Here is a 72089-nt window from a genome sequence, read left to right as displayed (position 1 = left end):
AGATTAGATATTTTTTTGTTGTAAATTCCTAACCCAACATTCCGGTGTTGGAAGGGATTGGATGGAATTGCATTGGAGAAATAGTGTTTGAATAATGCATGTATTATATGAATATTGATGCACTCAAAAATGTTAAACGCCATGAACATTAAATCACATAAGAGATCAACACGTCTATGTAAATAAGAAAGAGGAATTTGTAGCACTTCTTTTTGATGGGCTTTACATAGCCTACTCAAAACATGCTATAAGGCAAAAGCTTGGTCAAATGTAAGACCAAGCAAGACCAAGGAGCTGATTGTGGACTATAGGAGAAAGAGGGGAGAGCACGCTCCCATCCACATCAACAGGGCTGTTGTGAGCGGGTCGAGAGCTTCAAGTTCCTTGCCGTCCACATCACTAAGGAACTAACATGTTCCACACACACCCGCACGGTCGTGAAGAGAGCACGGCAACACCTCTTCCCCCTCATGAGGCTGAAAAGATTTAGCATGGGCCCTCGGATTCTCAAAAAGTTCTAAAGCTGCAACATCGAGAGCATCTTGACCGGCTGCATCACCGCTTGGTACCACCCTTATCCGCAAAGCGCTACAGAGGGTGGTGCGGACTGCCCAGTATATCACCTGGGTCAAGCTCCCTGCCATCCAGGACCTCTATATTAGGCGGTGTCAGAGGAAGGCCCGAAAAAATGCCAAAGAATCCAGCCACCCAAGCCATAGACTGTTCATTCTCCTACCATCCAGCAAACGGTACCAGAGCATTAGCTCTCGGACCAACAGACTCTGAGACAGCTTCTACCCCCAAGCCATAAGACTGCTAAATAGCCAAACTACTAAATAGTAAATGAATGGCACCCAAACTACCTGCACGATCTTGCACTGAACCTACACACACTCGCTAGACTATATATACAAACCATATACACACTCACACACACTACATTGACACTCCCACACAAAACCCACACCTTTTCACATGCACTACATACGCACACACATAACACACACTCGTAGACCAACACAGCACAAACACACACATACACATTACACACACTCACACTTTTACACTCATCATTTGCTGCTACGGCTCTGTTATTTTACTCTTATTATTATCTATCCTGATGCCTAGTCACTTTACCCTGCCTTCATGTACATATCTACCTCAAATGCCTCATACCTCTGCACAATTATCTAGTACTGGTACTCCCTGTACTGTACAGTGCCTTCAGAAAGTATTCACACCCTTGATTCTTTCCACATTAAATGTTGCGTTACAAAGTTGGATTAAAATGGAATTAATTGTCATTTTGTTACATAATGTCAAAGTGGAAGAAAAATTCTAACATTTGTAAAAAAWACAAATTTGAAATACAACACAAATATACAATGCATTCAGAAAGTATTAAGACCCCTTCCCTTTTTCAACATTTTGTTACTTTACAGCCTTATTCTAAAATTAATAAAAAAATAAAAAAAATCCCGGTCAGTCTACGCACAATACCCTATAATGACAAAGAGAAAACAGGTTTCTAAACAATTTTGCAAATTTATTTAAAAAAAAGAGAAAAAAAAAGAAATACCTTATTTACATAAATATTCAGACCCTTTGCTATGAGACTCAAAATTGAGCTCAGGTGCATCTTGTTTCCATTGATCATCCTTGAGATGTTTCTACGACTTGATTGGAGTCCACCTGGGGTGGACTCAATTGATTGGACATGATTTGGAAAAGGCACACACCTGTCTATATAAGGTCCCACAGTTGACAGTGCATGTCAGAGCAAAAACCAAGCCACGAGGTCGAAGGAATTGTCCGTAGAGCTCCAAGAGAGGATTGTGTCGAGGCACAGATCTCGGGAAAGGTACCAAAACATTTCTGCAGCATTAAAGGTCCCCAAGAACACAGTGACCTCCATCATTCTTAAATGGAAGAAGTTTGGAACCACCAAGACTATTCCTAAAGTGGGTTGCCCAGCCAAACAATCGGGGGAGAAGGGCCTTGGTCTGGGAGGTGACAAAGAACCCGATGGTCATTATGAAAGAGCTTCAGCGTTCCTCTGTGGAGATGGGAGAACCTTCCAGAAGGACAACCATCTCTGCAGCACTCCATTAATCAGGCCTTTATGGTAGAGTGGCCAGACCGAGGCCACTCCTAAGTAAAAAGCACAAGACAGCCAGCTTAGAGTTTACCAAAAGGCACCTAAAGGACTCTCAGACCATGTGAAACAAGATTCTCTGGTCTGATGAAATCAAGATTGTTTGGCCTGATTGCCAAAYGTCACGTCTGGAGGATACCAGGCACCGCTCATCACCTGGACAATACCAACCCTACAGTGAAGCATAGTGGTGGCAGCATCATGCTGTAGGGATGTTTTTCAGCAGCAGGGACTGGCAGACTAGTCAGAATCGAGGGAAAGATGAACGAAGCAAAGTACAGGGAGATCCTTGATGAAAACCTGCTCCATAGCGCTCTGACTGGGGCAAAGGTTCACCTTCCAACAGGAAAACGACCCTAAGCACACAGCCAAGACAACGCGGGAGTGCCTTCAGGACAAGTCTCTGAATATCCTTGAGTTGCCCAGCCATAGCCCGGACTTGAACATGATTAAACATCTCTGGAGACACCTGAAAATAGCTGTGCAGCGAAGCTCCCCATCCAACATGACAGAGCTTGAGAGGATCTGCAGAGAAGAATTGGAGAAACTCCCCAAATACAGGTGTGCCAAGCTTGTAGCGTCATACCCAAGAAGACTCGAGGCTGTAATGGCTGTCAAAGGTGATTCAACAAAGCACTGAGAAAATGGTCTGAATACTTATGGTAATGTGATATTTCTACAAAAAACATTATATACATTTGCAAAAAAATTCTAAACTAGTTTTTGCTTTGTAATTATGGGTTATTGTGTGTAAATTGCTGCAATTTTTTTTTCTCCAAGTGTAATCCATTTCAGAATAAGGCTGTTATGTAACAAAATGTGGAAAAAGTGAAGGGGTCTTAATGCTTCCCGAATGCACTGATTAGATAAGTATTCAACCCCCCGAGCCAATACATGTTAGAATCACCTCCGGCAGCGATTACAGCTGTGAGTCTTTCTGGGTAAGTCTCTAAGAGCTTTCCACACCTGGTTTGTGCAACATTTGCCCATTATTCTTTTCAACATTCATCAAGCTCTATCAAATGAGTTGTTGCTCATTGCTAGCCAACCATTTTCAGGTCTTGTAATATATTTTCAAGCAGATTTAAATCAAAACTGTAACTCTGTAGATTTGGCCTTGTGTTTTAGGTTAATGTCCTGCTGAAAGGTGAATTCATCTCCCAGTGTAACGGTGCCATGTTGAAAATCACTGAGCTCTTTAGTAAGGCCATCCTACTGCCAATGTGTGTCTATGGAGATTGTATGGCTGTGTGCTCGATTTTATACACCTGTCAGCAATGGGTGTGGCTAAAATAGCAGACTCCACTATTTTGAAAGGGGTGTCCACATAGTTTTTTATATATAGTGTATTTAGGCTTGCCTAGACAATACTTATTGACTCTCCAAATTTCAGCTTTTAATTTTTAATGAATATTTACACATTTTGATAAACATAATTCCACTTTGAAATTATGGGATATTATGTGTAGGGCAGTGACAAAAAAAATGTAATTTTAATAGATTTTTAATTCAGGCTGTAACACAACAAAATGTGGAAAAAGTGAAAGGGTGTGAATATTTTCTGAAGGCACTGCTTCTGAAGGCGGGGCRATATTTAATTTTATTCCTCTTGTGTTACTGTTTTCTTTTCTTATCTTTAAACTCTGCATTGTTGGGAAGTGCTAGTAAGCAAGCATTTCTCTGTAAAGTCTACACCAGTTGTACAGTACAAATTTGGCTATATCATTAGAGCACAAGAAAGCGTATTTGAAAACGATGTGTTCTTCTCCATTGACTTGATTATCAAATGGGAACAATTCTCATGGTTATATCATGAAAAATGTAGGCCTACTAAATATCCCCAGAAATATTATTCAATAAATCAGCATTCCAAAGGACTACATAATTGAGTAAAAACATTTTTTAAATGATAAACTGGGCTTTTATTTCTCATTAACACACTATTAATTAATTAAATTTCAAATAACGTTTTCACAAAAGCTCTTTCTATCAATTTCACCCAAACTGWGCAGGATATATCTTGGGTCTTTTCTGTCTTTTGGTAATTGTCCAGTATCAATTTACTTTCTCAAAAGACTATCAAAATATATTCTCTTCTATCTCCTGCTGCAGTGCAGAATAACATTTGTCCAAGCATTTATGAAAGTAATATGCCCACTCAACTTTACTTTACCGCAACATACAAAACGTATAGAATTGGATATCATACGAACACACTGACATTGCATGCCTCTCTATCTGTAGGCAGTGTAACACTTGACTTTGCRTGAAGTCTAATAAAAGTTTAAGTTCTCTGTACTGTAATACTATTAGGGGTAAAAACCTCATTGATCCTATGTGTTGTGGGGCACAAGATTGAAATCTCTGCTGTATGAGACCGCTGAGGGGGATGATCTGAAATGTGAGTAAACAGTGCTGGACAGACATGGTTCACCACACTGTAATACCAAACTGGCTTTAACCCTCTTGTGTCAAGCTTTAATAATATTGTGTTGACTGTTTCTTTGAAAAAGAGCAAAGTCTGTTTGTACTGTCAAATCCATTAGGCTTTCGCTCATGAAGTCTCTTGTTTGAGAATTGACCCCATTTCTCATTGGTCAAAGGGTACTCGTGTCAAGAGATCGGCTGGCTAAAGGATCATGTTCTGTGTGGATTATCTCATTTCAAGACAAGTAAATCCACACAGAAAGAGGAAATGACAAACCCTGCAATCTTTCAACAAGTCACACTCATAACACTGCAATTATCATATTGGACTGGGTATTGTTGAAAGACAGCTGAGTTGACTAAAATATAGTAACATAGCATTGCAATTCTTGTCTGAACGCTCTCATTCTTTCTTATTTTCATCCAAACCTTACCATAACCTTAGAGGTGGCACTATACTGTCTAGATTCCAACACCGTCATAGCTGTTTGATTTACATCAATGTTATGTGGACAACACAATACCTGAGTCACGTGCCTGGCTGGCTAGCGAGGGCTGTGATGTTGTTAGAACAGGGTGTGAATACCTAATGTGGATGGAGAGGTATAAAGACTAGAGACTAGCTGACAGAGGCAATGATTCACTCCCACATGTCTGATCAATTAACCTATGCGAGAGAATGTGCTGTGTTCACACAGTAATCCTTATTCAAACACTATGTGCAATTAACTGAATGTCAAAATCAACATTTATTTGGCTATAGGCTGCTCCCAAACGAGTAAATAAATGGTTGTTTCTTACACCCGGGCCCTTTGCTATAATCTATTTCCCAAGCATTTTAATTAGGCTGGGTTTGTGATGGAATGCGTTCAGGGTATTTTGATAATTCTGTCAACATAATCCTAACTGGAGACAACAAGCGGTAACATCCAACATCACAGCTCCCCAATGTCTCTTCATTATGTAGCACAGTAATCTTGTTGGAGCTCCTGTTTTCAGCACATTATCACATTTGCCTGATGTGATATTATAATCTGTGAAAAATAGGCTACATCTCAAACCGTAATTATGTAACACCTTTGAAGAATTCACAGTGGGATTCATGGGAGTGTATGAAGTCACCCAGATAAAAATAATCCCAGCGGTGGATGGCTAAATGCTATGTGTCACACCCTGATCTGTTTCACCAGTCTTGTGCTTGTCCCACCAGGTGTCTCATATTTTTCGCCATTATCCCCTGTTTATTATTACCTGTGTTTTCTGTTTGTCTGTTGCCAGTTTGTCTTGTTATGTCAGGTCTTACCAGTGTTTTTTCCATTTCTCCCGGTTTTAGTTTTCCCGGTTTTGACCTTTCTGCATGGCTGACCCTGAGCCCGCCTGCCGGTCTGTCCCTGATTGACTCTGCCTTGGATTACGAACCTCTGACTGCCCTCGAGCTGCCCTTTATCTGCCCCTTTGTTTTAATAAATATTCAGAAAATCAAACTATCCGCCTCCTGTGTCTGCATCTGGGTCATATCCTGAGTCGTGATAGTACAAACTGGCCATGACTGACCCAGCAGACTCGGACCAGCTCCGCAATGCTGTCTCCCTCCAAGGAGCCACCATTGGAAGACACGATGAGGTACTTCATAACCTTGTGGAGGGACTCCATACCTTGGCGGAACGCCATGGCCATGCCTTCAATGCATTGTTGGAACAATTCTGCAGACTATCTACTAGGCAGTAAGCCACAACAGTAACCTTCCAGACTCCCAATAACCCCGCTACCAGAGGTGTTTCTCCCTAGCCTATCCCGGCTTCCTGAGAACCCTGCTTATCTCCTCTGGAGCGCTATGCTGGGGATCATGGTACCTACAGTACTGGGCGTTTCTCTCCCAGTGCTCCCTCATATTCCATCCTTCAGCTTTCTTAATTTCCTTTGGATCRTTCGAAGATAGCAAATTATGTCCGGGAGGGCGCTCGCCTGGGCTACGGCGGTGTGGGAGCAACAATCCACCGTTTGCCTTAGTCTGTGAGGATTTCATGGCGTAGGTAAGGAAGATGTTAGATTCTCTGGTGTCCGGGAGAGAGGCGGCTCGGAAGCTACTTCGGCTGCGTCAAGACTGTGTGGCAGACTACGCGGTAGATTTTCGCATGTTGGTCCGCCTAGAGTGCCTGGAACCCGGAGTCCCTGTTCGACACCTTCCTTCACAGATAATCGGCGGGATATTAAAGATGAGGGAGCCCATGGACCTCGACTCAATCATAGCCTTGACCATGAGGATCGATGGGCAGTTACGAGAACGCATCAGGGAGAGGAGGTCTGTTCCCGGCCATATGCGCTCATCCACGGTTTCCTCCAAAGAATCTCAGAAGTCCCAAATGCCTGCATTCCCAAGTGAATCCAATGTCACCCAAGTTCATTCGGGAATCATCAAGGACTGTTGACTCGTCTCCTCCGGAGCCCATTGTCATGACGTGGCCCTCTTTGGGTATAGCAAGTACAATCCCCCTCTCTCTCACCACCTCTCCCTCCCTCCTACACCCAGGTTCTGTCATCTCAGGTCGTAAATTCCTGGAGGAGACTCTCTCCTCATGGCCGTGCAGTATATAGAGCGAGAGTTTCACAGTAGAATAAAGGAACTTCTTCTACATCACAGAACTTGAGAACTGAACAATATCCATGTTTTGGAGAATGTGTAAACGGTCGGTGGAGAAGCCAGCGACGACCCCGTACATTTTGTTTCATGTTTGTTTTTTTATTTTTAATTTTTATTTAACCTTTATTTAACCAGGTAGGCAAATTGAGAACACGTTCTCATTTACAATTGCGACCTGGCCAAGATAAAGCAAAGCAGTTCGACACATACAACAACACATAGTTACACATGGAGTAAAACAAACATATAGTCAATGATACAGTGAAAAAAAATAAGTCTATATACAATGTGAGCAAGTGAGGTGAGATAAGGGAGGTGAAGGCAAACAAATATATGTATAAATAAATAAAAATATAAAAAGGCCATGGTGGCGAAGTAAATACAACACAGCAAGTAAAATACCTCGGTCGGCTGAGGGAGCAAAGGTTTGAGTAGAGACCACAAAAACCTCAGTATAAGCTAAGGTTGTAATGGTTTTTGAATTCCTAACCATACCATGTGGTTAAACTCTGAGACTATCGATCCCGACAGAATAAGAGCAACTCTTCGATACTAATTACTAGTCWGCAGCTAGAAATTATGTGCCATTGAATGTGAAGACCGACAACCGCCGAAACGATCACGACGACACACTGAGCGTAAATATATATTGATTGCAATTATTCCCGAATGAGTGAGCGTTCATGTGCAAAGGATTAGCATTTAAATTAAAACTTTTGGGGATAGGGGGCAGTATTCAGAAGTTTGGATGACTGAGGTGCCCAAAGTAATCTGCCTGTTACTCAGGCCCAGATGCTAGGAWATGCATATGATTGGTAGATWTGGATAGAAAACACTCTGTAGTTTCCAAAACTGTTAAAATAATGTCTGTGAGTATAACAGAACTGATATGGCAGGCRAAAACCTGAGGAAAATCCATMATTCTTGAAAATGATGGATCTTGAAAATCCATCAGATAATTGCATGGTATGCTTTCGCCGTAAAGCCTTTTTGAAATCTGACAGCGGCTGGATTAACAAGAAGTTAAGCTTTATTTTGATGTATGACACATTGTATTTTCATGAATGTTAAATATTACTATTTCTGTAATTTGAATTTGGTGCTCTGCAATTTCACCGGATGTTGTCGAGGTGTGCCGCTAGCGGGATGCCTATCCTAAAAAGGTTTTATTATAATTATCAACTGTGTAGTGACTCTTGTAATTCCCACCCTTCTCAGTCCATACYCACTTCCGTTTGTCCACCAAGCCGTCATATCGGCTTAGCCCACTAGGGAACCTCCCCTATCGTTTCCTTGTAACCATATCTACTGTTTGTTTATGCATTTCTGTGATTATTAAGTTAGTTAGTAAATACATGATTAAGATAATTGATGTATGGATGATTCATAGTAAAGACTGGGTTTGTGCAGATAACCAACAATTTACGACGTTTGGAATGAGACTAATGTGAGGTAAAGAATAATTCATTAAATTAGAAGACTAATTGATCAGATATTAAAATATYTGAAAAGTTATATTAGGAAAATTATAACGTTAATCTGAAGATTTTCCTTGGTGCCCCGACTTCCTATCTATTTACTTTTACATGATTAGTTTAATCACGTAATAATAATTACAGAGAATTGATTTGATAAAATAACAGTCTTCAATTTAAATGATGCCAAAGACATGACACCATGCAACTGGACAGGGTTAGATTGTCTCCTGAGGAATGTTTACGCAGACTAAGCTCCAAAAGTTGTCTGTATTGTGGTACTTCAGGACATTACATATCCACCTGTCCAGTAAAAGATCAGGCTCATCAGTAGGTACTTGTATGCTGGTGGGCCATACAGGGAGTCTCCCATCTCCCATCTCCCATTACTCGTACTCCTCTCCGTGCTATCCTGCTGAGCGGTGACCGGTCTAAATCTCTCTGGGTGCTCATGGACTCTGGGGCCCGATGGAAGCTTTATGGACACTACCCTGGTGTCGGAGCTGGGCATCTCCACACAACCCTTCTCCATTCCCATGGACTCCAGAGCATTGGATGGACGCTCTATTGGCAGGGTCACTCACAGTATGGTTCCGGTCAACCTGCGAGTGTCAGATAACCACAGTGAGTTCATGCACTTTCTACTCATTGTCGTGGCTCCAGAGGCACATCCCCCTGATCGACTGGGCTACGGGTTCTATCCTGGGTTGGATCCCATTCTGTCATGCGCACTGCCTCAAGGCGGCGCAGCCTGCCCCTGGGCGTCCTACTGTGGACTTGGGAAAAGCCTCAGATCTCTCAGCCATTCCAGTGGAGTACCAGGACCTTCGGGGGGGTTTTGGCAAGGCCCGCACCACACGTCTTCCTCCGCATCAACCCTATGACTATGCCATTGACCTCCTCCCGGGCACTACACCGCCTCAGGGGCAGCTTTATTCCCTGTCTGGTCTGGAGACCAATACCATGGAAGGGTACATTAAGGAATCTCTGGCTGCAGGGTTCATTTGTCCATCCGCCTCCCCGGMCGGCGCAGGGTTCATTTTCGCCCGTGTATCGACTACCGAAGCCTTAATGACATTGTAGTAAAAAAAGTTACCCTCTACCACTCCACAATCGGCTTTCAAGCGTCTCCAGGGGTGACCATTTTCTCGAAGCTGGACCTTCGGATTGCCTAACATCTGGTTCTGATACGGGAAGCAGACGAATGGAAGACAGCCTTTAACACGGCATGTGGGCACAATGAGTACCTGGATATGCCATTCGGACTGACCAGCTCTCCCGAAGTGTTCCAAGCCCTGGTCAATTCGTGCTCAGTGACATGTTGAAACGGTTCGTCTTTGTCTACCTTGATGACATGCTTGTCTTTTCCTGTTCGGCTCAAGAGCATGTTCTCCACGTCTGACAAGTCCTCCAGCGCCTCCTGGAGAACCAGTTATTTGTTAAAGCTGAGTAATGTGAATTTCCCCGCTCCACTATCTCTTTTCTGGGATACGTCATCACTGCAGGGAACATTCAGATGGATCCTAACAAGGTGAGAGTGGTGGGGGAATAGCCCCAACCCACATCCAGAGTGCAGCTTCAACGTTTCCTGGGGTTTGCTCAGTTCTAACGCCGCTTCATCCGGCGCTACAGCATCCCTCTCTGCACTCACCTCACCCAAGGTTCCATTCACGTGGTCCCCAGCTGCTGRCCGGSCATTTTCGGATCTCAAGCTTCGATTCACCACAGCTCCCATCTTGGACGTCGATGCCTCAGATGTTGAAGTGGGGGCTGTTCTGTCCCAGCGTTCTGCCAGGACCAAAAGCTGCATCCATGCACTTTCCTGTCCCATCGTCTTAATCCCACTGAGAGGAACTATGACGTGGGAAATCAGGAACTTCTTGTGGTCAAGATGGCGCTGGAGAAGTGGAGACACTGGCTAGAACGGGTGGAACATCCATTCTTAGTGTGGACCGACTATATAAATCGGGAATATCTCTGTACCACCAAGCACTTCAACTCAAGGCTCGTTGGGCTCTGTTATTCACTTGTTTAAATTTTACCATCTCCTACCACCCTGGGTCCAACAATGTGAAGCCTAATGCCCTCTCTCTAGCATTGCTCCGCAGCTACACCGTCTGACCCAGAGACCATCCTTCCTACCTCCTGTCCAGCAGCTACATTMGTCTGGGGTATCGAGAGCCTGGTCCGCAAGGCGCAGCATTCCCAGCCGGATCCCAAAGGCCTGTTCGTTGCCGCCTGCACGATCCTCGCCGCCTGCACTGCGTGTGCACAGAATAAGACTCCGTGGCAAGCTCCAGCAGGCCTACTTCAACCACTCCCTGTTCCTTACCGCCCCTGGTCCCATATATCCCTGGACTTTGTCACTGGTCTCCCTCCATCCGATGGCAACACCAMCATCCTTACGGTAGTGGATAGGTTTTCCAAATTCCCCCATTTAATTTCCCTCCCAAGTTACCCTCAGCCAGGGAGAGGGCCCAGCTCATGTTACAGCATGTCTTCCAGATCCATGGACTTCCGGTCGACATGGTCTCCGATCGTGGTCCTCAATTCTCATCCTGATTCTGGAAGGCGTTCTGCACCGTCATTGGGTCATTGGCCAGCCTGTCCTCCGGGTTTCATCCCCAATCTAGTCGGAACGAGCCAATCAGGACCTGGAGAAGACGAGCCAATCGTCTTCTCCAGGAACGAGCCAATCGGAACGAGCTAATCAGGACCTGGAGAAGACTCTTCGTTGCCTCGTCTCTGCCAACCCCACCACCTGGAGCCAGCAACTCATGTGGGTGGAGTACACACGCAACACCCTTCCCTGCTCGGCCACTGGTCTCCAAACCTTCGAGTGTTCCTTGGGTTACCAGCCTCTGCTCTTCCCAGAGGAAGAAGTCAGCATACCCTCGGCCCAGATATTCGTCCTCCGCTGTTGGCGTACCTGGAAGAGAACCCGGTCCGCTCTTCTTAAGACCACCTCCAGGTATCGGCAACAGGTGGACCGCCACCGGACACCCGCTCCCTGCTATCGTCTCGACCAGAGGATATGTCTCTCCACTCGGGATCTGCCCCACCAAGTGGAGTCCCGTAAGCTTTGCCCCGGCTTTATCAGGCCTTTTCCACATCTCTAGTGGAGGGTCCTTGGCTCCACTGCTGTTTGTCTTCTGTTGCACTTTCCATGTGTCTAGGATTTAACCTCTGTCTCACAGCCCTTTGTCTCCTATTTTCTCATCGACGGCCATCCGGTGTACACAGTGAGGCGCCTCCTGAGTGTTCGACATCGGGGCAGGGGAATCCAGTACCTGGTTGATTGGRAGGGTTATGGCCAGGAGGAGAGGTGCTGGGWCCCCGCTAGGAACATCCTGGACCCAGCCCTCGTCGTTGAGTTCTGCCGCCGACACCCCGGTCAGTGTTTTWCCCATTTCTCCTGTTCTCAGGTTTTGTTTCCTAGTCTTCCCGGTTTTGACCTTTCTGCCTGTCCTGCCCTCRACCTGCCCTTTGCGTGCCCCTTTGTTACAATAAATATTCKGAGAATCTAACTATCCGCCTCTTGTGTCTGCATCTGGGTCATATCCTGTCGTGAAAATCTGAATGGTAGATGGATGTGCTACTGACAAAGAAACATGGTTTCTATTGTCTCAGGTGAGACCTTAACAACAGACCTGAACAACAATCCTGATAAATTATTAGGATGTGAATATYTGACCAAATAATATGAAATTCTTAGTAGTAGATGTTTAAAGGCACAGTGCGGTCAAACTTGATTTCATGTGTTTTATGTATATTTCCACTCTATGAGGTTTGAATAATATTGTGAAAATTATGATAATGCCGTTTTAGTGTAGAGCTGTTTGAAAATACTTTTGGTGGAATGGAGTTTTAGCCTGCCTGATGACATCACCAGGCAGTAAATTAGTTAATAGACCAATAAGAAAAAKAGTTCCAAACCTCTATGTGAAGAATCACTAGTTTTCTGTTTCCTCCTCCCCACTTGGAACACTCCCAGACTGTCCAAGCAAAATTCTTGCTTGAGAAATGCTTTTTGACCATTTTCATTGAAAACAATCCCAGCAAGGTGTATAGAAATGATTTGATGTTGAGAAAAAATGCATTGGACCTTTAACCAGGTTTTCAGTGGTTTCGCTACAAGCTTTTCCAGTGATTAATAATTGCTGCCCCCTAGTTGTCCGTAGCCCCTTTAAAACCTCTCTGGGATATTCGGGACGCTAGCGTCCCACCTCAACAACAGCCAGTGAAATTGCAGGGCGCCAAATTCAAAACAACAGAAATCCCATAATTAAAATTCCTCAAACATACATGTATTTTACACCATTTTAAAGATACACTTGTTGTAAATCCAGCCACAGTGTCCGATTTCAAAAAGGCTGTACGACGAAAGAACACCAAACGATTATGTTAGGTCAGTACCTAGTCACAGAAAAACACAGCCATTTTTCCAGCCAAAGAGTGGAGTCACAAAAAGCATAAATAGAGATCAAATGAATCACTAACCTTTGATGATCTTCATCAGATGACACTCATAGGACTTCATGTTACACAATACATGTATGTTTTGTTCGATAAAGTTCATATGTTCAGTAGTTCCAAAACATCCAGTGATTTTGCAGGGAGCCACATCAATTTACAGAAATACTCATAATAAAMATTGCTAAAAGATTGTTATGCATGGAATTTTAGATTMACTTCTCCTTAATGCAACCGCTGTCAGATTTCAAAAAAGCTTTACCGAAAAAGCACACCATGCAATAATCTGAGTACAGCGCTCAGACAACAAAACAAGCCATACAGATATCCGCCATGTTGTGGAGTCAACAGAAGTCAGAAATAGAATTATAAATATTCACTTACCTTTGATGATCTTCATCAGAATGCACTCCCAGGAATCCCAGTTCCACAATAAAAGTTTGATTTGTTCGATAAAGTCCATCATTAATGTCCAAATACCTCCTTTTTGTTTGCGCGTTTAGTACACAATCCAAACTCATGAGGCGCGGGCAAGTCCAGACGAAAGTTCAGATGAAAAGTCATATTACAGTTCGTAGAAACATGTCAAAGAATCAATCTTAAGGATGTTTTTAACATAAATCTTCAATAATGTTTCAACCGGAGAATTCYTTTATCTGTAGAAMTGCGATGGAACGCAGCTAACTCTCACGTGAGCGYGTGTAATCAGTTCATGCCAGACACCTGACTCATTCAGCTTCCATTCCCCCCTCCTTCACAGTAGAAGCATCAAACAAGGTTCTAAAGACTGTTGACATCTAGTGGAAGCCTTAGGAAGTGCAATCGGACCAAATTTACACTGTATCTTGGATAGGCAAGATACAGTGTATCTATAGGCAAAAAAACTACAAACCTCAGATTTCCCACTTCCTGGTTGGATTTTTTCTCAGGTKTTTGCCTGCCATATGAGTTCTGTTATACTYACAGACATCATTCAAACAGTTTTAGAAACTTCAGAGTATTTTCTATCCAAATATACTATATAATATGCATATTCTAGCTTTTATGGCTTTGTAGCAGGCCGTTTACTCTGGKYATGCTTTTCATCCGGACGTGAAAATACTGCCCCCTACCCCAAAGAAGTTATTAAGTATCAAAAGTAAAAGTATAAATMATTTAACATTTCTTATATATWTTTWTTTATTTACGGATAGCCAGAGGCACAGTTCAACACAGACATAATTTACAAACGAAGCATTTGTGTTTAGTAAGTCTTCCAGATCAGAGGCAGTAGGGATGACCAGGGATGTTCTCTTGATAAGTGCTTGAATTAGACAATTTGCCTGTCCTGTTAAGCATTGTGTGTCAGGGAAAATTTAAGGATTAAAAAGTACATTATTTTCTTTAGGAATGTAGTGGAGTAAAAGTAAAAGTTGTCAAAAATATAAATAGTAAAGTACAGATACCCMAAAAAACTACTTAAGTAGTACTTTGAAGTATTTTACACCACTGGTAGGCCATCTATCTGATGCTGTCTGGTCCAAAAGTTGTTGCCGCCCGTAGAATTGAATGCAAGGGAAGCCAGCAAGAATTTGGCCTCTTGATAAAAAAGTATAAAATAATAGCCAATCAGCATAGAGCTAAACTGAGTGAGCTCAACTGTGAATGGTCCTAGCGCACCCCAAAAAAGTGTCAAGGGAAGACCAGTTTGGATTTGACTTCACTCCTATCAAATCGTATCAAGAGCATACGTCATTGACAGAAACAACTTGAATTGTTGCATCTCGTTGTGTTGTTGTCCTCCAGTAGCTAGCTAGCTAGCTAAAATTGGCCCATTCCTAAATTATCCATGGATGGAGATAGGGATTTGAASTTGTGGTTTTATTTATTCTCCGTACTAGCCAATGATTATAACCGCGATTCTGATCCAACCATTAATTCATACATTGTGCCCCTGTCCTATGAGGATGGAAGTTCAATATGTAGCTATATGTAAAAGGCTAATGTTAACTAGCTTACATGGCCCATGAAAATAAGTTAGGCTAGCGAACAAGCATTTTAGCCAAGAGAGACTACAAAAAATAAAAGCGTGTACTGTATGACAGTGATAGACCATTTTGTCAATACGAAAGAGAGAATGGCATTGGCGTTTCACTAAAAGTAGGGTGTCAACATGTTTTCTCTACTTGCACGAACACACACCACACACACACACACACACACACACACACACAACACACACACACACACACACACACACACACACACACACACACACACACACACACACACACACACACACACACACACACACACCACACACACACACACACACACACACACACACACACACACACACACACCACCACACACCACACACACACACACACACACACAAATAAGAAACATGGACAGCCACATCGTATTTAGCTTACGTTTATTGGACTAAATTGTTTTTGGTACCTTTTTGTTGTTACTGTATTAGACTAAGCATAGGTGATTTGATGATGTTGAAGTTGAAGTTGAAATGGTGCTGGAATAGTGGAGGCAGCTCCTGTTTTCTTTGCGGCTTGAGGTAACTCTCCATGGTTCTAAATCAATAGTTGTTTRGAGGTCCGAAAATGTTGGAAACATTAACTTGCTTTACCATGCTGTAGGTCATGTAACTGTTTTATTTTTTACATGCAATATGCTTCATGGACTTCAATGGACAGAGGTTGCACTTTTGTGATGAAACAAATGTCTGGTTGAAATTATTCTGCCATTTTATTCTTCTTATTGTCTCGGCCTTTAGGCCTATATATCACGGTCACAAGGCATATGAACTAACAGGTTATAGAGCACACAATGCAATTATCACAACACGTAGGTTGTAATATGGCTTTCTTTCTGGCTTCCCCAGTGATTTTACCGATGCACAGCTACAGGTTCCAAAAGTCTTTGCACCCTATTCCCTATATAGTGTACTACTTTTGACAATAGTAGTGCACTAAATAAGGAATAGATTGCCATTTGGGATCCAAACAAGAAGCCTTTTTTATATTCAGCCATTGCTCGCTTTGCTGCTGAACACTGGATTCCATGTTAATATAACTCTTTCGGTGGTGGTGTCCTCTCTGACCTTTAGATGGAAACCTATCCGATGTACACAGCATAATGAGATGTACCTGGGAACATCTGCAGGGCATCCATCACTGACAGCCCAGCCAACTACTGCTAACTGCTTTTACAGCCATTATACTGCAGGTTGAATTGTAGAAACCTCTGTACTGTACTGTAATTTGAATAACATCGCTCTCTCATGTTATTTACAGGTAATTAATACTTTTTTCACTTCCTGTATATTTGCCGGCGGCGGTGCTCTGGAATAGGAATGATTAATGCCAAGCATGTCCTATGACATTGTGCTGGTAGTTACAGTAAAATCACTGATGAACACATTTGGCATAATGATATGAAATACCTAGGCTACATTGTTTCACTTACACAACTCAGACAAAGGCACAGACGCGCACCCATGCACGCACTTACACCCTTGCACACACTACTACTATGGAGGAGATATGTAAAAACAATGGGTTATTTCTGACAATGGGGCCATCCAATGGATGTCTGTCCTCCAGGAAGAAAGTTTGAGTTCATTGTGAGCGAGTTGTGATGCTGGAGTGACGGCCGTCCTAACTTGTCCGGACATGCTGTTTCAAGTAATGAAGGGGCAGTTGGAGAGGTAGGGCAGGATGAACTGACAGGTGCCACAACCAGCCATCCAAGACTGATCCGCCGGGCTAGATTCTGTGCACATATCACGCCACCACATATCCCACTCCACTCAACTGTCAATGGCAGGGATTTCTCCACAGTGTCGACCTGCGACARACCCCTTGATCTCGGGTCCAGTTCTAGAGTGATGCTGTCACAGTAGCCTGCCACAGTTCCACACCTCCCCAATCCTCTGTGTGGTCTAGTCTACAGGATACACCAGAGACAAGGGTCACTGTCTCTCTCTAGATTTCTGCTGTATGGTTGCCACATAGACAATGGATCATGTCCCATCACCTCGCTTTCACAAGCCACAGTGAACTGACATATACTGTGAAAACCTCAACCACCTCTGATTTGGACTGCTAATCCCACAAGTAATATAAAACAACAAGCAAAGAGACAACAATGTTGTCATGAGACCACGTTTAATTTTGTTGGAGTCTGGATCTTTTAGCTGAAACACCAAGTTAACAATATCTCATTCCAAATCATGTTTATATAAGTCTGAGCTTTTCTTTATAGCAGCTTCCAGAAAGCTAGCAAGACAGTGAAAAAAACATGTCTTCAAAAAATGTCCCCCAGGCATAAGTAACCTAGTATTTGTATCATTGGTAGAGCAGTGAGTAAATACATGTGTTCTGCCATTCCTGCCCTGTTGAAGAAGCTGGTTCTCCTTTTCCCAATGATTCACTCAGTTTCAGTGTTTTTGGGAAAATCTTAGCCTATAATGCACCATACAAAGTAGCGGTAATCTAAAAAGGAAAATGTGCATTATGGTTTCATTTCAACTTTGAAACAACTTGGGCTTTGCGGTAGAGAGGACAGCTGAGGGCGATGAGGTAAGCAGCTTGTTCTACTGTTCTTACATTCCCCTCTCCCATCCATACACAGACCAGAGGGTCTGCCACCACCTGTTCCCCACCAACACTGCAGCATCAGCCATGCATCTTTCATGGTGGCAGAGTCACACACCCCACGTTTAGGCTAYTGTAACTTTAGAAGTACGTTATTCTGAAGATTACGTCAGACATTACACAAACTCCACTTGTGAAACAATCAACAACAAAAAAACTACCACTGGCTAGATAATTAGAGGTGATTATGTTTGACGTCTGGAATTAAAATAATATTTAAATGAAGCAGCAGTCGATCCTTGAATATTTTACAGCAAGGTTCCTAAACTCATCTCCAAGTGATTTTAATTTGGGAAATATTATCCCAAGTATTCCCACTCATCATAGAGAGACACATCTGATCGTATACATGATCATGTTTTAGTCAAATATTATATCTGTTTGGGCTTCTTGTAGTCAATTTGTTATTATGTGTTTCCCTTGTCCAGATGATGTCCGTGTTCTGTTTCATGTCTGTTATTTATTAAATATTCACTCCCTGTACTTGCTTCTCGTCTCTCGTATTTTTATCCAGAATACAAAGTGTTATGTTTGGGGCAAGTCCAATACAACACATTACTGAGTACCATTCTCCATATTTTGAAGCATAGTGGTGGCTGCATCATATTATGTCATGCTTATAATCATTAAGGATTGGGGAGTATTTCAGAATAAAAAATAAATGCTTTCTACCAGACACTGGGAGATGAATTCACCTTTCAGTAGGACAATAACCCAACAGAAAAGGCCAAATATAGAAGACAGTGAATTTTCCTCAGTGCTAGAGTTATATATTTAATTGAAATCTACTGGAAAATCTATGGCAAAACCATAAATTGGTTGTCTAGCAATGAGCTACAACCAATTTGACACAGCTTGAAGCATTTTGAAAAGAATAATGGGCAAATGTTGCACAATCCAGGTGTGGAAAGCTCTTAGAAATGTACTCAACAAGACTCACAGCTGTAATCCCTGCCCAATGTGCTTCTACAAAGTATTGACTCAGGGGTGTGCAAACATTTGAAAACATGTTTTCACTTTGTCATTATGGGGTATTGTGTGTACAGTACCAGTCAAAAGTTTGGACAGACCTACTCAGGTTTTTCTTTATTTTACTATTTCTACATCGAAGAATAATAGTGAAGACATCAAAAATATGAAATAACACATACTGAATCATGTAATAACCAAAAAAGTGTTAAACAAATCAAAATACAGTATATTATAGACTTGAGAATCTTCAAAGTAGCCACCCTTTGCCTTGATGACAGCTTTTGGCATTCTCTCAACCAGCTTCATGAGGTAGTCACCTGGAATGCATTTCAATTAACAGGTGTGCCTTGTTAAAAGTTAATTTGTGGAATTTATTTCCTTCTTAATGCCTTTGAGCCTATCAGTTGTGTTGTGACAAGGTAGGGGTGGTATACAGAAGATAGCCCTATCTGTTAAAACACCAAGTCCATATTATGGCATGAACAGCTCAAATAAGCAAAGAGAAACGACAGTCCATCATTACTTTAAGACATGAAGGTCAGTCAATCCCGAAGATTTCAAGAACTATGAAAGTTTCTTCAAGTGCAGTCGCAAAAACCATCAAGCACTATGATGAAACGGGCTCATGAGGACCGCCACAGGAAAGGAAGACCCAGAGTTACCTCTGCTGCAGAGGATAAGTTCATTAGAGTTACCAACCTCAGAAATTGCAGCCCAAATAAATGCTTCACAGAGTTCAAGTAACAGACACATCTAAACATCAACAGAGGAGACTGTGTGAATCAGACGTTCATGGTCAAATTGCTGCAAAGAAACCASTACTAAAGGACACCAATAAGAAGAAGAGACTTACTAGGGCACAGAAACACGAGCAATGGACATTAGACTGGTGGAAATCTGTCCTTTGGTCTGATGAGTCCAAATTTGAGATTTTTGGTTCCAACCGCCGTGTCTTTGTGAGACACAGAGTAGGTGAACGGATGATCTCCGCATGTGTAGTTCCCATCGTGAAGCATGGAGGAGGAGATGTGATGGTTTGGGGGTGCTTTGCTGGTGGCCCACTTAACCAGCATGGCTACCACAGCATTCTGCAGTGATACACCATCACATCTGGTTTGCGCATAGTGGGTCTATCATTTGTTTTTCAACAGGACAATGACCCAACACACCTCCAGGCTGTGTAAGGGCTATTCGACCAAGAAGGAGAGTGATGGAGTGCTGTATCAGATGACCTGGCCTCCACAATCACCCGACCTCAACCCAATATAGATGGTTTGGGATGAGTTGGACAGCAGAGTGAATGAAAAGCAGCTCAGCATATGTGAGAACTCCTTGGAGACTGTTGGAAAAGCGTTCCAGGTGAAGCTGGTTGAGAGAATGCCAAGAGTGTGCAAAGCTTTCATCAATGCAAAGGGTGACTACTTTGAAGAATCTCCTATATAAAATATATTTTGATATGTTTAATACTTTTTTGGTTACTTCATGATTCCATATGTGCTGTTTCATAGTTTTGATGTCTTCACTCTTATTCTAGAATGTAGAAAATAGTAAAAATAAAGAAACCCCTTGAATGAGTAGGCGTGTCCAAACGTTTGACTGGTACTGTAGATGGGTGAGGGGGGGGGGGGAGATCAGTTTTGAATTCAGGCTGTAACACAACAAAATGTGGAATAATTCAAGGGGTACGAATACTTCCTGAAGGCACTGTAGTTGATGATCCCTGTTCTAGTTGTGAAGAGAAAGGTCCATCTACCCTCCTCCATCTGTTGCATAGACCCTGTCCACAATGTCGCAATTTTACAGAGACATCACATCAAGTCAAGACAACCTTTACCCTGCACAGGAAAAAACACTGGCACAAACAAAAAGGTAAGGGTGACAAGTTCTGACTCTTCTTTAGTTGACTTTGTTGGAATTGTTTTACTTTTTAGCAGAAGTGACATAGAGGGCTTATTCACACGTTGGGCTGTCCTTATCCTTCAATCAGTGCCCTTGCTCACCACGGTGTATCATTCCCAATTTGTGGAGCATGACTAACGGCTCCTTGTACCACTGTGCAGTAAAACACTGGTACATTTACACTTTAGGATTTGGGACAAAGAGAAGGTATGAAATTAGCATTTTATGGAAATCACTTTTCACCTTATTCAGTGTTATAAAAACATGTTGGAATTAAATTGTAATTCTGATGCTTAATCCTACGCAAACAAAGATGTGTCCCCTATTCCCATTCCCAGCAGGGGAGCAGCTTCTCTCTTTGTTCTAAAAGAAGAGGGACAGGCTAATTAACGTGCTGGAGGGAGGGTGTTTGTGGAGACTACTGAGAGAGTCACCCCACACTCTCTATCTCTCTCTCTCAACTGTTGATTTGGAAAAAATTGCCATATGGACAAAATAAAGAAAAGAACTACAGTACAGTGGACCTACAGCAGACCTTCCCATTAATTAGATTACATATTTTGTCATTTCCCTGGCATGGAGCATTTTTCATTAACAAAGCCAATGGTGGGTAAACCAACAACTCTCATCTGAGCCTCGCTCTCTCCTCTCACACATGGGCCACAGCAATAGAGAGCGGGAGAGAGAGAGAAAGATAGAGATAGACTGACCCGATTGTTTCTCAACCTGAACTAGACGTGATCTAAAGGAACAAGCTTACTGTCATGTCTCAGGAATGATTTCACTTTGGGAGAGATTCACTTTCAGAATTCYTTGTCCAAAGCAAGTGAAATAATAACGTTAAAAAAATTCTAGCTTCATGCTTCACTGCATGTGAATTCGGAACCATAACTGAGAACCTTATGACAGCAAGAGGCAAAAACATATCTTATGTTCATAGGTGGCAGGCAGCTTTTGAACCATTGTTCTGATAATCTAAATGATTGCCCTGTATGTTTGAATTACTAAATGCACACCCAAACCTGAAATGTAAGTTGATGTCAATTTGTTCCTGTGGATCCCTTGAGTTGTCTCCTCCAAGCAGCCTGTCCCCATCTAAAATAGCATTGAATAATTGTATGGATTGTATACAGACAATCTTTTGCGGACTACATATGGATTACTGAAGGAATAAGGTTTAATCATTCATCTGTGGTGGTTATTTTCTGTCTTCAAAAACAATCTGCCTAGAAAATAGCCTTTAATCTTAATGTTGTCGTCTTTACCTAGATATATGCTCTATTGTGAGCAATGCAACGGTGATTTTTGTTAAACAGTAACTCATGACCAATGATCTTCTTGCAACTCTCATTGATGAAATATGAAGGTGAGCTTCAGCCAGGATAACACAGAGGAACTGTGCCTGATGTATTACATTCAGATCAACCAGCCCATCTGTTGGGCTTTTGAGAATAAAGAGACATGACTGTTTCATAATTAACTAGTGTAAATAATGAAAAGGCCAAAAAGTTATAGTGTCTTTTAATGCTGAAGAAATCATAGCGTGTGTGAAAAAATATTTGTTGGTTTTGCGTGGTGTACTTTAACTGCAAAGACCAGAATTACATTCCAGCCTGGTCTGAGGATAAAAAAAAAAAACATTTCTGGGATTGTCACGACTTCTCTGTAGGCCGTTATGACTACTGATACCATCTGAAGCTAGAACGAACTGTAGATCCTGGATAACACTTAAGCAAGGGTAATGCTATGGCAGTCAGTGAGCTGCTTTGATTCACATTCTGAGGTGCATAGCCTCTACAGCTTCCTGTGTCATACAACAAAACTTCCCCAAAAAATATAAAGTATAGTGGATGGATACATAAAACAACAAAGTGATACCAATGTGAAATGAATTACAGCACTATAATATACGTTATGCTTATTGAAGAAGCCTTTCTGCTCTGCCATGTGTCAATCAACCAGAATGTTCTTAGTATGCATCCACTGTCTCATCACTTCTGTCATGATTACTTTTGCCTGATGAGATTTGTGTTGACTGGTGTTGACTGGCATGGCCTACTATCACAGCGGCTGGCTCTAGGCTTTGATCATCCCTGAGTAAAGGTGCTTAATCCAGCCATTGGCAGTTAGAGTCTGGAAAATAATCACACTCAATCAAAGCCATAATTCCCTCCCCCTGCAATCATAATCACTGGGGGAATATTGATTAATTCCACTAATAAGTGTAATCTCTCAGTGTCCTAAAGGTTCAGTCAATATCAGAGGACAACATTTGAAATTGCTTTGTTTAGAAAAGCAATGTGCGAGAGCAGGAGAATACTCGACACAAGCAACTGCAATCATTTATTTAGATTTGATAGTACTCCTCCCCAGTCTAGCTCCTGCAAAACTCTATCCTAAGAATACCCGATACCTGTTTTTAGTGAACCTATAACTGTAACAGAGGAACCAGTCCAGTGACTGGCCCCTATGTGTGACGCCATACATCAGCCAGTGTTGGGGATCACAGAGAGGCCATTAGATCGCCTGCATCACACTCCAACTTCTATAATAAAGGAGAAAAGCAAATCAATCAAATGTATTCATAAAGCCCTTTTTACATCAGCCGATGTCACAAAGTGCTATACAGAAAACCAGCCTAAAACCCCAAACAGCAAGCAATGCAGATGTAGAAGCACAGTGGCTAGGATAAACTCCCTAGAAAGGCAGGATCCTAGGAAGAAACATAGAGAGGAACGGCTCTGAGGGGTGGTCAGTCCTCTTCTGGCTGTGCCAGGTTGAGATTATAACAGTACATGGCCAAGATGCTCAAACGTTCATAGATGACCAGCAGGGTCAAATAATAATAATAACAATAATCACATTGGTTGTAGAGGGTGCAACAGGTCAGCACTTCATGAGTAAATGTCATTTGGCTTTTTATAGCCGAGCATTCAGAATTAGAGACAGCAGGTGCGGTAGAGAGTAGCACGTCCGGTGAAGAGGTCAGGGTTCCATAGCCGCAGGCAGAACAGTTGAAACTGGAGCAGCCGCACGACCAGGTGGACTGGGGACAGCAAGGAGTTATCAGGCCAGGTAGTCCTGAGGCATGGTCCCAGGGCTCAGGTCTTCCGGGAGGGGAGGGAAGGAGAGAGAATTAGAGGAAGCATACATAAATTCACACAGGACACCAGATAACACAGGAGAAATACTCCAGATATAACAGACTGACCCTAGCCCACCGACACATAAACTATTGCAGCATAAATACTGGAGGCTGAGACAGGCGGGGTCGGGAGACCACTGTGACACGTATTTGAAGGAGTCCTCCTTTATTGCCCTCTCTGTTGCCGTCAAAGTAATCAGACTCACGAGCCTTCATGCCACAACATTAAGTGACATTAGACCCATCCGAAGTGTGCCCTCATCTGGTGACACCCTCCTGAGCAGAGAGCCGAGATGGTGAGGCCCACTCCACAATAAGTGTGGGCGTACTGTACATATGTGAGAACACGAGAGAGAGAGAGAGAGAGAGAGAGAGAGAGAGAGAGAGAGAGAGAGAGAGAGAGAGAGAGAGAGAGAGAGAGAGAGAGAGAGAGAGAGAGAGAGAGAGAGAGAGAGAGAGAGAGAGAGAGAGAGAGAGAGAGAGAGAGAGAGAGAGAGAGAGAAGGCTGTCATTAAGGTGTCTCTAATGGGTCAGTTGAGGTACTGATGGTGTTGACATGACACCACATCGACCACCACAGGCACGACAGCTTTGAACCACTGGCTCTTTATACCATTAAACCTACTTCACTCAGGCATGAAGCTAAAGAGGCTGGTTGATAGTTATTCTCACCTTTCATATGGTTTTATGTTCCCTGAGCTTGGTATTTATGTTCTGTAATGGCATCAAGTGTAATTATACTGTATGTATAGGCTCTGCAACAGCATAAAGCTAAAACAGTTTCATGATGTTTTATATATCTATTAATAATAATGTGAGAATGTTTGTGTGGGTTGCCTGGGAGGTAGCCTAACCCAGGAAACCCAAACAAACAGCAGCAGTTAAGAGGAGCTCCTGATAGAAACCTGATTTGTGTTCAAATTAAGAATTTCTAAATATACAGAATACACTCTCATGGTGTGTTGCACAAACATGGTTTAAATAAGTCTTGGATTAGACCAAATGTAAATGTGACTTTGTGGCTGTGGAATCTGACTTTGTGACTGTGTTATCTAGTGGAAGCCGAGTAGTTGGCACTGCAAACGCCCCTGGTGTGACATGGTAGCTGCTGTGATTGGTCAAGATTTCACAACACAGTGGACCAATCACGTCCCATGACCCCTCCCCCGCCCCTACAGCACGGGTTCGATGTCAATGTCGTCATTTAGCAAAATGACAGTCACTCTGTCAGAGTCTGAGGTATAGCAAAGAGCAAATGTTGGGTGTCAGAGTTATTTAACAGTACATATATTTTGTGAATGGGCAAGCTAAGAATGTTGATATAAGTCACGATATTAGGAAAAGTTTTTATTTACAGCTTTCGTTTCTATAGCTAGCTTGTCTGGCAATGCACTTCGGTAGCTACTGGCTTGCTAGCTAGCTGAGACTGAATAGAAGAGAAAATGTTTTCTAACTGAAGCACAAACTGTTTCTTCTGACAGTGACACATTGCCCCCTGTGGACTGCTGAAGCACAAACTGTTTCTTCTGACAGTGACACATTGCCCCCTGTGGACTGAAGCTGAACTTAACTACAACATGATATTAACCCTGATTAAAATGGGCAATGTTGAGGTGGTACAATTGACAAAATTAAATTAATCATAGAGGTCTTATATCCTATTCTACAGGTAAGCATGCTTGGCCCATGTCTGTTATTTCCATATAGTCCATGTAACTATTTGTACAAGTATGTCCATTATATACATTTCTGAAATGACTTCATTTATCTTTTATTTGTATTACTCTTTTTATTCACTTAGCTATTTACTTTTTCTGTTGTTGTTGCATTGTCAAAAGGTTAACCAGCATGTAGTCATTTTATTTCACTCTGTACTCCCAAGTATATAAGACAAATAAACAAACATATGATGGCAGCCAGAAAGAGTGGGGAAAAGATGGCCAGCTTTGTTGAAAACAGACATGCCCTTAAATTATGTGTTCTCAAATGTTGTCATCTAAAAATCTAAAATTAGCTGGTAGAACTTATTTAAATTACATTAAAACTTCTTATGGCTGCATCCCGCTACCGGGATCGATATGACAACAGCCAGTGAAAGTGCAGGGCGCCAAATTCAAACAACAGAAATCTCATAATTAAAATTCCTCAAACATACATGTGTCTTATATCATTTTAAAGGTAATCTTGTTGTTAATCCCACCAAAGTGTCCGATTTCAAATATGCTTTTCAGCGAAAGCACTACAAACGATTATGTTAGGTCACCACCAAACACAGCCATTTTTCCAGCGAAAGACAGCTTTCACAAAAAGCAGAAATAGAGATAAAATTAGTCACTAACCTTTGATTATCTTCATCGGATGACACTCATAGGACTTCATGTTACACAATACATGCATGTTTTGTTTGATAAAGTTCATATTTATAACAAAACATCTGAGTTTACATTGGCGCGTTACATTCACTAGTTCCAAAAACATCAAGTGATTTTGCATAGCCACATCGTTTCAACAGAAATACTCATCATAAATGTAGATGATAATACAAGTTATACACATGGAATTATAGATATACCTCTCCTTAATGCAACCGCTGTGTCAGATTTAAAAAAAACTTTACCGAAAAAGCAAATCATGCAATAATCTGAGACGGAGCTCAGAACAATAGCCAAATTAGTCGCCATGTTGGGGTCAACAGAAACCAGAAAATACATGATAAATGTTTCCATACCTTTGATGACCTTCATCAGAATGCAGTCCTAGGAATCCCAGGTCCACAATAAATGCTTGATTTGTTCGATAATGTCCGTTAAGTATGTCCAATTAGCTACTTTGGTTAGCGCTTTTGGTAAACAATTCCAAAGTCACAAAGCGCGTCCACTATAACGTGACGAAATGTCCAAAAGTTCCGTAACAGTCAGTAGAAACATGTCAAACGATGTTCTGAATCAATCTTTAGAATGTTGTTAACATACATCTTGAATAACGTTCCAACCGGAGAATTAGATTGACTTCAGATGAGCGGTGGAACGGAGGTCCTCCTCATGTGAAAGCGCATGTGAAAGCATGGTCAGCTCGTGGCAGTGATTACTCATTCCTGTCTCATTCGGCCCCCCTTCACATTAGAGTAATCAGACAAAGTTCTATTGACATCTAGTGGAAGCCGTAAGAAGTGAAAACTCATCAATATCTCGCTGTAATTTCAATGAGAGCTTGGTTGAAAATCTGCCACCTCAGAAAAAATTCAAACAGGAAGTGGAACTTCTCAGGTTTTTGCCTGCCATATGAGTTCTGTTATACTCACAGACATAATTCAAACAGTTTTAGAAACTTCAGAGTGATTTATATCCAATACGAATAATAATATGCATATATTAGCAACTGGGACTGAGGAGCAGGCAGTTTACTATGGGCACCTCTGTGCACCTTTCATCCAAGCTACTCAATACCGCCCCTGCAGCCATAAGAAGTTAATCATTGAGGTCTTATAGCAACTCTACGGGCAAACTTTTTTGGGGATGTGTTGCTCTATTATGCGGACACTTAAGTTTTTCTTTACATTTCATCGACCTTATTATCTAGGGACTGGACATTAGCGAGTAATACACTTGGAAGCGATGGGTGGTGTGCACACCTCTGAAGTCTGACCAGAAGATCACTGCGTCTTCCTCTTCTCCGGCGTCGTTGTTTTGGGTCGGCCTCTAGGATCAGTTCAAATGCCCTGGGTGGTGAGGACAAAGGATAAGCTTTGGGAAAGTCGTTTTCTTGGTCGTAGTGCTGGTAAGTTGACGTCGCTCTGATATCCAATAGTTCTTCCCGACTGTATGCAATAACATTTAAGATTTTCTGGGGTAACAATGTAAGAGAAAATACATAAAAAACAAAATACTGCAAAGTTTCCTWACATACTGTGAGCTCTCGTTCTCCATGGCCGACGTTAGTAAGACATTTAAGTGTGTTAACCCTTGCAAGGCTGCCGCCCAGACTGCATCCCTAGCAGCATCCTCAGAACAAACGTAGACCAGCTGGCTGGAGTGGTTACGGATATAGTCAATCTCTCCCTTTCGCAGTCTGTTACCCTCACTTGCTTCAAGATGTCCACCATTGTTCCTGTACCCAAAAAACAAAGGTAACTGAACTAAACGACTATCGCCACGTAGCACTCACTACTGTTATCATGAAGTGCTTTGAGAGGCTAGTTAGGATCATATTACCCGACACCCTATTCCCACTGCAATTTGCATACCACCCCAATAGATCCACGATGATGTAATCGCCATCGCACTGCACACTGCCCTATCCCATCTGGACAAGAGGAATACCTATGTAAGAATGCTGTTCATTGACTACAGCTCAGCCTTCAACACCATTGTACACTCCAAGCTCATCATTAAGCTTGGGGCCCTGGGTCTGAATCCCACCTGTGCAACTGGGTCCTGGACTTGCTGACGGGCCGCCCCCAGGTGGTGAAGGTAGGCAACAACACCTCCTAATCCTCAACACAGGGCCCCACAAGGGTGCGTGCTCAGCCCATTCCTGTACTCCCCGTTCACCCACGACAGTGTGGCTCGCCTTCAACTCAATCATCAAGTTTGCAGATGAGACAACAGTGTTAGTCCTGATTACCAACAACAACGAGACAGCCTACAGGGAGGAAGTGAGGGCCCTGTCGGAGTGGTGCTGGGAAAATAACCTCTCCCTCAAAGTCAACAAAGTGAAGAAGCTGATAGTGGACTTCAGGAGACAGCAGAGCGAGCCCGCCCCCATCCACAACGAYGGGGCGGCAGGGATATCCTTGTCTCATCGTGCACTAGCGACTCCTGTGGCGGGCCGGGCGCAGTGCACGCTGACCAGGTCGCCAGGTGTACAGTGTTTCCTCCGACACATTGGTGCGGCTGGCTTCCGGGTTGGATGTGCATTGTGTCAAGAAGCAGTGCGGCTAGGTTGGGTTGTGTTTCGTAGGATGCATGGCTCTCAACCTTCGCCTCTCCCGAGTCCGTACCGGAGTTGCAGCGATGAGACAAGACTGTAACTACTACCAATTGGATACCATGAAATTGGAGAGAAAAAAAATAAAAATAGTTGGGCTATCATTTGACCCAACACACCTCCAGGCTATGAAGGGCTATTTGGCCAAGAGGAGAGTGATGGATTGCTGCATCAGATGACCTGGTCTCCACAATCACCCGATTTGGGATGAGTAGGACCGCAGAGTGAATGAAAAGCAGCCAACAAGTGCTCAGCATATGTGGGACACCTTCAAGACTGTTGGTAAAGTGAAGCTGGTTGAGAGAATGCCAAGAGTGTGCAAAGCTGTCATCAAGGCAAAGGGTGGCTACTTTGAAGAATCTCACATCTAAAATATATTTAAAAATGTGTAGTATAAATAAAGACAAACACTTGAATGAGTACTTTTAGATTTGTGTGTATTGTTGGATATTACTGTACTGTTGGAGCTACGAACACAAGCATTTCGATACACCTGCAATAACATCTGCATGTGATCAATATAATTTTATTTAATTTGATGAGAAACTGCCCCAAAAAAACAATTTCTCATTTAGAAAACAGCAGAATGGAGTCAGAAACATTTATACAAAACTACAAAGTGTAAATAGGATACTTTTGGTCATAAAGTCATCTCGTCCAAAACGGAGTTCTGCTAGACTTGTGCACGTGACTGCATCACAACGTAAATTAAGGTTGGGTTTGTTTAAATTCTGCCGACATGAACACAGCTGGCAGCATACAAGTAAATATCACTTCGGAGTGCAGCAGAATGTGAAATGACTGTAATGCATGTGGTAAATTTGGGTTGACTTTGGATATCCCTATGGGGCTAGTTAGGTACCATCGGTAAATTATACAATGTACATGGGAAAATGTGTTAAAATTCCAATAGCTCCAAATTTCAATGACTTAAAAACCTCAAACCAACTATTCAAATATTGAAAGCATTTAATAAGACAACTAAAAGATGTGCAACATGAAAATATTGTCCCATGTAATTTATTGAGTCCCTAACTAGCCCAGAAGATAGGCTATCAGAGTCAGGTCGCACACCAGCCGAAAATAATTGGCGAAATAATTTGGCTAACTCTTCCCACCTGCAAACACACAAGACACTCCCATCAAACCACACCCCGAAACCAAATCACGTTTGAATTCAGTCATGGCAGCTAGCATCGCTTAATGTACTAAATCTAAAACGAAGCCAAAACAGGAAGTGCAGTCGCCCTTTAAAACTAACAAATGACATGGTGTCCTTCTACCTTGCTACCTTGCAGATGAGCCAAGGAGGGGGATAGATGAGAACAGCCAGTGGAGCACTTATAACAGCAGCAGCCAGGGGCAACTGGTAGGGAAGAGGATGATTTAGGTGACCCAGACACCGGCCCAAAACAAGTTAACCTACCCCAGTATCCCATTGACTGTTTTGGATTGCAAAACTAAAGTCACACTAGACAAGACACAGAGATAGCAACAGAAGAGTAGGATATGATGGAGAGAGACACACCAGATAAGATACAATACAGTAACAGAAGAATAGGTGATRGAGAGAGACACAAGAAGAACTGAACATGCCATAACAGAAGATTATAAACAAAGGAGACAGTAACAAACAAGAACATAAGACAGCAACAGACAAGACACAGACAGCAACAGGCAAGACATAGAGAAAGTGACAGAAGGGAGAGAGAGAGAACAGAGGTGGGTTGAGCACACAGTAGACTGTATCACCTCAAGCTGCTCTATAGATTCTAATTTGTTTTACTTATTTGCACAAATCAAATTATAACAAGTGACATACTGACAGTGAAAAAGTCAAACATGGTTTACAAAGACTTTGCAGATGATGTGAAAAAATCATGTGAAATTACTATTAAAACAATTGTTTACTTTTACACTATATACAACCAGGACAGGATGAGAGAGGATGGTAAACAAAAGAGACAGTAACGGACAACACAGAGTGTGTGTGCATGTGCGAGAGAGAGGGTGTTTTGGGTACTGTGGGTTTCCTTAATCAGTTTGGCTCATTGGACAGGTCAGAGTTTATGTTTGAAGTTGTTGAGTGGTATGGAGGTTTTTTGGCAATACACTGTAAATGTATGTGTTCTAGAGTGGAGAGTAGAGAGTGTTCCAGAGTAGAGAGACCCACAGTAGCTACTGTAATTGAGTACTGGCAGTGTCTGCTGTGGCAGGTGGGAAGGTACAAGTTACCTGAAAAATATCTAATCTGTCAATGTTCATCTCAAAGTCCAMCAAATTCATGCATTTAGCTGTTGAAATGGCTTCATTCTTTGGATGGGGGAGGATGCCCCTGCCTTTGGGCTAAACCCCTAATGTCTTCAAATCTTAAAAACACCCCTGGGCTAAGGATGAAATGAATTGCACTTTTTTGCCAAATGAGTTAGCTAGCTAGTTGAGTTTTACAAACATGATAAGCCACAGGAGCTAAAATGTTTGATCACCATCTAAAATAAAGTGCATACACTGATATTTAATTAACTTAATCCTCCTCCAGCAGCAGTTTAGATTTAATCCCAAAACTACATTTAAATTTGTTTTTCAAACAATGGAGCAACAACATTACATTTGATCTTGGTCAAAAGTCTAAATTAAACTTAGTTTAGAAGAATGATTAGATTTAACTAGGATTTATTTAAAACTAGGTTTAAAGTTTGGTACAACAAGATTAATAGATAAACCTTGATTTAACCCAGGTTAAGAGTTAATCCACATTGGTGCAGCCCACCCTAAATGTTTTTTTTGTTKTTTTTTTAAATCTACTTCTCATAAACTACAAATGTATATTTTTTTKGTAAAAGGTAGATACCTTTTTCCAACAACAGGACCAATTACAGGATTTATCAACTTCAGGAAAAGCTAGCAAATCACTGAAATCTTCTGAGAACAACTATATGAACTGAAGGACTACAGGAAAGGACTAAAGTATTGACAAACAAGTGCTCAAAGAATTTACAAGAGTAATTCATCTCTGGAGGATAAAAAAAATCCAATTAATAACCCTATCTGTAAGGAAAACTTGTGAGGAAACTTGAGACACTTGAAGGGGAGGTAGGCCTACTCCTGTAATGATACTTAACTGAGCATAATTGTGTCTTACAATAAGTCAGTATTATTATTATATTTCATAATATTTTATTATTTCAATAATTGTATAAACTACAATTGAAATATTTCAAAAACAAACAAAAGGCATTATTTCAAAAAACATCATCCCAGCATTGTTCAAGAGAAGCATTGTCCAATGAGTTGCCATGGAGATTGTTTACCCTGAAGAATTACAAAGTACAGATGCCAAGAATTACAAACAACTTTGAGTCCCTTTATGCTGATTTTACCAAGACAAAGAACAAAAGGACTAACACAAATATGAAATTCCACACGGATAGATCAGCCATATGGATGATAGTGCAGTGGAGATCCTATCCTAATGTGTGAGAAAAAAATATCAATAATGGATCTCAAATTATTATAAATAAGGATACAGAACTTGATATTCCCAAATTAACCATGAGCATTTATGACAGTGGAACTGTGGTAGTTCAGGAGGAGCCACGTCCACCCTTCCACCTCATCCAGAGGAGCCATGTCGAACCTTCCCCCCTCATCCAGAGGGGCCACATCGACCCTTCCGCCCTCATGCAGAAGAGCCACGTCGACCCTTCCGCCATAATTCCAGAGGAACCACGTCGACCCCTCCCCTCATCCAGAGAAGCCACGTTGACCCTTCCCCCCTCATCCAGAGAAACCACGTCGACCCCTCCCCTCATCCAGAGAAGCCACGTTGACCCTTCCCCCCTCATCCAGAGAAACCACGTCGACCCTTCCACCTCATCCAGAGAAGCCACGTCGATACTTTCCCCCCTCATCCAAAAGAGCCACGTCAACCCTTCCGCCATCATTCCAGAGGAACCACGTTGACCCTTACCCCTCATCCAGAGAAACCACTTCGACCCTTCCCCCTCATCCAGAGAAGCCACGTCGACCCTTCCCCCTCATCCAGAGAAACCACTTCGACCCTTCCCCCTCATCCAGAGAAACCACTTCGACCCTTACCCCTCATCCAGAGAAACCACTTCGACCCTTCCCCCTCATTCAGAGAAGCCACGTCGACACTTTCCCCCCTCATCCAGAAGAGCCACGTCAACCCTTCCGCCATCATTCCAGAGGAACCACGTTGACCCTTACCCCTCATCCAGAGAAACCACTTCGACCCTTCCCCCTCATTCAGAGAAGCCACGTCGACCCTTCCYCCTCATCCAGAGAAACCACTTCGACCCTTCCACCTCATCCAGAGAAACCACTTTGACCCTTCCCCCTCATCCAGAGAAACCACTTCGACCCTTCCCCCTCATCCAGAGAAACCACTCCGACCCTTCCCCCTCATCCAGAGAAGCCACGTCGATCCTTCCCCCTCATCCGGAGAAGCCACATCGACCCTTCCCCCTTCATCCAAAGGAGCCACCTCGACCCTTTCCTACTCATCAACAGAATATGCAATACCATCCCATACAGAATAGTTATGCAAAGGTTATAACTAACCCTTCACCTGCATTACCTGCCAATTCTGAACTGGAGGAGAGAAAGAATCTTCTGGGGATACTCTGCAACAGACTACTGAAATAAGAGAAGTGAGAGAAATCTGCTACTAGATAGAAAATGTAGGAGACTTGAACATTATACATATAGTCATTAGAATTCACAGCACATTTGGAAAGTATTCAAACCCCTTGACTTATTCCTCATTATGTTGTTACAGCCTTATTCTAAAATTGATTTTTTTTCTCATCAATCTACACAGATTACCCCATAAAAATAAAGCAAAAACAGGTTTGCAGAAATGTTCACATTTACATAAGTATTCAGACCCTTTACTCAATACTTTGTTAAAGCACCTTCGGCAGCAATTACAGCCTTGAGTGTTCTTGGGTATGATGCTACAAGCTTGGCACACCTGTATTTGGGGAGTGTCTCCCATTCTTCTCTGCATATCCTCTCAAGCTCATTCAAGTTGGATGGGAAGCGTCACTGAACAGTTATTGTCAGGTCTCTCCAGAGATGTTCGATCGGGTTCAAGTCCGGGCTCTGGCTGGGCCACTCAAGAACATTCAGAGACTTGTCTTAAAACCACTCATGCGTTGTCTTCGCTGTGTGCTTAGGGGCATTGTCCTGTTGGAAGGTGAAACTTCATCCCAGTCTGAGGTCCTGAGCACTCTGGAGCAGATTTTCATCAAGGATCTCTTTGTGCTCCGTTCATCTTTCCCTCAATCCTGACWAGTCTCCCAGTCCCTGCCACTGAAAAACATTCCCACATGATACTGCTACCGCCATGCTTCACTGTAGGGAATCTTGTTTCTCATGGTCTGAGAGTCCTTTAGGTGTCTTTTGGCTTCCGTCTGGCCACTCTAACATCTGGCCGCTCCGAGACAGGATTGTGTCCAGGCACAGATCTGGGGAAGGACACAAAAACATTAAAACATTGAAGGTCCCCAAGAACACAGTGGCCACCGTCAGTCTTCAATGTCTTCCTCTGTGAACTCTGGAGATGACAACCATCTCTGCAGCACTCCACCAATCAGGCCTTTATGGTAGAGTGGCCAGACGGAAGCCACTCCTCAGTAAAAGTCACATGACAGCCCGCTTGGAGTTTGCCAAAAGACACCTAAAGACTCTCAGACCATGAGAAACCAGATTCTCTGGTCTAATGAAACCAAGATTGAAATTTGGCCTGTATGCCAAGCACCACGTCTGGAGGAAACTTGGCACCATCCCTACGGTGAAGCATGGTGCGGCAGGTAGCCTAGTGGTTAGAGCGTTGGACTAGTAACCGAAAGGTTGCAAGATTGAATCCCTTAGCTGACAAGGTGAAAATCTGTCGTTCTGCCCCTGAACAAGGCAGTAAACCCACTGTTCCTAGGCCGTCATTGAAAATAAGAATTTGTTCTTAACTGACTTGCCTAGTTAAAAAAAGGTTATACATTTTTTTTTTTAAATGGTGTTGGCAGCATCATGCTGTGGGAATGTTTTTCAGCGGGCAGGGACTGGGAGACTACTCAGGATCGAGGGAAAGATGAACGGAGCAAAGTACAAAGAGATCCTTGATGAAAACCTGCTCCAGAGCGCTCAGGACCTCAGACTGGGGTGAAGGTTCACGTTCCAACAGGACAACGACCCTAAGCACACAGCCAAGACAAGATTGTTTCAATTGATCTCAGATTCTCAGTTTGTCAGTGCCATTTCAATCATTTGTGTGGTATTAAAAAAGATTCTGCTAAAGTCTCCAGTCAGAATTGCATGAGATGCGTTTAGAAAAGTCTTTATTTTTCCCGGACCCTATTCTACTTAAGAAATTCCGACATAAACTACGGACAACGAACTCAATTGCATTTTATTGATGGCAATTTGAATGTACAAAAATACAGTGATGAGATCGTGAGGCCCATTGTGAGGCCCTTTTTTTTAAAGGTAACAGATGCATATCTGTATTCCCAGTCATGTGAAATACATAGATTAGGACCCAAATAATTTATTTCAATTGACTGATTTCCTCATATAGGATCACCGAGTTTAAATATCTGGGCATTAAGGATAATAATTAAGGATAGACCCTACTTTGAACTTTAAAAAACACATACAACATTTTCCAGCAAATTCAGATATAGTCTTTCAAATATTCGATACATCAGGAATATACGCAATTATTTTTTTCGCACGTGTCCTATTGTATCAACAGCTGGTCTCAAGCCAATGAAACAACAATTTAACCCTTTCGATCTCTATATAACCAAGCACTGAAGATCCTGGACAGGAAATCACATCATTACCATCACTGTAATATTCTCCCAAGTAAAAATTTGTTACATTTGGACTATGGACTTTTTTTCAGATGTATGTCTAGTTTATAAGGTTATCAACAATGTTGCATCCTACCTTTGAAAGATTTTGTCATAATAAGCTCTTTAAAAAACAGCAGAGTTACCCTGACCTCCACAAGAGGATGGCATTCCTAAAAGGGAAAGCACCTTCAGGAAATCAGGAAATGGAATTCTCTGCCTTCTACCTTAAGAAGCACTAGTGACTTTAAATCCTTCTTCATGGAGGTCAAAGCATAGATCAAGGTGCATCAACCCTGCACACAATGACCTATTCTTAATGCACTCAAGTCTCAATGTGTTTTATGATGTGTCCTGTACTTATTGTATCATTTGTTGTATTTTATGTTTCCTGTATTTGTTTTAATCTGTTATATCCTACAAAAATACTGTATGAGTGATGTGTACTTAGCTATGTTTATGTATTTAGCCACTGTATGTTTAGTTAGGAACTGCGGATGAACATTTGCTGTGTTTAGCTAAATGTATGAAATGCATGTTTTTATGAGCACCATAAAATAATTAAACTACTACTACTACTCTCCAATGACACAGACAACAGGAAACTAATACAAGCTGCAATAACAGAAGTAAACAGCCTAGTTATGTTGTACACTGTGAGACCTGAAGGGGCACAGATCTGTTGCAGCGAGAGCAAAATGTGTTTGATGGTTGTAATTAGTGTTCAATTATTGGAAACACAGACAGAACCTGTGAACAAAGGTGGCTCATAAGGTCTGAGACTCTTCTAAAACACTGGTGCCTAAATCGTATTCAGCTAGATGTACAGCCAGTGCAACACATTTATTAAAAGAAACAATTGCATTTTCCCTCAGCAGACAGTGTATTATACCCACCTTATTGCTAAAGCTAGGAACATCGCTCTAATCATAAACGTAGCCCAGCTTGTCATGAAATTTATTAAGTCCAAAGAGTGGGAGAAAAGCCCAGACTACAGTATGTGTCTCTAGCCTAAATTGCATTTCTCTTAGATAAACAAAGACAGCAGAAATACAGTTGTTTAAACTGCTGCCTCGCTATGGCTGGCTTCAGAGACCACAGATTAATGTCAAGATTAAGAAATATATTCAGAAAATGAAATTGAATGTGTAGTTCATCGTATCTGCACTGAGGCTGAATCCTGCTTCTGAATTCATTTTCACAGCCGGAAATATGACTATTGCTTGTGTTAATTACTTTTCAATTATGTAAGCTACAGCACAATTTGGGGTTTGCCTGAAGAGGAAAAACTCTTGTTTTCCCAGAGAAAACAAGAGGAAAAGGGGAACTTTCTGTTAAGATATCGATGATAGACTGATTCTGATATGTGATGTAGATTGATAATGTAGCCTAATTTCTCCTTTCCATAATTCACAATCTAATACATATACTGTACCTTGAGGGTATAGTGGGGATGATGAGTTGTAGCCTTCATGGATAGAACTACTCAAGGAGTAGTCAAGGTTTATGAGTCAATACGTTTCATGATAATTAAACATGTATAGGTGCTACAGAGAGTGTCATTCACATGCAAATGCAGATTGTATTGTGTAAACTATGACCAATAGAACCCTGACTTAAAGGTCCAATGCAGCCATTTTTATCTCAACATCAAATCATTTCTGGGTAGCAATTAAGTACCTTACTGTAATTGTTTTCAATTAAAATGGTCAAAAATAAACAAAAATAGCTTCTTAGCAAAGAGCAATTTCTTAAGCAAGAATTTAGCTAGGACTGCCTGGGAGTGGTCTGAATGGGGAGGGGGTAGGGATGGGCATTTGACATTTTTTGTCTGTTCGGGTACTCACATTTCTTTTTGAGTAATCGAATGAAAAAAGTATATACATTTTTAGATCACAAGGCCCKCACTAGAAAACAAATGTGCACACATTTATCTATATTCCAACAGTGCGCAACAATGCCTAATTTATCATAACCATTACAGATAACAAATCCTAATTGCTAAATGTCCCCATACATATTCAGTCAATAAATAAGCAAGTGCCATTTAAGATTCATTTATTGGAACCGTAATATCAACTGGTTCTATTATATTGTGGAACATAATCTTTAAAAAGCCAGTAACCTCAGCAGTGGCACTTGCTTGTAGAAGCCTATGGCTGGGCAATGGCATAGCCTTGTTAATTTAGCAGACAAACCATCTTATTTTCCGAGCCCTTATCTCTGTCAAGACACACCAATTTTATAGTAAAACAGTATGTAACATAACAGAATAAAATAGAAGAGAATATTTTTCCAAATGAAAAAAAGTTGCCAGTGTGAAGTGATGGGTATCTCTCGTCTGGAACAGTTATTGTCAAAGAGTGATCATTTGAAGGGGGGCTCAATTTGGTGAGTTGAAAGACAAGTTTTTCAGGGTTACCAACCATAATCTGTCTTCTTTTCGATATACAGACGTTCAATTTTGTTTATTCTGTGTCACGTTCGTCATAATGATCGGACCAAGGTGCAGCGTGGTATGTTTCCATCCCTTTTATTAGGAAGAGAAAACTCAAAGAACAAAAACAATAAAGCGAACAAAAAACGTGAAGCTCAAAATAGTGCTCGCAGGCAACTATACCTAGACAAGATCCCACAAAGCACAATGGGGAAATGGCTACCTAAATATGATCCCCAATCAGAGACAACGATAAACAGCTGCCTCTGATTGGGAACCACACCAGGCCAACATAGACATACAATTCCCGGAGATAACCCACCCTTAAATCACACCCCGACCTAACCAACATAGAGAATAAACAGCTCTCTATGGTCAGGGCGTGACATTCTGCCTGTTCATTGGAATTTTCTAAATGGATGAACAATTCCACATTGACCACTGCATGGTGATGAATTATGGCCACACCATCTGTTTGGTGAGTAGGCCTATGCTTAATAATTCTGATTCAAATATGCTCTTTTTCTTTATCAAGCTAATATTATAAAGAATTTTCAGTGTGCAACCTGTGTAGCTGAAGCTAACCAATTCTAAATGGCACTTGCAGTTCGCAAAGTAGCATAAGCGGAAAATAGACTAAAYGCAATAATTACAAAACTATTACAAAACTGCAGCTTGTTGTTTTTTTGTATATTCGGATCTCCATTAGCATTTGCAAAAGCAGCAGCTATTCTTCCTGGGGTCCACAAAAAACACAAAACATATTGGAGCACATATTTTCCTACTTCAATCAACCAGTTTATTTTGAATTTGTGATAGAACTATAATCATTTGGCAAGGATTGTAGCCTGTGTATCCCATCAGTTAGATACGCTTTTATAGGCATTTACTTTTGTAGGCCTAACGGGAGCTTGTGTGCGCAACTGCGCACTCAGCGCGCCTGTGTGGAGGTAGCGGTCAGAACTCAATTGAATGAGACACAGAGGGGAACGTGAATTCAGCGGGAACTGTGTGATGCTTGGCTTGGCTTCTTTTTTGCTGTRCCCCACAAATGTACATGTACAAATGGAACACTAGAGTCAGAGCAAATTAACGTTGTCTTCAAGACAAAATTCAAGACATTCCACCAAAATAGTTTTACAGTATTGGAAAAAAATGTAATCTCAGTAATACAATTTCACAGTAATACTACGAACTCAGTGTGGAAATATATATAAAACACAGGGAAATCACGTTTTTGACTGCACTGGGCCTTTAAAACAACATACTGTGTATACACTTGATGCTCATTACTGTAGCTACAATCATTACACAACATGTGCGATGTTGTTCTTTTTGAGGAGTTTACAAGCAAACACAACGGAAAACAACCCACACAGTAGATAGATAAAGTACAGTTAACAAGACTCTCAATGAGTAATTGCTCTTACACTGAGAGTATCTTTGTCCTCACTCAACCGTTATTGCATATTAAAGATGTTGTAATGCACCATCAGGTTTATGGCACACTAAGTTTGACTCCCTGCTGCCCAGCAAATCAGCACTTTACAGCCCATAAAGGGCCAATAATCGGCCTTAAATGAGTGTTAGAAAAACTGTGTCAAACACATGGCTGCCTTCTTCTATCAGACTTTCAATGGAGAGAGACAGAATGTCCAATGACTTTGTTCTGTATCTAAATCAGTATTAACCATCAAAGAGCTGCAAAATTACACAATATTTAAACCTTCCAAAACAGTTCAGACCAATGAAAACCGATGTATAGCAAAATGTAGGATGTAATTGAACCAACATTGCCCTGGGGCTAATTGTACGGAAGGCCAATTGACAGTGGTGTTTTGAGGTAATTATTAAAGCAAACACTTCTAGTGAAATATGAGAGAGCGGGTTGTAATAAGGAGATGTGCCTGGAAAAGGAACCAGCGTGGGATTAACACCTGGGCCTCATTCATATGCATGACAACCTGCTCCCATGATAAACAATGTGATTCTTGTAAACCATTTAATATAAAAAGCTGTCATGCAGAGACATAAAACTACCTAATTCACACCAAGTTTTTAATTTGAATTCCGACAGCAAATTGGCGAGTGATCAAGATGACCCAGCAGTATTTCGAGGAGGAAGTCTCCTATCTCTGTCCCTGTCTCTCTGTCTCTCTCTGCCTCGGGTTCATCAACCAGACCACCTGGGATGGAGGGATGGAGAGATAGAGGGATGGAGGGGGAGGACACCCAGTGTAGCGCAGGATGACAGGAAAGGACGAGGACACACTCTGCAGGTCAGTCCTCACAGGACTCTAATGGGGGAATCGTGAATGCTGCCATGGGGCAATATGCTGATCTGAACACACAGAAACATAAAAAGTAGAAAAGTAGCTGAAGCAAAAATAAATGTGATGAACGATTATAATCAAATGTTTCCATGCTGGCATGCTTAGATCAATATTTAATTTGAGAGATAATGCATTTGGCATTACAAAAGACGTCAGACATTACAGGGAAGAGAAGAGTGCACAGTGGTGGATTGGGGGTCATTAGATTGAATGGGACTGCAGTTGAAAAAATCCTTTGTATTGTACTTCAACAGAAAATAACTTGTTTTCCACAGTCTTGGATGGAAGATGGAAGATTCCTTTCTGTCAGAATCTATAAATCTGACTTTCAACACTTATCTTYTCCTACCAAGAACCCAAGGAGTCACCCCTTCTCTTCCCGTTCTCTCGATACACATTTCCATTTTTCCRCTTTACGTCTCCGTAAGGGCTCAGCACACTGCTGTCTTTTGTCACAAAAACCCAGATCCCAGAGGTGTTTGACTGACTGCCACTTGGGCAGAGCACGGATATGGTTCTGAGCAATGATCCAACTTTACTTTGAAGCGTTCGTCTTTGGCTTGGTGACAAAAGTAGCACATGTCAATGTGAAGCAAAGAGGTTTCCTATCTCACAAGGGAACAGAAATCTAAGGTAAGCCCTTATGAGCACTACCATTTTGTGAATATTTATGTATCAAGTTGCATTTTAAACACAAGGGTCATTCGTGTGGATTAAATGTAAAATCATTCAAATATACATTTAGAATTGAGCTATGACATTATTCCACATGGTATACTACTGCCATCCAGTGGCAATGAACCACAGTAACTGTTGGAGCATTATTATTTTACCCTAAYAGCAACATCATAGGACACATTATAATAATCTGACATAATCTGGTAGAAAATGGTTCAGAATGGTTGTTTTCGAATTTGTTGACTTGAAAATCAAACACGGTGATGCACTACACACGCACGCCCACAAACGCCACGCTCGCACCCCCGCCCGAGTGCACACACACACACACCGCACACACTCACCGATTTCACATTATCCTCAATGATTCAAATCAATTTATGTAAAATATCCATTCCAGTGGCATGTTAATTCCAAAATATGATTTGCATAAGTGAAGCCATGCTGGTGCACATTACCCCTTTTCACATTTCAAGCATTCACACATTGGCCAAATGAACAGCATCCTTCTAACATCAAAAAAGAGCGCTTGGTCAATTAGTCAGTCGGTATGCTGGTATTTTCAAAGTGGCAGCAAAAAAGCTGTGCGGCATGGAGCAGGCTATAGCTGGCTAATTGAAGGACAGGCTGGCTGGGATTCCAAATGGATGTGAATGGCAATATTGACACCCTGTGTCTGCATGACAAATTGAGGTTGGGGATTTCAAATTGGAGCCCTTCCTGCTGCTTCCCTACAAATAGTCCTTGTCATAAATCATGAAGAGGCAGAGTTCTCCTGTACATTCATCAGAGCCCCCTCCATGCTTCCATTAAACAGCATTAACACCTAATTTTAGGCTGGCCTCCATATGTCTGCCTCCTCACTGATCAAATTAAATAAGCTGAATTTCATATTCCTTTTTTTCAAATAGCCCCAGGAGTGTTTGGAATGTATCTATTAATGTGGGTGTCCAATATATGTTTGAATAATTAATGACATTATTCTGGGAAAGCCCTCCTATGCTTGGACTGATTTGTGCTGTATGGACAACAATCAGTCACAACATTCTGAATTCTGCACCACTGAGCAAGCTTTAAGACTGAGCTTACTTAAAGAGCCTATGTGAGAGCCTTGACTCACCAGAAGCTCTCTGCAGCACAGCAGCACTGTAGCTGTCGATGGAGAATGCTGCAATGATGGAAACCTCTGTCCTGCAACTGCCAGCATGACATACCATGCTCAAGGTAATAAAACATCTTTATAGATAGAATCCATACAGTCTCACTTGTAAAAAATGTACAAGAGGAAAGAGTTCCATCTGTAGCCAATGGTCTGATTTATTGACAAACGGAGCATGTAGAAATGCAGGCAAGAGTCACTTCAGACTTTATAGGACTATTTGTCTCATTAGATCTGGTGTTGAATGTATACAAGACAAATATGTGACGGATTTCAACAAAGATATGCTTACTTTGGACATGCATGTCACTGAAAATGATGTATAATAATCATGCTGTTCAGATCTCATCCTTTTTCGTTCCACACCCAGTTCCACAGGTGGCCACTAGGGGGAACCCATCTCCCATCATCAATAAACGTTCTTATTTAGTGTTATAAAAGTCCTAATTGAGTAAAATCATATTGCATGTAAACGGAAGGCCTCCATAATAATATATTTAGGATATATGATTAAATAACCTATTACAACATTATCTCAAAGAGAAAGCTTMATTTCTACTGTTTGCTGCTTCCACTTTTACTAGAGCTGCTACTAAAATGTATTTTAGTATTGATAGTAGTATTACTTCGTTTTGCACAATAAAGATAAAGTAGGGCTATCAATAGACATTCACAAACAAGTGGACACAAACATCTTCCTCCTACCTCTACTGTTCCCTTTCCTGCCAAATGGAAAAGTAAAAATGCTAATGACATTGATAACACTACAGTGATGGGCCAATAAAGAGCAGCACAGTTTCCACTATTTGAGAGTCAATGCTTTGTAGACAGCTGACTCTGTCGGAGTAACTGTGAGATCTGTAAAGGACAACTGATTGAGACAACTATGAGGGGGTATTCTAAACCCCAGTCATCACATGGGCTAGAGAAATTGCCATTTGCATCATCTTATTTGATTGATTCCATTCTGAGCAAAGGTGTGAGTAAAGACACTGGGATCAGCAGAGAAGGTACGTGCCATTTGTTTCGAAACCAAAATTTAGAAGATTGTCAATTAACTTTTGTAAGTGTGCAGGGGAAATTGTGTTGGTGAGATTTCCAAATAGGTGAAGAGAATTCTGTTCACATGATAGATAACTGTGTACGTATTTTAAACAGTGGATTCCATGGGTTCAACATCTCTCAAAGAGACTGAGAATCAATCCAACAAGTCCAAGCAGATATCAATAACAGATCATATTGCTCCTGCGGAGAACAAACACACTTTACAGCTACAAGATACTAGGAAAGAGATGACAGTAAATACTAACAGAGGGACAGAGCTTGGCTCCAACAGAAACCAAACAGAGCAGCTGAAAGCACCAAGTTCAGGTGTACACTCAAGGAAGCAACGACGTTATCGCACCACTTTTACTAACTTCCAGCTGGAACAACTGGAGAGGGCTTTCTGCAAATCTCATTATCCAGACATTTTTGCCAGGTAAACACATTATATTCTATCATTACTACTAGTTATTGACATTAGTAGTGGGAGTCTTTGTTACTCTTAGTTTTGTACTACAAGATATCTTTACTGTTCAATCATGTTAACTATAAAGGACTGTTTAAACTGTTCATAGATCAATGTCTCTTTATTACCCTAGAGAAGAACTGGCGACGCATCTAACTTTAACAGAGGCAAGAGTCCAGGTACAGATACTTGCTCAATCATTTGTTTTTGCCATTCATAAACTTCACAAAGGTATGTTGCTTGGCCTTGGAGGTGGTTCTTATTTAGTACTGAGTCAATATGATGCTGCAACAGATATTATTCAGTCATGGATCCATCAATACACTCTTAATCTCGGCAACCCAGAACCAGATCTCTTAATGCACGCTTCCGGCCAGCTAATGTTTTTGTTGTCACGAGACCATTATAGACTGTTGGCTTTTCTCCACTCTTGTGTCTAGGTTTGGTTTCAGAACCGCAGAGCCAAGTGGCGTAAGAACGGGAAGGCTGGAGTGTTGAGCTCCCTCCCTGGGTTACCTTTAACCAACTCCCTGGGTGTTTACCTGGATGTCCCCTTGCGCCAGGCCTCTTTGGTGGAGCCATCCTGGGGGGGAGCCCGATACACAGCCCCAGTGTGTGCGCCTGACTCTGTGGGAACCCTGGGTATTAGCACTCTGGCCTGGGCCTCACTGTGTGGACATCCTTTTATCAATCCTAACTTCAGCAGGTATATCAGACTTCTGGTTCATATGTTATACTGTATACTGACTAGGTTACAAGACTTGGGTTAACTCAGCAGCGGATTTAAAAACCACTTAGTTGTTTTTCTCTCCTTAGGTTTTTAACCCTGTTAAATCCATTGGGTAACACTCCAACCCTGATGACCAAACCTACCAGAATATCCCAGGTCAGCCCAGCCGCCGTGCTGGACAATGACAGGAGGCTACTTAGCACTGGCCACAACAAGGAGCACTCTGTCCACATGCAGTAGTCCAACACATTGCGGGACATTATCCTGTCCACCTTGTCCATGCCTGGTTACAATTTGTGCAATGTTTTGTTAACTGCATGCGAGCGTAACAAGGTTATGTTTCAATGTTTGTGTTGTATAATTTACTGGACAGCAAAACGTCTTTCCTTAAATATTTTCGATAAATGATGTAACTATATAAACAATAAAAGAATGTGTGTACCACTTGAACAGGATCTTTTCAATATGCGCCTGACATTTCCAATAGCAATAGTGTCAGAGGGTTAAATATACCTTTATTCACACAGCTAACACAGGTTACGTTCAGTTGTAAATGATAGTGACCAAGCTTTCACATAAAGTGTATGACTTTGTTAAAGGGGAAAGAGGCATTAACCTATCACTCTGTAATTGGTCCATCAAAACCTCCAGGAAATGCCTTACACAAACACACCGTCTGAAAAGCAATAGACCAGCTAACAAGGGGACACCGTGATACAACAAAGATGTAACTAGACAAACACGTTCTCCAGATGAGTCCATTAAGGTCCTCTATCTCAACAAGTCCGGTTGGATTTCAGGAGCAGCCTGCCTGTCAACGGAAAACGCGTAAGGCAATAACTGATTGAGCAAAGCTTTAGATGCCTGATGAAATCAGATGGGAATGACTTTGGTCCTACCTTATCTGTTGGCCAGAGCCACTTACCAGACAAATAACACACATATTGGGACGATTACTGCTCAACTAGCCAAGAAGACAGGGGCCATTAAATTGTTTCATGGGTGAAGAGACTCACATTCACCACCACATCTGGACTCAGAGCATTATCAAAATAAACTTGACTCATCCGCTTCTCTGCCAGTTCACCCTATCAGTTCTAACTGATACCATCGGCACCACAGTTCCTACACATGTGCAAGTTTGATTACGTTCTCCTAAAAAGTGTATTGCCTCTGATATTGGTTGTGCGCTTAATATTCAGTAAGAAGCACAGGAAGCAATGTGTGGCTCTGTCTCACCTATTCCCTCGGTTGGGACAAATAGAACCATCAGAAAGGCAATGGAGCATGATGAAATACTTATTTCTGCTGTACAGTCTGTGTACACGACAGAAAACAAAGATAGCTGCTACATTGACAATAGGTTCTTCTCATGCAGACTGTTTTCTCAGATTATGCTGATTTGGCGACATAGGGCTCAATCATAGACCCACTTTGCTCAATTCAGAGAAATTGTGGGTGCAGCAGTACTGTATCTGATGACTTCGTGGAAAAAGGGATGTGCTCATTTGAAAGTGGACCATCCCTTCTCAGTAAGATTTTTAAGGTTTCTTAGTAAGTAATTATCACAATAAATTAATAAATTGGCATAATCTGTTCGGTAACACTTGAGTTAACCTATTACATTAGTTCATCAAGCACTTGTTGTTGGATGCTCCATAAATTGTATACTATTCATTTGCTTGGGCCCCATACATAACCTTGTGCATTAAATAAGGCTGAAGGCATTGGTGTAGCAGTGTAGATGGCTCAACTGTGTAACAGTCCCATTCCCTGGCAGCAATTCTCAGCCCAGCCTGCCTCATATGATGGGAGAATGGTCACCTTGTTCTTGTTTATTGGCTAATCACCAGTATGCCTGGAAGTTAATTACTGTAAAAAGCCCCTCTATTGAAATGTGCACCTGCTGCCAATTACCTTCAAGGTTTACTTAAAACCATCCAATCAAAAACTATGGCAGTGGGATAGTGGAAAATACTTGCCAAAATGTATTCCCAGTGCAGACAAAAGAACCAGATTTGGTCCAAGAGCTGGACTGAGTTTCAGGCATCATTGTATTTGAGGGAAATGGACCTCTAATGGAGTAGGTGTCAGAAACATTGATAGGCTACATTAACTATAACTTTTTTGATTAACATACATCTTAATCAAATATAAAATTACAAGGGCCAAGTTTATTCAGATAATTTTGCATCCAGTTTACGTTAGTGGTTGTAATAGCTACTACATAGGATCCAATCAAAATGATATGAAGCATCTATCACCATTACTGTCCAGCTGAGGATGTGCTTGTATCTATTCCAGATAACACTAATGTAGCTAAGCAAACACATTTCTAATGTACCCTGGACTGTGGAGTCACTAAGACACTATGATTAATCACAGATCTATTTCACCGCCTTCATTTACACAYAATCTTTCCTTTGCATAACTGTTCTCTTGGTTTATACCTATAATGTATTTATTCTAGCTAATGCACTACCTATTGACCTTCAGTCTCCGATAGAGGAAATTGATTTGCAATGAAGCTCAAATGATGAACTCCTATGCCACTGCATGCTGTTCCACATACTGAACTGATGTGTAAACACAATAAAATACATTAGTCTTAACAAATGTTACCACCAAATTAAGTACTACTTCTAATAGGCTTGTAAAATGTACTATTAACAAGATAAAACTACTACATTTTAGGATTAGTTTGATTGTAACGTAATAGACATATTTAGCATGCATTTCGTGAATTAATATCTTTACAACGATGTGTAATTGTAATTTCTGTCAGAGATGTTGTATATTGCCCTTGTAAGTGGCTTTGGGGTGAAAAAATATTGGAGGACATTGCTCCATTGCGGCCATTTTGTGTTGCAATAGCCAATCAAGAAATATGGTTTATCAATGTATATAGTCAATCAAGGCAATACCTCTCTCGTGAAAATTAAAAGATACAAATCTGAAGGAAAATTTGATGCGTCGATGACAATTTATTTCTCATTTTGCATTACATTATTGAGTAGATCACACAGAAAAAACTGCATTCTGGTATGCTTCTGTTCTGCAACGATCTTGCTCACGTCAAAAATACATTGCAGTGGCATATACAGCAACTTGAAATTAGACACCCAAGAAAGCAAGCAATGAATACTCCCTAACTTGGTGCAGCAACCTTTTTCCCCCCCACCGAATGAATGGAATTTCATGGCTATTCATTTATTTATTCAAAATAAAGATCTACTCACAACATCTAGTTGATCTAATATATTGTTTTTATAATTACTCAAAAGGGGTAACTTTATACAGGAAAAAGACAAAGCGACATATACAGGTGATAAAAGCTTCTTTAGGTAAATACATTTTCTAATGTACAGAAGTTAGTGTTGTGTTCATGTTGAAAGAGTAAATACTGTCGCTCCACAGGGTGGGGTCCACCACAATATCCAAGGAGAGTAAGCAAAGATGTCAAGAAATACCTTCCCACCTAAAGAACATGCAGTCATACTACAGTTCAATAGCATTCAATAGGGGAATCTCTCTAATTTGCAATGCACTGGATAGCTGCATTATTTTACATTTAATTGTCAAGTCTACCCCCCCATGCACAAAATACACACAAGGAAAAGAAAACAAAACAGATTCCTGTGACTTATTAAATCACCTTTGACAATGTAGGATTGAATGTTTCATTTCTATGTATTTGTTAGAGGCCAAGTCTGTATCACCACTTAACCCTGTTGTGTTTATGAACATGTAGGCCTTAACTTWAGGGGAAACTTAATGTAAAAACAGTTCTTTATGATTTAACTGCATTTATATACAAACACCACAATAAGAAGCCATTGAAAATATGTTACGCATTTACAACTCAATGTCAACTGTTAATTTACCGTAATGCCAACGGTGATGACTTCCCATGCATTGATTCAGTGTTCCCTCTATGCCTTCAAGATTAAGTTAATCACAGAATGACGTTAATCTTGGTAGTTTTACTTGGGAGTATTTTTCTGAAAAATACTCCAATGTTTATACAGCTTCAGTTTTTAGAATTCTGTGCAGGCGTCCAGTTCTAAGGACATAAAATAACTCCAGACTGATTCCAATAGTGCAGCTTCGCTTCAACGTAAACTAGGCTCTAGGATGTGGGACCACCTGCGACGTTTGTGGAAGATGTTATTGTGAGGCTTAAGAAGGAACACTGACTCATTCACTCTTGTCACATCAAGACGTCGACCACATCTTCTCCACGGTCCTCCTCCTCTGTGACTTTGAGTGACAGCACCTCTTCGTTGAGGAAGAGGCCACTCAGCCTCTCCTTGCGGGCCTGTCTCTGCTCCTTCAGCTGTCTCTTACGCAGGGCTTTCTGCTGCAGCTTTCTCTGCTTAGAACGTTTCTACAATAAAAATAGGAAAATAAATAAATGTGTGGCAGTGACACACCAAGCACACAAGATGCAGGGTTCTCCCCAAAGAATGTAAGAGGCACTGCACCACTTTCTGGACTGAAGTGGATTTAACAAGTGAAGGATCAAAAAGGGATAATAGCTTTCACCTGGATTGACATGGTCAGTCTACATCTTGGAAAGAGCAGGTGTTCTTGATGTTTTGTTTACTCAGTATGTATGTATATACACAGTGTATTCGGGAAGTATTCAGACCCATTGACYTTTTCCACATTGTTTATGGATTAAATTGTTCCCCCCTCCCCCTCAATACACAACACCCCATAATGACAAAGCAAAAATGGGTTTTAGACATCTGAAATTTTACATTTACATAAGTATTCAGACCCTTTAATCAGTACTTTGAAGAACCTTTGACAGCGATTACAGCCTCGAGTCTTCTTGGGTATGACGCTACAAGCTTGGCACACCGGTATTTGGGGAGTTTCTCCCATTCTTCTCTCAAGCTCTGTCAGGTTGGATGGGGAGCGTCGCTGCACAGCTTTTCCAGGTCTCTCCAGAGATGTTCGATCAGGTTCAAGTCCAGGGTCTGGTTGGGACACAAGAACATTCAGAGACTTGTCCCGAAGCCACTCCTGCTTTGTCTTGGCTGTGTGCTCAAGGTCATTATCCTGTTGGAAGGTGATCCATCGCCCCAGTCTGAGGTTCTGAGCGCTGTGGAGGAGGTTTTCATCTTGGATATCTCAGTACTTTGCTCCGTTCATCCATCCATCCATCCTGAATGGTCTCCCGGTCCCTGCCGCTTAAAAACATCCCCACAGCATGATGCTGCCACCACCATGCCTTAGGGATGGAGCCAGGTTTCTTCCAGATATAATGCTTGGCATTCAGGCCAAAGAGTTCAATCTTGGTTTCATCAGACCAGAGAATCTCAGGATGTCATGTGCCTTCTACTGAGGAGTGGCTTCCATCTGGCCACTCTATCATAAAGGCCTGATTGGTAGAGTGCTGCAGAGATGGTTGTTCTTCTGGAAGGTTTCCCATCTCCACAGAGGAACGATGTAGTTCGGTCAGAGTGACCATCGGGTTCTTGGTCACCTCCCTGACCAAGGCCCTTCTCCCCCAATTGCTCAGTTTGGCCAGGCTGCCAGCTCTAGAAAAAGAGTCTTGGTGGTCCCAAACTTCTTCCATTTAAGAATAATGGAGGCCACTGTGTTCTTGGGGATCTTCAATAATGCAGAAATGTTTTTGTACCCTTCCCCAGATCTGTGCCTCGACACAATCCTGTCTCGGAGTTCTACGGACAACTCCTTAGACCTCATGGCTTGGTTTTTGCTCTGACATGTACTGTCAACCTTAGACAGGTGTGCCCCTTTCAAAATAATGTCCAATCAATTGAATTTACCACAGATAGATGTTTCCACAACTTGATTGGAGTCTCAAGGATGATCAATGAAAACGGGATACACCTTTTTACTTGGCTCATCGCGCAATAGCTACTCCTTGTGGCGAGCCGGGCACCTGCAGGCTGACATCAGTCATCAGTTCAATAGTGTTTCCTCCGACACATTGGTGTGGCTGGCTTCCGGGTTAAGCGGGCAGGTGTGAAGGAGTGCGGTTTGACGGGTCATGTTTCGGAGGACGCATGACTCAACMTTCGCCTCTCACGAGCCCGGTGGGGAGTTGCAGCGATGAGACAAGATTGTAATTGGATTGCAAATTGGGATTGAAAAAGGGGGTAACAATTTATTTTTATTTTTTATAAAACAAAAAGATACAAATAAATAAAAAGTACTTTCCAAATGCACTGTATACACACATACATACAGTACCAGTCAAAAGTTTGGACACCTACTAATTCAAGGGTTTTTACATTGTACATTCTACATTGTAAAATAATAGTGAAGACAYCAAAACTATGAAATAACACACATGGAATCATAGTAAGCAAAAAAAGCATGGAATCATAGTAAGCAAAAAAAGCATTAAAAACGTTTTAGATTTGTCAAAGTAGCCACTCTTTACCTTCACAGCTTTGCACACTCTTAGCATTCTCTTAACCAACATCACCTGGAATGCTTTCCAACAGTCTTGAAGGAGTTCCCACATATGCTGAGCACTTGTTGGCTGCTTTTCCTTGACGCTTTGGTCCAACTCATCCCAAACCATCTCAATTGGGTTGAGGTCAGGTGATTGAGGGAGCCAGGTCATCTGATGCACCACTCCATCACTCTCCTTGGTCAAATAGCCCTTACACAGCCTGGAAGGGTGTTGGGTCATTGTGCTGTTGAAAAACAAATGGTACTCCCACCAAGCGCAAACCAGATGGGATGGCGTATCGCTGCAGAATGCTGGTTAAGTGTCTTGAATTCTAAATAAAAACACAGAGTGTCACTAGCAAAGCACCGCAACACACCACCTCCATACTTCACGGTGGGAACCACACATGGAGATCATCCGTTCACCTACTATGCATCTAACAAAAAAAAGTGTTAAATGTTGAGATGTGTCTCTTACTTGAACTCAAGCATTTATTTGGGCTGCAATTTCTGAGGCTGGTAACTCTAAAGAACATATTATCCTCTGCAGCAGAGGTAACTCTGGCTCTCCCTTTCCTGTAGCGCTTCTCATGAGAGCCAGTATCATCAGTGCTTGATGGTTTTTGTGACTACACTTGAGGAAACTTTCAAAGTTCTTGAAAATGTCCACATTGACTGCCCTTGTCTTAAAAATAACGATGCCCTTGTCTTAAAAATAATGGACTGTTTTTTCTTTTTTGCTGTTCTTGCCATAATATGGACTTGGTCTTTTACCAAATAAGGATATCTTCTGTATACCACCCCCACCTTATCACAACTGATTGGCTCAAAAAGCATTGAGGGAAGACATTCCACAAATTTACTTAACATAGCACACCTGTTAATTGAAATGCATTCCAGGTGACTACCTCATGAAGCTGCTTGAGAAAATGCCAAGTGTGCAAAGCTGTCATCAAGGAAAAAGGTTGACTACTTCGAAGACTCTAAAATATATTTTGATTTGTTTAACACTTTTCTGGTTACAACATGATTCCATATGTGTTATTTCATAGTTCTGATGTCTTCACTATTATTCTACAATGTAGAAAATAGTAAAAACTAAGAAAAATCCTTGAATGAGCAGGTGTCCAAACTTTTGACTGGTACTGCACATACAGCTGTGTCGGTTACCGACACAATGATGCGGCAAACTTTGCAGCCAGTACAAGTTGATACAAATTTGCAAGTTCACTAGCGAGAGTGCAAGCTCAAGACAGACAGGCAGAATAGACAGGAAGAGTAAAAAGAAACTAAACCAACCTCCATGCATAGTCAATGTGTTTATAGAGGAGATTCAATTTCATCCGGATATTTTCTGCTGGGCAATGTATCCGGCAATGTTTTTGTTTGTTGTTCTTTTATGTCATTTTTATCTGCCAAAAGCCAGCAATTACTGGCAAATGAAAACACTGGTACAGTCCAAAGTATTTGATGAGGAGGATCACAATACCAGCCATAGTGTACTCTTAACAGGCAGAGTGAAGCCCCTTCCTTACCTTGGAGTCCCGGATCCGCTCAGCAGCACTGGACAGGTTCCCGTCGCTGTGGGCGCGGCTGATGTTAGCCGCACTGCAGTTGGAGGCAGAGTTGCCGGTGGAGCCTGTGGATCCGGTGGAGCTGCTGGCACTGCTGACCATGCTAGCGTTGCTGCTGCTGGCCCCACTCACCCCGCTGGTGCTAGCACTGCTGTGGCCACTCTTCTTCCAGCTGTCCCGGGTGCTGCAGGGGCGCAGTCGTGGACTGTGCTCCCGGATGTAGTTCCTCACCTGTTCGATAGGAAAGTTTAGGCCTTAGGTTCAACACACTTCCGACAACATTTAGATCGGAGTACACTGCCCAGCATACAGGGCCACAATCCAAGTACAAGAATGTTGTCATTTTGCACCTAGGGATGAAACGGTTACCGGTTTCACGATAAACCACGGTGAAATTCACGACAATTAGTATTACCGTTTCCAATTTCAAATATCATTAAAACACGGTTTGAAAAACACGGTAAATACTGTCCAGCATCAACAGTCTGACGCAAGCGCAGCATGCAACGTAGGTTTTGTTTTGTGTGAAAACATGGCGGAAGGCAGTAACAACGCTCGGGAGATTTTTCAGCCTTCTAAGGGGACCAAATCTGAAGTTTGTTCGTATTTTGGGTTTTACAAGAGTGCTGCGGGAAACTTAAATCGAAGATGGTCACCTTGTCTGCAGAATATGGAGAGAAAATAAATATTGCTGCGAAAGGTGGCATCACTTCAAATCTCGAGTCATCTTTATGACCACCACCCACTACTTTATAGCGAATGCAAGGTAAGTTAACTTCTAGCCCAATTCATGATCTGGGACTTCAGAATGGGAGAAAATGTCATGGTGTGTCTGTCTAACTTGCTAATAGCTTGTCAATAATGTGAACTGAAGCTTCCAGTGTTTCCTAATCTTGTAAAAAATACTATATGTTGTTCTGCTGCTGTATGCGTCTGCAGACTATTTGCCCACTGCATACGATAACACGTTATGTAGTTTAGTCTCCCAACCAACCTATTATGTTCATTTCAAATCCGGCAGACGCCGACTTGGTTGTAAAAGTGTTCCAACAGGAGAAACACTATAGACTCCTATACAAGACTCCTGTATCTATGTCAATTGTTGGGTTCATTGCAATTACTATCACTGTCTTCTTAAGACTAATTTGTAGTCATGTAAATTGTGCATGGGGTCATTGCATATACTCAAATGCAACACAGAAGATAGTGTGTGTGTAAGTGAATAATATTTATAATGTAACAYCAATAATAATATATTTGCTATTCCCTTGTTAACAGAGTGGGCACGCAGCAGGCAAACCTAGTGATACTACTGGTCCCTCATCTACAGTTGTGACAGACACTCAAGCAAGCATTTAAAAGGCAGGCTGCTTATACACCCACATCAAAAAATGCTCAAGACCTCACTGCAGCCCTTTCATATTGCATTGCAAAGGACATGATGCCATTTCAAATTGTTGAGAGGCCTGGCTTTCTGAGGCCAATGAAGGTTGCCGTGCCTCACTACAAAGTGAGTGCTAATTTTATTTGTTGTTTATTTGCTTACTTAAGCTTGTGTTCATTTAAACCTGAACTAAGGAAACTTTTACCTCTCATGGTCACATGGTGCCATCTTTAAATGTTATTATTTTAATGTTTATGCACACAAAAAGTGCATCGTGCTGCTCATTTTATTTGTTGTTTGTTGAATCTCAGAATAAAACTTGGTGAAATGATTTCAGTGTGTGTATCAGTACTTTTTGAACATGTCCAGCACATTTTAACAATACCGCGATAACACTGATGATAATTTTGGTCACTATAATCGTGATATGAAATGTTCATACCGTTTCATCTCTAATTGTGCCATTCACTCACCTGTTTCAGTTTCTCATCAGTCAGGCAGTTGAGCTCGATGATAAACTCGCTGTCTGTGGGGGATATCTGTGCACACGGGTCAATGATCTTGATGATATCCAACTGCTCTCGTAGCCCCATCTCCGTGCTGACCTTTCTGCTCAAATATTCAATATATTCCACCTGAGAGGCAGACAAAGAATGAAACACATCTGCAACTGCTGCTTTACAATTCCTGGCATTGTGAAATTGAGAGTAGGTCTCCATACCTGTTCATCATTGGTCATAGCACTCCAGGGGAGCTCATCCATATTTATATGTGGTTTGGACTTTCTCTTGGAGGAAAGGCATGGGGAGCTGGGAACACTGGGTATGATGTCAGAGAGCACATCACTTCCACTGGCTATGTCGCTTCCAGGCAGCTGTGGATAAGCAAAAAACGTTTACTCCAAATGTAACAACTACCAACATACGCAAACAATAATATTTCTGTCATCACATTTAGTGTAGCCTACCTGCCACTCAAATTCACTGTCTGACCAGTCCCAGTAAGTGCTGATAGAGGAGGACACGTCGCTGCAGACACTGCCCTCTGGGAACAGGTCGAAGGAGGTGAACTCCTGGTCGTCCAGGAGGGAGTAGCAGTCCTCCTGGTCTCCCACGGAGACAGAGGAGAACAGCTCCTCGCTGCATTCTGAGCTGGCCACACTCGTTCCACAGGAAGTCAGGTTCCATCTGAAAACAGTGGTTAGTTTAGCCTATATGAACAACTAAATTACACTACCGTTTTGTTTTGAAAGCTGTTACACAAGCCACAAACAGGTATCAGGTCTTACCTGTTACTATGGAAGCGGCGCAGAGGGTCTGTCCGGTGACAAGAGGACAATTGAAAGCCAAAGTCACTCACATCCAAAGTGCCTGCCTCACTGAAGTTCCCTCGCTGCGAAAGCAGTGGAAATGGCTCCTCGGGGGCTAGGAACTTTCCATAAAGAGCCTCAGACATAACGATTTCTCCCCCTGAGAAAATGGTTAATATGGCCAAATGTTAAACAAGGCTCTTTTCACTTACATAAACAGATTACCGCTAGCGTGTTAGTTACTTGAGTTTGGTTGGCAAGACAAGAAAGCTAGCGTAGCGACTAGCGGTCTGTTACACTAACAAAATATTGCTAACGCTAGCAATCTACGTTAACTTCTCCAGCAAACTTCCGAGCTGGCTTGTTACCTTGTCAATTTCAAGTGTTAACGACATGGTTGACCATAATAAGTTATTTGGGACACAAAACACGGAATAATTTTGAAGGCAAACAACGAGGCCTCGTTAGCTAACTTAGCTAATTTAAATCGCGTCGCGAAAATTAGTCGTAAAACACAGCAAGCCAGTGGGCTTGTTCGAGATAATCCATTAAACCACGACATTATTGTTCGCATAACATCTTGCCAGATTTACAGAATAATAAATTGATCAAGCAACACACCTGATGTTGTTCAGAGAAAAACCTCCTCCATTTGCAAATTCTCCTCGCCGAGCAAATTATTTTGACACAACCACACACGTCAATGCCACGCTTTGAAAACTACAGCGCCCTCTTGCGAGAGAAAAATAAAAAGATGGCGTGGCTTCTTCTTCTGTGGGTTTTATGGCGGACTACAACCCTAAAATGTATATATGCCGCCACCAACTGGACGGGTTGAAAAACCAAAACAAGGTCAAAAGAAAATCCATACGTAATAGGGAAATTAACTTAATCCACCCAAATAAAAATAGTACATTTACAAAAACAAAACAAAACCCCTATTTCTTCCTTCTTTCAAATCTCAATATCTCCCTTCTCAAGGTCTAGGGCCTGAGAGGATGCTTGTGACAATATTCAAATCAAATCAAATTTTATTAGTCACATACACATGGTTAGCAGATGTTAATGCGAGTGTAGCGAAATGCTTGTGCTTCTAGTTCGACAATGCAGTAATAACAACAAGTAATCTAACCTAACAATTCCACAACTACTACCTTATACACACAAGTGTAAAGGGATAAAGAATATGTACATAAAGATATATGAATGAGTGATGGTACGAACGGCATAGGCAAGATGCAGTAGATGGTATAGAGTACGGTATATACATATGAGATGAGTACTGTAGGGTATGTAACATAAAGTGGCATAGTTTAAAGTGGCTAGTGGTACATGTATTACATAAAGATGGCAGATGCAGTAGATGATATAGAGTACAGTATATACATATACATATGAGATGGGTAATGTAGGGTATGTAAACATTATATTAAGTGGCATTGTTTAAGTGGCTAGTGGTACATTTTTACATAATTTCCATCAATTCCATTTTTAAAGTGGCTGGAGTTGAGTCAGTATGTTGGCAGCGGCCGCTAAATGTTAGTGTGGCTGTTTAACAGTCTGATGGCCTTGAGATAGAAGCTGTTTTTCAGTCTCTCGGTCCCTGCTTTGATGCACCTGTACTGACCTCGCTTCTGGATGATAGCGGGGTGAACAGGCAGTGGCTTGGGTGGTTGTTGTCCTTGATGATCTTTATGGCCTTCCTGTGACATCGGTGTGGTGTAGGTGTCCTGGAGGGCAGGTAGTTTGCCCCGGTGATGCGTTCTGCAGACGTCACTACCCTCTGGAGAGCCTTACGGTTGTGGGCGGAGCAGTTGCCGTACCAGGCGGTGATACAGCCCGACAGGATGCTTCGATTGTGCATCTGTAGAAGTTTGTGAGTGCTTTGGTGACAAGCGAATTTCTTCAGCCTCCTGAGGTTGAAGGGCGCTGCTGCGCCTTCTTCACAACGCTGTCTGTGTGGGTGGAACATTCAGTTTGTCCGTGATGTGTACACCGAGGAACTTAAAACTTTCCACCTTCTCCACTACTGACCGTCGTGTGGATAGGGGGGTGCTCCCTCTGCTTTTTCTGAAGTCCACAATCACTCCTTTGTTTTGTTGACGTTGAGTGTGAGGTTATTTTCCTGACACCACACTCCGAGGGCCCTCACCTCCTCCCTGTAGGCCGTCTCGTCGTTGTTGGTAATCAAGCCTACACTGTAGTGTCATCCGCAAACTTGATGATTGAGTTGGAGGCGTGCATGGCCACGCAGTCGTGGGTGAACAGGGAGTACAGGAGAGGGTCAGAACGCACCCTTGTGGGGCCCCAGTGTTGAGGATCAGCGGGGTGGAGATGTTGTTACTTCCTCACCCACCCCCCCGCTGGGGGGGGGCGGCCCGTCAGGAAGTCCAGGACCCAGTTGCACAGGGCGGGGTCGAGACCCAGGGTCTCGAGCTTGATGACGAGTTTGGAGGGTACTATGGTGTTAAATGCTGAGCTGTACATGTAATATTCCATGTAACTCCTCCGCCTAGAAATCTTTCTAGAAATCTGCCGTATCAACAATGTTATCTTCTTCCTGGAACTTCTCTCCACCTTGGCAGTGCCATTAATCACCATAGCTATAAAGGCCACAAAGCCCACCTTCTTAACATTTAAAATGTCAGGATCCTGCTGGTCAAAAGCAACCCCTGCAGTGAAGGCCTATCCACCACCATGGATTCTTCAGGTGCACCGTTCAAAACCGCAACCCTTTTAACAGCTGCTGCATATGAAATGCTCTGGACAGACCTGACTTTGGCCACCTCATTTTCCTTCACCCTTGTCGGGCATTCGAAAGACGTGGCTTCATGGTTGCCACCACAATTGCAACATGCCACATTTTCATCACTTTTAAAACACATGGCATTATCTTTTCCACAACTTGGACATCTCGTTTTCTCCCTTCTACAAGCACTTGAAACATGGCCAAAAGCTTTACAATGATCTAACTGCATTGATCTTGGGATACATGCTCTATAGTTTAAATACCGCAACTCCACTTGAGTAGGGAGAGAGTCCATATAAAAAAACAAAAGAACAGATAGACTTTTCACTTTTTCTTCATTCACCACACAATTCATCTGATGTGCATCACTCACTCCAGGAATATTTTTTAATCTCTTCAACATCGACTTTCCACGAGATGCCAGAAATAACCCCCTCGAGGGGTGCCCTGTTCTGAAGAGACAAACATGACACATCAAGCTTATCAAATCGGGTGAGACTAAACAAACGTTCCTTCTGATCCGCAGAAACACAAAAAATCTAAACAAGACCTCCTAACATGATCCTCACAGCCTTCACTTTACCCAATAGCATTTCATAGTAGTGTGGACGAAATTGACGAGAGGGTTGGAGAAGCAGCAGCTGTGCAGGAATGCGAACAATATGGGTGTCAGTTCTGATGGTATGGAACGGGAGATTGAGGGTCAAGGACCAGAATGGTTGGTAGTGGAAAGACATAGGAAGAAGAGAGATCATGATACTGAAAGCAGTGGAGTAAAGAAAGCGTAAAGAGGGCCAAGGTAGGAAGCAAGAATAATAATCTGTTGGAGTGGAAAGCGGTGATGGTGTTACACCCTATCCAACTAACTAATGCCGTAGAGAAGGCGGTAAGTTAAGTCAAATTAGCTCGGTTCATTGGAAATGGTAGACTGTTAATATTTTGTGGTAGCCAGGCTCAGTAAGAGAAGATTTTGAAAATGGAAAAGCTTAATGGGAAGATTAAAAGCCATGTCCCTGGTGCTTATGCTAGATTGAAGGGAGTCATTACTGGGGTCCCAATATATATGTCAATAGATGATTTTAAAGAAAATGTGAAGGGAGGTAGAGTGATTGAGGCTAAAAGGTGGATCAGTAGGAAATAGGGTCAAAGTAGTGAAAGCTTATCAATGCTGATGAGGTTTGGAAAAGTACAGATAGGATCAATGTCAGAGAATTTGTCCCATCCCCATTGCAGTGTTTTAAATGCCAAAGAATGGGACATGTAGCTGTTTTTTAAAATGTATTTTACCTTTATTTAACTAGGCAAGTCAGTTAAGAACAAATTCTTATTTACAATGACGGCCTAGGAACCGTGTTGTTCTGCCTTGTTCAGGGGCAGAACGACTGATTTTTACCCTGGGGATTCAATCTTGCAACCTTTCAGTTACTAGTCCAACACTCTAACCACTAGGCTACCTGCCGCCCCATTTACAATGTAAAAGAAGGAAATGTGCCAAGTGTGGAAGGGAACAGGATTACAGTGAATGTGGGAGCAATGTGAAGCTTAAGTGTTGTAATTGTGGGGTGGAACATAGTGCAGCATTTGGTGGATGCTAGGTTCAGAGAGAGGCTAGAGAGGCTCAGAGATATAGCATTAGTCATGATGTATTATATGCAGAGGCTGTAAGACAGATTGGTGGAGCTACAGTGTGGAATGATGGAGCTTCCATGGCTGCTCCTGTATTAAGTGGACCGAATGTCAAGGGTGGTGTTTCTGCTGGTCTTGGCATGGTTTCGAGGCCTGTCCAGAAATCTTGTGCTCATGAATATACAGTGTCAAAGCACACTTTGATAATGAATGATGTTGACTTCATAGCTTTTATTGGTATGTTTATCAATATGACCCGGGTTGTGGAAAGCAGAAATGCCAGATTGAAGGTTATTGTGGAGACGGCAAAAGAGATATTGGGGGTAACAGATGTTACTGTTGAATTGGTTGTTGACATGCTGAACAATCCTAAGGGTGGAGAGTTTCAGCATGATATAGATTAAGTTTAATGGGGTAGGGGGGTAGGGGAAGGTTTTTTGGGGGAGGGTGTGGTAGAAGTTAGTAGGGATATATTTGGTTGTTATTTTAATTTCATGGTAGTACATAATTGGGCAGATCATGATTGATCATACGTTCCTGCAAAGTAGGTGGCGGCATGGACTTAAATCAAAGATTGTTATTGTTCTGTACTTAAATGTTTGTTTGCGGACCGCAATGATATCATAGAAGAAGAGGAAGATGATGATGATGGCATGTCATGTGATCTCATCTACCAATCCGGAAATGGTCTGAAATAAACTAACAATCTAGTCAGCTAAAATACATAATTTGAAAATAATTTACACAAATATAGGTTTGTTCAAGAAGTGTAGATATAGATGAAGTATCATGTCGTCAAGCCATGCCAAAGTCGCGGTTGGTGCATCCACAGACTCAAGTTTTTGGGAGGAAGGATTCCATCAGTAATCAAAATCATGGCTAAACAGCTGAAGGTTGTAGACCAATAATTGTTCAGAAAAATACTCAAAGGTTGGTAATTTAATTGCATCCCATTCACTTTGGAACACTGAAATTAACTAGTTTCCATTTCTCTCTAATTTCTCTCTTTGTCTCTAGCCACACACTAGCTCTCTGAGATCCCAAGTTGTCTTATATTGAGGCGGAGTTGTGTTTTGATAACGTCGCAGGGTTTTCTAAAAACATTGAGGCACCATCAGTCAATTGTTGTAAATTCTGTAAACCCTTTGTCCTCTAAAACAGCGGTCCTTCCACACTGTGCTGAAATTCATACTTTCAATAAAAACTTTTTGCAAATACAACCACCGACTTTTACCTCGTTGCTCATACTACGTAAGATGAGATTCAATTGGGTCTCGGCTGTTTGTTCACCCGTACCCGCCCTCAATTGCTAAGAACCAATTTGCAACCCGCCGACTATATGTCATAAAGTGAAAATCTGAGGCCCGCACTCAACCCTAACCCACACGCATAGAAAATGCTCTAGGCTACAGTCAAAGTCTTCAGAACGATTTGTTTACATTTTGGTAGGCTATTTGTTAGTCAACTTGTCTATAATTAGATACATGCAGCTTCTCTTTTGTCATTTTATAATGCCCTAGGCCTAGAAGATTAAATAAACTCTTGTTCAACAGAATAATGTAATAGATTGATAGAATGAATGCTTCAGTCGAGTTGACATTAGAGGTCGACCGATTAATCAGCATGGCCGATTAATTGGCAGGGCCAATTTCAAGTTTTCATAACAATCGGTAATCAGCATTTTTGGATGACAATTATTCCAATCCACGAGGAGACTGTGTGGCAGGCTGACCACCACCACCAGCATCAAAAGGACCTTGTGGCTGCAAGGAGCCAAGGTAAGTTGCTAGCTAGCATTAAACTATATATTTTTTTAAACAATCAGTCTTAACATAATCACTAGTTAACTACACATGGTTGATGATATTACTAGTTTAACTAGCTTGTCCTGTGTTGCATATAATCAATGCGGTGCCAGTTAATTTATCATCGAATCACAGCCTACTTCAACTTTGCCAAACGGGTGATGATTTAACAAAAGCCCATTAGCGAAAAAAGCACAATCGTTGCACAAATGTACCTAACCATAAACATCAATGCCTTTCTTAAAATCAATACACAAGTATATTTTTTTAAACATGCATATTTAGTTAAAAGAAATTAATGTCAGCAGGGATTATTAGCTATGGAAATTGTGTCACTTCTCTTGCGTTCAGTGCAAGCAGAGTCAGGTATAAGCAGCAGTTTTGGGCCGCCTGGCTCGTTGCGAACTGTGTGAAGACCATTTCTTCCTAATAAAGACCGTAATTAATTTACCAGAATTTTACATAATTATGACAAAACATTGAAGGTTGTGCAATGTAACAGCAGTATTTAGACTTAGGGTTGCCACCCGTTCGATAAAATCTGGAACGGTTCCGTATTTCACTGAAAGAATAAACATTTTGTTTTCGAAATTATAGTTTCCGGATTTAACCATATTAATGACCTGTATTTCTGTGTGTTTATTATATTATAATTAAGTCTATGATTTGATATTTGATAGAGCAGTCTGACTGAGCAGTGGTAGGCAGCAGCAGGCTGGTAAGTATTCATTCAAACAGCACTTTCCTGCGTTTGCCAGCAGCTCTTAGCAATGCTTGAAGCACAGCGCTGTTAATAACTTCAAGCCTATCAACTCCCTAGATTAGGCTGGCAATACTATAGTGCCTATAAGAACATCCACTAGTCAAAGGTATATGAAATACAAATGGTATAGAGAGAAATAGTCCTATAATTCCTATAATAACTACAGCCTTGTCACGGCCGTCGAATGAAGTAGACCAAAGCTCACTCGAGACACTGTGCGCATTTACCCATAAACACGGTGACCTGACCAGTCACACGCTCCCCACGTAAGCCACGGGAGGTTGGCTCAGGTCTATAACCTGACTCCGCCAATGTCCCCGTGGCCCCCCCCCAATTTTTTGGGGGGGCGCCCTCGTGCCTGCTTCACTGACTTGCTCTGCCTTTCGCTGCCCCCAGTTCCTCCTTGGACGCGATACTCCCCAGCCTGCCTCCAGGGTCCCTTACCGCCAGGATCTCCTGCTATCGTTACAGGGATTTTGCCCACTCCTCCATACAGACCTTCTCCAGATCCTTCAGGTTTCGGGGCTGTCGCTGGCAATACGGACTTTCAGCTCCCTCCAAAGATTTTCTATTGGTTCAGGGCTGGAGCTGGCTAGGCCACTCCGGGACCTTGAGATGCTTCTTACGACCACTCCTTAGTTGCCCTGGCTGTGTGTTGCGCGTCGTTGTCATGCTGGAGACCAGCCACGACCCATCTTCAATGCTCTACTGAGGGAAGGAGGGTGTTGGCCAAGATCTCGCGATACATGGCCCCATCCATCCTCCCCTCAATACGGTGCAGTCGTCCTGTCCCCTTTGCAAGAAAAGCACCCCAAAGAATGATGTTTCCACACTCCATGCTTTCACGATTGGGATGTGTTTCTTTGGGGCTTACTCATCCTTCTTCTTCCTCCAAACACGGCAAGTGGAGTTTGACCAAAAAGCTCTATTTTTGTCTCATCAGACCACATGACCTTCTCCCATCCTTCTCTGGATCATCCAGATGGTCAATTGGCAAACTTCAGACGGCCTGGACATGCGCTGGCTTAGAGCAGGGGACCTTGCGTGCGCTGCAGTATTTAATCCATGACGGCGAATGTTACAATGGTTTTCTTTGAGACTGTGGTCCCAGCTCTCTTCAGGTCATTACCAGGTCCTGTCGTGTATTCTGGGCTGATCCTCACCTTCCTTCATGATCATTATGCCCCCATGAGGTGAGATCTTGCATGGAGCCCCAGACCGAGGGTGATTGACCTCATCTTGAACTTCTTCCATTTTCTAATAATTGCGCCAACAGTTGTTGCCTTCTCACCAAGCTGCTTGCCTATTGTCCTGTAGCCCATCCCCAGCCTTGTGCAGGTCTACAATTTATCCCTGATGTCCTTACACAGCTTTCTGGTCTTGGCCATTGTGGAGAGGTTGGAGTCTGTTTGATTGAGTGTGTTGGACAGGTGTCTTTTATACAGGTAATGAGTTCAAACAGGTGCAGTTAATACAGGTAATGAGTGGAGAACAGGAGGCTTCTTAAAGTAAAACATAACAGGTCTGTGAGAAGCCGGAATTCTTACTGGTTGCGCGTAGTGATCAAATACTTATGTCATGCAATAAAATGCAAATTAATTACTTAAAAATCATACAATGTGATTTTCTGGATTTTTGTTCAACTCTCACAGTTGAAGTGTACCTATGATAAAAATTACAGACCTCTACATGCTTTGTAAGTAGGAAAACCTGCAAAATCGGCAGTGTATCAAATACTTGTTCTCCCCACTGTATATATAGCTAGGCTATACCCAGTTTATAGCCAGTGTAGTAGTATAACTCGAGCCGTTGGAATACGACGATACCAGCCAGCGCTTATTTCAAAGAGCGTTTAGTAAACCACGCCCCCAGTGGGCAGAGAGCTTGGCATGTTGCATTGAACACGTTTGAATATGGAGAAAAGCCTCTAATTTTACAGTAGTAGGCCTAAACAGGGAAACAACAACAAGTCCCAGACAGTTCGCAATAGAACATACCAGTGGGGCACTGTTAACTACCTAAATTATTTAGATCATCTGGTTACCACCAGTGTTTGGAATACATTGGAAATATAATTGAATGGTGTTTCCTTTGAAGAGATGGGCCTGGCTGAGAATAGAACATTCCAGTTGTCTGCCTTAGTGTGGCGCTGTTTACCACAATTTTCTGGAAAAGTCTATAATTAACCTATACAGCTCTTGATCCATTGTCCCACCTTACACTGCAACAACTTGTCAATGATTTGACCTTTTATAGAATACCCCCATTTTACTAATGACTTAAAGGTGAGTGACCATTAACATTGGCTGCATATCCACTGTCTCCCAAAGTTTGGAATTGCACATTTATTTTCATCTCAGGAATTGAACAATGGTGTGAAGTAGCTCAAGCCAATGTTTACACCTATCCAATGCTTGGATATCCATGAGGAGAGGAATGGACAATTTCTATGCAGCCTTTGGTTTCAGGTGGCTTCATCAACAGATGGAGTGTGTCCCAAATGGCACCCTATCCCTATACTGTATCTAGTGTGCAAATTTTGACCAATCCCCAGTTAACCTCAAGTTTCGATTGACGCTCCGGTGTCGATGTGCCAACTTATGTTTGGTAGCGTCCGAACTGCTTGGGTTACAAACGGTTGGTGTTCTCAGGTTTGCTCTATGACCCCCAAACGTTCTTCTGAAGATAACCTGTACCGGTAAAAGAAAAATGGAAGTATGAAAGTTTTGTGCCTACCCCAAAAAAGAGGTTAAATATGTGTAAAAAAATATATATATACAGTACCAGTCAAAAGTTTGGACACCTACTCATTCAAGGGTTTTTCTTTATTTGAACTATTTTCTACATTGTAGAATAATAGTGAAGATATCAAAACTATGAAATAACACATATGGAATCATGCAGTAACCCAAAAAGTGTTAAACAAATCAAAATATATTTTTGCCACCCTTTGCCTTGATGACAGCTTTGCACACTCTTGACATTCTCTCAACCAGCTTCACAAGGTCACCTGATCCATAATATGACTATCTTAAAACAATTCCATATGTCAGCTCATTGATCTCACTGTGATACTGTAGGCGTACTTACATTACCTTTCTGAGTCAATTCAGGTAGTGTTTAATGTTCTGTGTTTGTGTTTGTGTTAACCATGGCAGACAGCATTGCAAATAAAGACAATCAGCCTCTGTGTCTGTGGACACTTTTCCTTTGATGTATTTTTCATGTCTGCCAGGCCCATCTTTTCAAAGAAGCACCATTTATTTGAATCTCTAGTCGAGTAAAATAAGTAGTTTTGTTCTGGTCACACGATCATTTCCGGTAAACAGCATCACGCTCAGGCAGAAAACGGAATGTTTTATCCCGATGCTCTGTCTAATCACAAAATTTCCTCAGGCGGCAGACAGCTTCATGAATAGAGGTACAGTGCATTCGGAAAGTATTCAGACTTCTTGACTTTTTCCACATTTTGTTACGTTAGAGCCTTATTCTAAAATGGATGAAATAGTTTCCCCCCCCTCAGCAATCTACACCCAATTCCCCATAATGACAAAGTAAAAAATGCAATTTAAAATAAATAAATGAAATAGCACATTAACATAAGTAGTCAGACCCTTTACTCAGTACTGTGTTGAAGCACCTTTGGCAGCGATTACAGCCTCGAGTCTTCTTGGGTATGATGCTACAAGCTTGGAACACCTGTATTTGGGGAGTTTCTCCCATTCTTCTCTGCAGATCCTCTCAAGCTCTGTCAGGTTGGACTGGGAGCGTCGCTGCACAGCTATTTCCAGAGATGTTCGATCAGGTTCAAGTACGTGCCCTGCCTGGGCCACTCAAGGACATTCAGAGACTTGTCCCAAAGCCACTCCTGCGTTGTCTTGGCTGTGTGCTTATGGTTGTTGTCCTTTTGGAAGGTGAACCTTTGCCCGAGTCTGAGGTCCTGAGGGCACTGGAGCAGGTTTGCATCAAGGATTTCTCTGTACTTTGCTCCATTCATCTTTCCCTCGATCCTGACTAGTCTTCCAGTCCCTGCCACTGAAAAACATCCCCACAGCATGATGCTGCCACCACCATGCTTCACCGTAGGAATGGTGCCAGGTTTCCTCAAGACGTGACGCTTGGCATTCAGGCCAAAGAGTTCAATCTTGGTTTCATCAGACCAGAGAATCTTGTTTCCCATGGTCTGAGAGTCCTTTAGATGCCCTTTGGCAAACTCCAAGCGGGCTGTCATGTGCCTTCTACTGAGGAGTGGCTTCCGCCTGGCCACTCTACCATAAAGGCCTGATTGGTGGAGTGCTGCAGAGATGGTTGTCCTTCTGGAAGGTTCTCCCATCTCCACAGAGGAACTCTGGAGCTCTACCAGAGTGACCATCGGGTTCTTGGTCACCTCCCTGACCAAGGCCCTTCTCCCCCAATTGCTCAGTTTGGTTGGGTGGCCAGGTCTAGGAAGAGTCTTGGTAGTTCCAAACATATTTTATATTAGAATGATGGAGGCCACTGTGTTCATGGGGAACTTCATTGCTCTGACATGCACTGTCAACTGTGGGACCTTATATAGACAGGTGTGTGCCTTTACAAATCATGTCCAATCAATTGAATTTTTCACAGGTGGACTCCAATCAAGTTGTAGAAACATCTCAAGGATGATCAATGGAAACATTATGCACCTGAGATCAATTTAGAGTCTCATAGCAAAGGGTCTGAATACTTATGTAAATAAGGTATTTCTGTTTTTTAACATTTCTAAAAACCTGTTTTCGCTTTGTCATTATGGGGTATTGTGTGTCGATTGACGAGGGGAAAAAATGTATTAACTCTATTTTAGAATAAGGCTGTACTTTCCAAATGCACTGTAGAACCTTTTTTTGAAGGTTCTATAAAGAACCATGTACAAAAGGTTCTACATGGAACATTTATGTTGCTATAAAGAACCCTTTCCCCAGGTTCTATAAAGAACCATTATAAAAGGTTTTATTTAGCACCAAAACGGGTTCTGCTATCGTTACAAGCCTCTTTGGTGCTGTTGACAACCCTTTTTGGTGCTATAATGAACCCTTTTTAATAGTTTCTCAATCTCAAACGTTCTACAAAGAACCTTTTGATGAACCATACAGTTTTTTTTATTCTGGTTAGCCATATTATCTTCTTAAAATTCCATAGACGTTATTATTGTGTCAATTCACAAGTTGAATCAGGTGTACTTGTTCTGGAATGTCTGGGGGTCCCTGCGGAGAGAATTGAGAATAACCGATTTAGACAACAGTTCTCCATTGACATAGGGCTATATATAATTATTTCACAAGACACTGACCATAGTCATATTTATTTAACATGTAATTAGATTACACAACAAATTAGATAAACTGGAATGACACTCAAAAAGAGCTGGGAGGAAACCACATTCCAAAATATTATAATATGCCGCCACCCCTACATTTTCTTTGAGTCATTAAGCTTCCACATAGAACCATCACCCTTACCAATACCCCTTGATGAACCTCATTTTCTAAATGTGTAAGTGTAGGGTGAGGGAGGGGAGGGTTGATTTAAGTTTGTCTAATGCATATAAAGATTGATATGTGTAATTACACAGCCTGCAATTATGTATCGGAGTTGTAAATAGATTATTAGTTTGTAGCAGTGTGTACCTACACTGTCTCTGCTTATGCATATGTAGCTACAATATGGTTTAGACTAGAGCATATGGGTTACATTTTATGGTGAAGGATTGTGAGATAACACAGTCTGGTGTACCCAACACTTTCCTCAAACAAAAATAGTTTACTGTGTTCACATGCTCCATTTCAATGCAGATTTGGAAACGCTAATATTTTGTCATCATCGGGGCTCTCTCAGGTCAATCTCCAGTTGCACAATCAGATCACAGGAAAGTTAGCCTAAATACTACACTAAATGATCAGACATTGCATGTGTTTATTTGAATCTCTAGGTGCCTGTTTCCAAATGTCAAAAACTCCGGTACAACGTTGCACTTATTCTTAAAGAGATGAATGATCTAGAGAAGAGAAGCGTTTTGAAGATTAAAGATTAACTGCACATGTCAGTAAGATTATTGAAGAACTGCTACAATTATTCATACTGTAGATATTAAATATGATCAATTGTATTAAAATTAGTTTTATTAGCACTTGACTAAAATACAGTATTTAATGTTTTGTTTACAGTAAATCTAGTGTTTGTTTCATTATGGTACTTATAACCATGTGATTACCTATAGGACCATAACATAAAGTTTCCCAAGAATTGCAAATGACATTGGAAAAAGTTATGGTTCAGCCACAGGATTTGGGCAGAACCTCCTAATCCAGGTCTAGACGAGCTGACTGGGTCACACCGATGGCCCACTTTCAGAAAGTTGAGTTGCCTTGGCCCTGATATAGAAACCTAGCTGTCTGAAAGTGGGATTGAGTTCATATGCAAGTTTAGAAGACCTATTTGTGGAGCAATTTGGGTAACCCCCTAGCTGTATTTAGTCCAGCGTTTTCCAAACTCGGTCCTCAGGAACTCAAGGGGTGCACGTTTTGGTTTTTGCCCTAACGCTACACAGTTGATTCAAATGATCAAAGCTGGATGATTAGTTGATTATTTGAATCCGCTGTGTAGTGCTATGGCAAAAATCTAAACCTACACTGTCCCGAGGACCGAGTTTGGGAAACCCTACATTAGTCCTTGATTGATTGAAAACAAATGTCTTATTCTTCTACTTCTTATTTACTGCCTCTAGCTAGCACAATGCCTAATTATGTGTCACAATTGGTTAAAAAAAAACTCAAGAATATGTAATTATGGCTACTGTAGCCTATATGTCACTTTACATCCTACTGAGACATAGAATGTAAGTGTCCATTGCATGCATAGAGTTATGCTCTATTATCTGAGCGTCCCGTCATGGAATGCCTTCAGCCGAAAGAAATATATTAAGCATTATTCCCATTTCAGGACATTTACCAACTTCTATCCACAGACCATACGCTTTCTGTTTTACAACTGAATTATTAGGTAACAGGGTCCAATTGGAACATCTGACCGTGGTCACATGACACAGTTTACGTAAGATTTCTTTTATTTTTTTTACAACGATAGTATCATTAATGGTGTTCAATGATATCGTCTCAAAATAGTGAGTTGAGCAGGGGGAAAGGACCTCAGAAAATAAGATAAATAGAGATCGACCTGTTACTACTAAAAGGGAAGATTAATTTAGCGACTAAACCGCAATCATTATGGGAACGGATAGTACCGATTGTATGCTGCTTCTTGCGGCAGAAGCGTTTCAATCTAAAAACTTCGGGCTCGCGGCGGACATATACGAATGCCAACTGCTGCACCTCTGCGACCCTAGTACGCAGCAACATCTCTTGGTGAAACGGGCCGATGCCCTGGCATTTGCTGGTAAACTGACCGATGCTTTCGAGATCTACCGAAAAGCCGCTGAAATCGAGAGACTACGACCAGTCCACCTGGATAATCTGATTGAATATCTCTCTAACAGTATTAAAAGACAAGATGGGACAGACAGTCAAAACAACAGACAGGAGACACACTCTGATTGTGTTGGATATGATGCATTTACCTGCAAGATATGTTATGGATTTCTATACGAGCCTGTTACCTTGCCTTGTGGACACTGCTTTTGCAAAAAGTGCCTGGACAGAGAAAAAATGCCTGTCTGCTGCAAAGAATGTAATGACAGTAGGCACACCAAACTCAACGATGTGGACACTTATAGAGTTAATGTTGTTCTTAGTAACTTGTTGTTAAAGTGGTTTCCAATTCAATTACTTGCTGTTAATCTGAGACGTGAGGGGAATGGACTATATTCAGAGAAAATAATGGATGCTGCTTTGGAAAAATACAACGAAGCAATACAAATAGGTATGGTATTTTAACTTTTTAATTTAAACTAATTCGAAATGCAATTAAACACTTGAAATGGATGGCCTATATCTTATGCAATGTTGCAACATAATTTAGGCTGCTGTTTCCAGTGCGTACATGGGCTGGCTTAATTGGCAGTTGAATCAGCAGGTGTGTGATGTAACTTCCGCGTGGCGTAAGCTGCTCTACATTGTAACAATTCAGTGGGGAAATTATTATAAAAATGTATCATGTTTATTACTAGGCTATAATTATCCCCTTAATTCAGAGAGATTCATGCTTATGACATACATGGGCAGATGTATGGAGGGTGATTAGGGCCAGTTCGAAATTGCTAAATAGGAATGTGAAATAATAAATCCATTTTTATTTTCATATCAGTGCGCATGATTCATGCCACAATTAAATTGCAGTTTTAAAGGAAAATAGAAAATGGTAAACAGATTCTAAATAAACATGGTAAATGGAAAAAGCCAAATRGTAAACAGAAATGTGTAAATGCAATCTACATAGTGAAATTGAAATAGATATTTTCACTTGTCAACTACCCAATTAAGAATTCTCTTTTCAATTGACAATGTCAAAGTGTATGCAAATTATGAACCAGGAGAGCAACACCACACCCCCAAATAGTAGTTTACCCTAGCCATGCCATGCTGTACATTGATTTGAGACTAGCGTAACCAACACACAGGGTGCGAACCCAGGTCTTCTGCGCACCAAAAAAGCATTGGCCCACTGAGCTGAAGCCTAGGCATTGACTCTGGGAGCCAATGCAACTCTTCATGTCTCAGGTAAGGTTAAGCCTACTCATCATGCATGTGTGGTAACTGAACCTCCTCAGTTACCGATCACCATTTGTTTGACCTCCTCCTCCTCCTCCTCACAGAGACCCATCTGAGCCACAGCACATATATGATTGACAGGGTTTGAACAAGTGTCTTCTGCACATCAGAAGAGCACATTAGTACGATAAACCAACGATTATAGCCAACTCGTAAGGTTTCAGGTAAGGTTACTCATCATGCGAACAACTAGGAAAAAAGTGGTTCGGTGACCACGCACATGTGATGAGTAACTTTGCACAGTGTTGAATAACTTTGCCTGAGACCATAAATATTGCTTTGGCTCCCCAAGCTAAAGCTTTGGCTTAGCAGGCTCATATGTTCTTCTGGTGTACAGGACACCAGGTTTGAACCCTGTTGGTTGCACTAGTCTAAAATCAATGCACAGAGAGCGTGACATGGTTAGGATGTATCACTGTATGGTGGTGTTGTGTTTCTCTCCTGGTTCACGCCTCCAGAAAGTAATTTGCATACACTTAAAACATTTAAAGAGAAAAGAGAATGCTAAATAGGGCAGTTGGAAAATGATAAAAGCCACTTTCCATTTCACTTTGAACATTGCATTTACCATTTTCTGTTAGTCATTGAACATTTTCTGTTGACCATTTTCATTTAGAATTTCTGTTTACCGTTTCCAATTTTCAATTAAACATTTWATTTTTTTATTTTAACATTGCAGTTTCCTTGTGGCATGAATCATGTGCATTGATATGAGCATATAAATGCATTTATAATTTCTACATTTCAATTGAGCATTTAAGTGTTGCATTTTCAAACTGGCGCTGATCACCCTACATACAGATGGACGTGTGAAGGTTGAATAAGATGTTATGTAGGCTAGGGGACCAAACATTGCTTAAGGTAAAAAACAATAAAACAAATGTAGGTCAAGGGTACTAAAAGTTCAACAGCAGACACAATACTATTGGTTCCACTCTTGTGTGCCACATTGATATTATTATTGATTTATTATTATTGAATACAACAGGTGTAGACCTTACAGTAAAATTCGTACTATCGAGCCCTTAACCAACAATGCAGTTWAAAAAATATATATGAGTAAGAATAAAAAATAAAAGTAACAAGTAATTAAAGGCCAGCAGTAAAATAACAATAGCGAGACTATACACAGAGGGGTACCGGTACGGAG

General features: G+C 41.7%; 3 protein-coding genes across 3 annotated transcripts in view; 2 read left to right on the top strand and 1 right to left on the bottom strand.

Annotated features, from left to right (window-relative positions):
• Nucleotides 1–43151: 43151 nt before the first annotated feature.
• On the top strand, nt 43152–44884 carry LOC111964752 (homeobox protein ARX-like). The gene is made up of 5 exons (XM_023988571.2): nt 43152–43320; nt 43469–43790; nt 43954–43999; nt 44261–44526; nt 44637–44884. The coding sequence occupies exons 1-5, from the start codon at nt 43197–43199 to the stop codon at nt 44788–44790; spliced, it is 912 nt and encodes a 303-aa protein (XP_023844339.1). The 5' UTR covers nt 43152–43196; the 3' UTR covers nt 44791–44884.
• A 3201-nt stretch (nt 44885–48085) lies between these two features.
• Nucleotides 48086–56007, bottom strand: LOC111965343 (protein FAM199X). Its single transcript, XM_023989463.2, has 7 exons — nt 55874–56007; nt 55232–55412; nt 54911–55130; nt 54665–54817; nt 54417–54578; nt 52521–52790; nt 48086–48937 (listed from the first exon to the last, which is right to left on the bottom strand). Exons 2-7 carry the CDS (start codon nt 55396–55398, stop codon nt 48761–48763), a joined length of 1149 nt encoding a protein of 382 aa, XP_023845231.1. The 5' UTR covers nt 55399–55412; nt 55874–56007; the 3' UTR covers nt 48086–48760.
• A 13329-nt stretch (nt 56008–69336) lies between these two features.
• The window catches only part of LOC111965342 (LON peptidase N-terminal domain and RING finger protein 3), an 11290-nt gene continuing 8537 nt past the window's right edge, over nt 69337–72089 (top strand). Inside the window, exon 1 of the mRNA XM_023989462.3 lies at nt 69337–70091. Coding sequence (XP_023845230.1) covers nt 69440–70091 — 652 coding nt within the window. The 5' untranslated portion in view covers nt 69337–69439. The remainder of the gene's footprint in view (nt 70092–72089) is intronic.

The sequence above is a fragment of the Salvelinus sp. IW2-2015 genome, linkage group LG6.1 (assembly GCF_002910315.2).
Source record: "Salvelinus sp. IW2-2015 linkage group LG6.1, ASM291031v2, whole genome shotgun sequence".
In the NCBI taxonomy this organism is placed as follows: domain Eukaryota; kingdom Metazoa; phylum Chordata; class Actinopteri; order Salmoniformes; family Salmonidae; genus Salvelinus; species Salvelinus sp. IW2-2015.
The sequence above is the reverse complement of the archived record's forward strand: the minus strand, read 5'-3'. Positions and strand labels throughout refer to the sequence as shown.

What these genes read in the sequence shown, in the direction of transcription:
- LOC111965343 (XM_023989463.2), bottom strand. Translation starts at nt 55,398, where the DNA reads ATGTCTGAGGCTCTTTATGGAAAGTTCCTAGCCCCCGAGGAGCCATTT. An exon ending in ACAGTGAATTTGAGTGGCAG is followed by an intron (nt 54,818 to 54,910) that starts GTAGGCTACACT and finishes GCTTATCCACAG; the next exon opens with CTGCCTGGAAGCGACATAGC. An exon ending in CTGATGAGAAACTGAAACAG is followed by an intron (nt 52,791 to 54,416) that starts GTGAGTGAATGG and finishes CCTATCGAACAG; the next exon opens with GTGAGGAACTACATCCGGGA.
- LOC111964752 (XM_023988571.2), top strand. Translation starts at nt 43,197, where the DNA reads ATGAGGGGGTATTCTAAACCCCAGTCATCACATGGGCTAGAGAAATTG. An exon ending in CACTGGGATCAGCAGAGAAG is followed by an intron (nt 43,321 to 43,468) that starts GTACGTGCCATT and finishes TATTTTAAACAG; the next exon opens with TGGATTCCATGGGTTCAACA. An exon ending in TATCCAGACATTTTTGCCAG is followed by an intron (nt 43,791 to 43,953) that starts GTAAACACATTA and finishes TTATTACCCTAG; the next exon opens with AGAAGAACTGGCGACGCATC.